At 40.9% G+C, this 72,089-nt stretch overlaps 1 protein-coding gene across 1 annotated transcript; it reads left to right on the top strand.

Annotated features, from left to right (window-relative positions):
- Positions 1-42,625: 42,625 nt before the first annotated feature.
- On the top strand, positions 42,626-47,093 carry LOC115130835 (protocadherin-8-like). Its single transcript, XM_029662350.2, has 4 exons — positions 42,626-45,071; positions 45,200-45,270; positions 45,903-46,027; positions 46,285-47,093. The coding sequence occupies exons 1-4, from the start codon at positions 42,708-42,710 to the stop codon at positions 46,635-46,637; spliced, it is 2,913 nt and encodes a 970-aa protein (XP_029518210.1). The 5' UTR covers positions 42,626-42,707; the 3' UTR covers positions 46,638-47,093.
- Positions 47,094-72,089: the final 24,996 nt, after the last annotated feature.

The raw sequence follows: 72,089 nt of genomic DNA, 5'->3' as shown, positions 1-72,089 counted from the left end.
CTAAACGACATGCCAAAACTATAGTTTGTTAACAAGAAATTTGTGGAGTTGTTGAAAAACTAGTTTTAATGACTCCAACCTAAGCGTATGTAAACTTTCGACTTCAACTGTATAATGTGATATTCTGTTTTGTGTCAATTTTAAGAAATGTGACAGCAAACCTACCCTGTACATGTCACTTTAGGTAAAATCCCATAGGAATATATTATGTCCAGCACATAGATAGGTAACCCTTGATGATGAGACCTTTGAATAAATACACATTGAGTAAACTACTACATAAAGATGTAGAGCTATAGTGTCATTGCAGAACTAATAAGATATTATACTCTGAAAGACCAGTTTTACAAAATGACCGCCAACCAGCTACATTGGGTCTAATTGGACAGGAATCATATTGGTACATGCAGCCCAATGATGGCTTAAAATGTTTGTGGAGGGGCTCGAGTGGCTCAGCTGCCTAAGGCACTGCATCACAGTGTTACGGCATCACTTCAGCCTGGGGATCAATCCCAGGCTGTGTCATTACCGGCCGTGACCGAGAGTCCCATAGGTCAGTGCACAATTGGCCCAGTGTCATTCTGGGTTAGGGGAGAACTTGGCTGGAGGGGGCTTTACTTGGGTCATTGCACTCTAGCAACTGCAGGCTGACTTCGGTCATCAGTTGAATGGTGTTTCCTCCGACACATTGGTGCTGCTGGCTTCCGGGTTAAGCGAGCAAGTGTTAAGAAGCAGGGTTTGTCTGGTCATGTTTTTGAGGATGCATGACTCGACCTTAGCCTCTCCTGAGCCCGTTGGGGAGTTTCAGCAATGAGACAAGATTTTGCTTTTTTAGGGGTACTAAGCTAACATATGGTAGACTTTAACTTTTAAAAGTCTAAGGCATGGGCAGGGGGGTGGGGGAGTACTAAGCTAGCATATGGAATTGTTTTAAGATGGTCATACCATGGATCATTTTAGATAGATATATTTTTTTAAAGTAACCTTTTGAACCTTTACCTTCAGACGAGTCCAGAGACACTTGTGGAGGTCATAGAGCAAGGCCATCATAGAAGAACACCGTGGGGTCATAGTAGGGGTCATATTTTTTTATTATTATGTTACTTAGATTGGCAGTATTTAACATTAAGAAACATCTATTTGATACTTTTAAGTGTTTTAATTTAAAATATGGAAAATGAGGATAAAAGTATGTTCAAGAATCAGTCATTTTGGGAATTTCTTTCGCACTTTTTCACCACTTTTCGACAAAATATTTAAAGGATTCATATGGCATACTTGGGCCAAACATTTTAAGCAATCATTGGGCTGTATGTACCAATTATTTATGGAGATATGACCATGTCAAGCCTGTCCAACATGGCCCTATGGAGCTGTTTGATGGTAATTTTGAAAAACTGAGTATAATCACGGATGTAGTGCTGCCGGAGCGCACAAGAGTGACCAATCAATGTCTCGTAAGATCACTTAATTAATTATTAATTACTATTCTGCATTCAGCTTGCATACAATAGCAAAAACACCATGTCATTTCTTATGAAGACACTCTAGAAGATATAAATGCATAATCTCATGAAAATGAGTGGGAATGGTTATGGTCGGCATTCAGATGCAGCTTGGACGTTTCACCCGTAAAAAAAACGAAAATAATTATCATTCACAATTGACATTGAGGATGGCCTATTTTGAAATTAGGTAGGCCTAATTTAGTGTTTGTGGGTATTACAAAAATACATTCATTCAAGTCAATGTGTGTGGGCATAGGCAGACATTGCATTTGGTTGATGTGTTTTATGCATGTGATAGTATTCAACAGGCTACAGTGCAAACGTTGATTGAGAAATTGTCACTTATTTACTTTTGATATCCGGTATCAAAACAAAGTAGCACTAGACGACTGAGTATAATAGCTTAAATCTGCAATGGCACTATAGCTAGACATCATAGTTTAGACTTTCGCATACTTTGTTTAGAGGCTGAGAGGACTCACCATGAAAGTATTTTGTTAAAATGAGTTGCATGTCTCTCTGTTGGACATAATACATTCCTTTGTACAGGGCAGGTTTCCTGGGATGATTATTATGATAAAGGATATGTATATATGTATTTTTTTTTGGCATTTTATTGTGTTTTCTAGACCCCCTCAATCATTTTAAGCTGTCATTGGGCTGTACGTACCAATTATTTATGGAGATAAGGCCAAGTGAATCTAGTCCAATATGGCCCCCATGCAGCTGGTTGGCAGCCATATTGGAAATGGCAGCCAGGGGATACAAAATCTGCAACGGCACTATAGCCAAAAATACTTCTTTAGAGATGCCCCAGCTGTGTGTGAAATGTGGTGGCTCTATCGCAGTCCACCCTTCATTTCCCGTGGCCACTGGACTATGTTCAAAAGGACCTCAATAAAACCCTCATGGAGGTCTTTTAAGAGTATTTTATGATTGTAATTGTTGTCTATATTGTCTATGGGATTTATTTAGTGGGCCGGTGACATTACAAAGTCATTTTGAAAATAGTGAAAATAAAGAAAAACCATTGAATGAGTAGGTGTGTGCAAACTTTTGACTGGTACTGTATATATTTTTCTTACGGGAAAAAAGTCTGAAATTTCTAAGTGGAAATTACAAACTTCAGAAGCCTTTTTATCCCTCAAATACACTAGTAGTTTCAAATGTCCTGCATTGCAGGAAAGTTCTACTGCAACAGGGGATCAAATCTGTAAACCAATGACCTTGTTACCATAAAGTGCAGTGCTAATATCAATGTAAGGTGCATTGCCATAAAATAAACTTAAAGAGCAACAAAAGAGTAAATGCTGCATTATTCTGAAGAACATGTGTGACTACTTGGGACATATTTGACATATATTTACATTACTGCAAATACATAACATCTGGTAAAATGTTATGGGATGAGGCTCTGACATGGTGGGGGCAGTGCCAGTGAAGAAAAGACAACATGGATATTGACAATCTTGCTTTAAAAAGTGTAAATAATTTACTTCTGAATTCTTTAAAGCAAGAAAAGATCTCCCATTGTAGAACAGCAGATAAGAACCAAATATGCCCAAGATCGTATAAAAGTATAAAACGTGGTACACTAATACTAGATACATTGAGGAACATTTTTAAACATTGGAGACAGACAGGGAAGCATGTCAGTCAACCATGGGTCAGTCATTCAGTTTCAGCGGATGCCTTTGCATTTTAAGTTCACTAATCACTTTGGTCCATAACATGCTTGAAGAAATACCATGATTGTCTTCATTTGTGGAAGGAACTTAGCTTCTCAATCTTTTACAAAGATTAGAAATCAAAAGGCAAATCGCATGGCGTTGGAGCTCAACTGGACTGATTAAAGCTCCAACAGTCCAGTGGATAAGTGAAATAACTGTTCCATTTTATGATACAAATTTAGTAAACTATTACTAGATACCATAAGAAACATTTGAAAGATTAGAGACGGTCTGGGAAGCCTGTCAGTCAACCATTGTAATAAAATGGCCGCCATACGGATTTCCTGTTAGGAGAAAAAGCTGTCATCAAGGCAAAGGGTGGCTACTTTGAAGAATCTCAAATATATTTTGATTTGTTTAATACTTTTAATTACTACATAATTCCATATGTGTTATTTCATAGTTGTAATGTCTTCACTATTATTCTACAATGTAGAACGTAGTAAAAATAAAGAAAAACCCTTGAATGAGTAGGTGTGTCCAAACTTTTGACTGGAACTGTACATCAAATGTGAATTATTACATCACATAATAATTTACATTTCCTGTTGCTGCGGGATTATTTTCCTGTTGTAGCAAACTGGCTCAAATTAAAGATTCAACATAATAATATTAAGCCATTTCATCTCAGATGAAGTATAGGGCCCAATAGGGATCTTTATGGTCTTATTGAAAGATCATAATAATGGGATCATGCTACCCTTCCTCTCAGCTGTGCCCTTAGTTTTCCCCAAGTAAACATCAACATCTCTTGATCCGTCTGCATAATTGCCTATTGTCATCATTCTGGCAGCATTTAGACACATTTCTAAGAGGGTTACAACAATTAGGTCATGTTATGGTTTTAAATGTATGTACTTGAACAGATGATAGATTTAGTGTTTTCATTTTTCTCTGTGTTACTTTTTGAAGAGAGTGTTAGGCTATTCTCTACAGGGTGAGATTTAACTAATGAGCATTTCAACACTTATAATAAGCACATAGAGAGTCACACAATCTAGGGACCCTCATATATGAGGGTCCCTAGATTGTGTGACTCTCTATGTGCTTATTATAAGTGTTGAAATGCATTAACCAAAAACTTTTAAACACTTGCCATCAATTCCCGAATGGCTACAGATCCCATAGGCAACATCAGTATTTTTTGTTCAGAAATAACTCTCAACTGATTAATTCAAACATCAAAATGAAACTCTGGTGGTGTTTTTGTGTTTGGTGCGAGAATAGAAGGTTGTGCCATCACGAGGGGTTCAAACCCCACTGAAAACCACAAATTCAGAAAGGAGCCGGTATGATGTTTTATTGATTCTTCTCCAAGACCCAGGAGACAATAAAGTGCTTGAATATTTCATTTCTCTCTCTCTCTCTCTCTTTATGTTTGCACTGAGAGCTATCTCCCAATGTTCAAGGTGTCTGTTAGAGGTGTCCCTCAGCAGCTTTAAACAAAGTGATTATTATATATGAGTGAGATGACGATTCAGAGGGAAAACCATAGTGTTACAGATGCGAAGGAACTCTCTGACACTACGGTCTGTATTTACAGCATAAACACAAAGAATATACTGTACATGTGGGTCATGTTCCAAGCCATACAGCTTTCTGATAACATATTTACATACTGGTAACCAAATTAGCTGAAATATGAATAAGAGATAAAGCAACATACCCATGATTTGAATAATATTTGATCCACATTTATCTTGTAGGCGTATTTCCATCTAAGTAAACCATCTTAATACTTCCATCTAAGTAAACCATCTTAATACTTCCATCTTAGTAAACCATCTTAATACTTCCATCTAAGTAAACCATCTTAATACTTCCATCTAAGTAAACCATCTTAATACTTCCATCTAAGTAAACCATCTTAATACTTCCATCTAAGTAAACCATCTTAATACTTCCATCTTAGTAAACCATCTTAATACTTCCATCTAAGTAAACCATCTTAATACTTCCATCTTAGTAAACCATCTTAATACTTCCATCTAAGTAAACCATCTTAATACTTCCATCTTAGTAAACCATCTTAATACTTCCATCTTAGTAAACCATCTTAATACTTCCATCTAAGTAAACCATCTTAATACTTCCATCTAAGTAAACCATCTTAATACTTCCATCTAAGTAAACCATCTTAATACTTCCATCTTAGTAAACCATCTTAATACTTCCATCTAAGTAAACCATCTTAATACTTCCATCTTAGTAAACCATCTTAATACTTCCAGCTTAGTAAACCATCTTAATACTTCCATCTTAGTAAACCATCTTAATACTTCCATCTTAGTAAACCATCTTGCCATAAATATGGTACAGATGGGAGAAGTGTTCTCATCAAGTTATTTTCTGCCACAGGGGTTAAAGATCAAATCCAATTTTATTTGTAACATGCTTTGTAAATAACAGGTGTAAGGGACCTCCCGAATGGTGCAGTGGTCTAAGGCACTGCGGTGTAACTACAGATCCGGGTTCGATCCCAGGCTGTGTGTCGCTGCCAGGCCGTGACCGGCAGACCCATGAGGTAACATACAATTGGTCCAGTGCCATCCAGGTTAGGGGAGGATTTGGTTGGCCGGCATGTCCTTGTCCCATTGCGCTCTGGCGGGTATGCTGACACGGGGACCAGACGTTGTTTCCTCTGACACATTAGTGCAGCTGGCTTCCGGGTTTAGCGAGCGATGTCTCAAGAAGCAGTGCGGCTTAGCAGGGTTTTGTTTTGGACCTTTGCCTCTCCCAAGTCCGTACGGGAGTTGCAGCGATGGGACATTACTGTAATTACCAACTGGGGAGAAAAAGCGGTCAAAAGTAATACAAAACAAACAAACAGGTGTAGACTAACAGTGAAATGTTTACTTATGAGCACTTCCCAACAATGCAGAGAGAAAAATAATAACACAAGGAATAAATACACAATGAGTAACAATAACTTGGCTAAATACACAGGGTATCGAGTTAATGTGCAGGGGTATGAGGTAATTGAGATAGATAATTACATATTGGTAGGGATAAAGTGACTAGGCAACATGATAGATAATAAAGAGTAGCAGCAGTATATCTAATGAGTCAAAATAGTTAGTGCAAAAAGGTTCAATATATATAGTCAGTACAGATAAATGTGGAGATTTCTCCCTTTTTCTTTGCTAAAAACAATGCAGAATTAGAGGCATGAGCATCAGAAGGCAGGAAGAGTTACAATTATGCAAATTGGAGTCAAAAGAATCTGTAATAGCTCATGTGGAATGAATGTGTCAACAAGGTGTTCACAATCACTGGCAGATTTAGTTAATTACCCATGACACCATTTCTTCCCTAGCAAATGGGAAGTGCCCAACTGCTGGGCAGTATACAGTCTCACACTCTGCTGGGCAGTCTCACACTCTGGGATAAAACTACTGAAGAGGACATTGTATTGCCAGACTCCAGAACTGGAAGATAATCTGCTCTGAAAAATAGGCTTTGATTGTGCTACTGTATTGCAGTTACTGTAGTAAAGGGATAGTTTACCCAAATTACAAAATTACATATTGGTTTCCTTACCCTGTAAGCAGTCTATGGACAAGGTATGACAGCAATTCATGCTTTGGTATAGTTTCTCTGGCACGGTTTCCAAATGCATTTGTGGCACAAATCACATTCAAGTCATGGGACCAATATTAGCATTTTCTGTGCATCATATGTTCAAATAATTAATAAGTGACTTTGATGCGCTTCAGAATCCATTTTAGATTATTTTGGACGATATGGGCATGATGCACAAAACCAAATAAAAATCGGTCCAGTGACCTGGGATTTGCGCCACAAATGTTAGCATTTGGGAACAGTGCCATGGAAATAAAACCTAAAGTATGGATTTCTGTTTACCTTGTCCATAGACGTCTTACAGGGTAAGAAAACCAATGTGTCATTTTGTAATTTGGGTGAACTATCCCTTTCAGGAAGAGAAACTTGTCTTCAGTTCCCTTACCGAAAAGCAACACACAGCAAATTCCCCAGTGTTAAAATAACACTGAAAGTGTGGACCCGTATAGACACTGAACAGTGTGGAATTAAATAAAGCTTTATTTGGATATTTCGCAGTGCCTTGCCTTTCGAGTGAATTGTCGAGTTACTATCCATGACTGCATTTGTTAGTGACAGATAGATGCTTGTTGCATTCATCCTATGGACTTCACCGAGTGAGATCCTAAGTGAATATGTCATCATTAAAATGTTATTATTGAACACATTACAATTTCATAAGGCCTTATTTTGAAGTGTTTTCTATAGAAAAAAATATGGGTTGTTTGGATGACCCAACTGCTGGGTTGCAGGCATTTGGTCACTTAGTTGTTGTTTTGGTTTTTTGAACCGTAAGGTAGTTTTTTTGATTCTGGGTTATTGAGATATTAACCAGCCGGTCAGATCAGAAGACTGGAGGTTTAGCATAGTAGGGGTGTGGCTTTCAGGAAGTTATTTTTGCCCACCAGTGAGAGTAAATGTCATTCCGATTCATCTGTTCTGTTGAATTGTTATCTCCTAACAGTTGAACACCAACCATTTTGTTGCTTTAATGAAGCTTACAGAATTGTAGGAGTTCCTTAAAAGCCTATGCAAATCCCAATGTGATATCCCCAATGGGTTAATAACCACTTTGTTGCAATATGTAAATAGCAACTTGAATATGTGTCACGACTTCCACCGAAGGTGGCTCCTCTCCCTGTTCGGGCGATGCTCGGCGGTCGTCGTCACCGGCCTACTAGCTGCCACCAATCCATTTTTCCTTTTCGTTTGGGTCTGTCTGTTTTTGTTATCACCCGTGTCTGATTAGTTAATTTCGGTGGGTTTATTAATCTCCGCTGCCTTCTAGTCTTTGTGTGGGATTATTTTGCTGTGTTAGCTCTGTTAGGGGTGCGTGTTTACGCCACAGGGTTTTTTTTCCCTCACAGTCGTTGTACCGTTGGTACTGTGTTAGGAGTAGAGGTTTCTCCTCCGTGTGTTTCGTGATTTTCCCCACCTGTTGTTGGTGGGTTGGGACTTATAATAAACGACTGTGCAAACTGGAATTTCTTGCTCTCCTGCTCCTGACTCCTGCAACAACCTCTTCTTAGGAGGCACCTAACAATATGTTTGTATTAGAATATATAATGTGTAACAATATTCAAGTAAAATGTTGCATTGAGGTGTACAAACTTAACATGACCAACAGGAATTACATTTGTGACCTGATTCAGGAACCTAGGTGTATGTTGCAAGTCATGACTTCACCGGAGAGCCGTTTGAACGTAAAATAAATGTTTTATCAAAATGTGTTTTTTGGCAGAAATGCCTTCTCGAACATGTGAACTTTCATCTTCCTTAATAACAAATGTGTATGCCATCTGTAAAAATGAATACAATTGTTAAATTACAAGCCTTGTTGGTTAAGCAACAGAATAAGTGAGCAACCTTACCACTAGCCATGATTGGCTGAGATAATGAGTGTGCTTGACAAGCCGAGCAATGATTTCGGATTGGTCTGCCATATATAAGGATTTTGTCTATTGAGCTCGTCCGTCTGTGTTGGTAATCCTGTAAAACGCGGCTTTTTAAAAATGTATTGTGTAGTGGAGCTGCATAAGTGTTGCTCTCTACCTTCTGAAATCAGTGGAATTCGAGTATGATAGCTAAAGAGATGGAGACAACTGTCTCTGGATTACACCTTCAAACTAAGGGCAACGGTGGTGTGGCATTCCTGACAGGAAGACGCGTCCATCATGCATGATGATGTATAAGATAGTCTATCATTAGCCAGCTACTTTTTCAGATATTACACGTTTCTAATTTTGACAGAAAGTGGTTTCATTTCAAGCTAAAAGTGTACTGTTAGCTAGCTAACGTTAGCTGGCTGGCTTGTAAGCTAACATTACATATGTGATCTTACACTTTGTTTACCTAGCTAGGGTCATTGTTTACCTAGATAGCTAGCTAGCTACATGTCTTAAGCTAAAGTGTACTGGCTGGCTCCCTAGCTGACATTAATATTTGTGTGTTCAACACCTGTTGAATATGGCCGGTGTCAGTAAATGTCTGCAAAACACGTAATGAAATTGTTGCCAGCACACAATTTCCTTACACTTTTTTGCAGACATTTACTGACACCGGCCATATTCCACGGGTGTTGAACACTGTGTTTTCATGTTATCCATAGGTAAACAAGTCATCGGCCAGAGCGTCAAGTGTGTGCCCCGAGAGCGAAACGGTGGTAAGTCACATTTACTCTCATGGTTGGCCAGAAATAACTAGTGTAATACCCACGCCCCTAATAAACCACCCCTTCTGAAAATAACCTATGAATTGTCTTTTTTTAAATACCCAGCTACTTGGTCAAGCCAGCATGAAGGTGATTGAAAACCCAATTGATGGTTAACCTTTTACTGCAGTGGGCTAAATCAGGGTCACACAGTGTTTCTTGGTAGTCTTAAACACATCTACCTCAAACAAACGTATAAACCTCACACACATCGTTATGTTTTTTTTAAAAAGAAGACACCTGTACCATGTCAGATGAAATGTATTCCATTTTTAGTTTGCATCCCAATATTACACATTATATACATCCCAATATTACACTGTATATACATCCCAGAAGACTGAAATATATCAAAACCTTTTGACATAGATACACCGGATTTCCTGAGTATTTTTTTTTTGCTTATTAATTATGAAATTATGAAAACATATGAACATTCCACCCATGAGGACACTAGAGGGTGAATTGGTCATTTGACTGCAGGAAAGTGTCGTAATTGCATGTTCAATAGCACACGCGTTTGCTGGTTTCTGAGAGAATTTTTAAAACAGAGCTTACAGTGAAGACATTATCTCCTGTGGTTCAAGGGCTTTGGAGGGGGAGAAGAGAGGATTGATGTTAGCGCTTCAAACCCTGAGCGTAACTGGCCCTGGGTCTAATCAGAGACCAACCCCCCCCCCCCCCCCCCCCACACACACTTAGACACAGCAATATGATTTTCTCCCACTATTCAGCATTGATAGATGAGCCTCTCTTTGTATTTCAACCATGCACTTTCTTAAATCTGAAAAGCCCATTCATCTTGGGAAAACGCAAGAAGAGGAAAAAAACGTATCGTCTTTCCCTCTCTTTTGCCAGAGCTCAAGTGTCGCTCACAAGCTCTCTAAGCACTTTGTCTCGCGCCTATTAATTGTCTCAGCATTCAGCCTCTCTCACATGCTCTGACTACAATTGACAACTACTGGCGATGACTCTCCTCTGCCTCGTTCTCCATGGCGATAAGTATGTGCACCATGTCTAAGAGACAATCTCTTTTCTATAACTGGATACAGACCACTTCTGCAATTTTAGCAGTGTGAGATACACTGGAAAAAAGGCAATTTTTGTTGTCTAGTTTATTGAATTCATCTTATCTACAGTATGCTATGCTCTCTAGGAAAAACAGTTTATTCAATCCTTTAAAGTGGAACTGACAGTGTTTTAACAACATGAAATCTTATTAAAATCTGTTCATATACACCCCCAGGAAGAATTCACCGAGTGCATCAGGCTGTAATTTTATCAAGTAGAACTTCAACTGTTTACTCATTTATACACTCTTGTGTGCCCTATTCAGCCGCGGGCATTGTGTTTGACACGTACGCTAGCCTATTAGCCACGTTATGACTGACTTGTGATCATTGCCCTTGCTAGATGTATTGTATTGACATTCCCAGCCTTAGTTACAGTCGTCCGTTTTTGTTCAAAATATTGAGTCATTTAAACTGAAACAGTACATCGCGAATGAGAGGAGGCAACAAACAATGTACCAGGCTATTTTGACTATTACATGAACTATTAATTCAAACCGGCATCAAGATCACACATTCTGCTTATGTAAACAGTAATATCTAGAGCAACGTAACATTATCTTTATGGTATAAAGATCCTTTAGTGTACCCTCACTGGAAAAAAACAAAACATGATTTCACATTTGGAAAATCACATGATTTTACACATGAAATGTCACATGTGAAGTGTTCCAAAACCACAGGATGCCAGCAATCTCAAATTCCTGCTACGCCACCAGGCTATGAGATCGGCCACAGATTTATTGGCAAGAATACATTTCTGCATTGCTAAAAGTTGGCCAGAATCAATTAAATGATTGTGTGATTTTTATCTGACAAAACCAACGATAAAGTAACAGTGCCCAGGGACAATGACATTTAGTGTGCGTAAATGCTCTCAGAATTTGAACCTTTTGATTTGGAGTAGGGCTGTTGTGGTGACCGTATTACCGTGGTCACGAGTCATGAAGGCAGTCAAATTCCATATGACCCTTTAGTCACGGTAATTAGGCTTCTCCAAGCTATTATGCTGCTGATGGTCATTAGTAGCCTACCAAACTTGCTAACTGCCTGGTACTCAGCACTATTGTCCCGCTAATCATTCTGACATTAATGCAAATGTATTCTAAAATCTAATCAAACACTTCATGAGTGTTCATGAGCTCATGTTGCGCAACATTTTAGGCAATAGGCAATTGCGTGAGAAAACAGAATGATGACCTCTACTAAAAAGAGGAGGATCAGCTTTCTATAGGTTATGCCTACTATATTTATTTCTCAACTTTCCTAATATTAAGAACATTGCTTATATTTACAACAGGAGTATGGCCTACCTGGCTGGCATGAAAATAAACCACGGGGAAAAGCGTCCTCCATTTGCTATTTAAGTGCAAAGATGACATGTATTTTTTCCTGCTGCTCCTGTTTCGATACAGGTGCATGATAATGGTAAATTTCACACACATATACTATTTAGTATATGTAAAGATTAAATCAAGAGTAGTCTGATGGGTAACAATATTAGCCTATTACTTGTGAATTTATATATTATCACTTGTGAATGATGCCCAGCATAAGAAACATCGCCTTTTTTTGTGACTTTTTCGAATCATAGTCGCACACCTCATGTAGCCTGGCCCATAGGTCTATATGTTTTAATAAGGTTTGTATCACAACTAAAGTGGCTAAATAACTTCTTAAAATTAAGCACATTAATCCGCTTTACAAGGGGTTTATTGCCTAAGGTGCGTGTGAATTTCAAGTTTGGGGGAGAATTTTTACCATAAAAACGCACCTTTATAATAAAAGCATTACCTGCACACTGTAATTGCATTTGCAGTCACTTTTGATAATGGTGTTTTCCACTTATGGAACATTCACGAGTATAGCCCACTACCATGTGTGCATTGTTGCGCTTAAAATGTGAAGAAATAGCCTAATAGTTTATCAACATTTTAAGCTCAATGTTCTGACCTGTTGCGTCAGCTACATTGTGTAAAAAAGTAGTTTTTTTTTGCTGCTAGTGGTTGTATTAATTTGAGATCTATCGCATCCCACAACTGTCCCAGGCTATATATTTGGAATATTTATTTCTCACACAGAATAGAATAGGTGGAGAGTTCTTCCAATACCTTGTACTACAGGGGATAGTAGATTGACATAGGCTAGTGCTTTTGCTGTTCGTTAGGCCTACTCATCTTGTTTGCTGATGAAAAGTAAATGTGGAGAGTTCTTCCAATATCTTCAATATGCACCTCAAAATTGGCCCCTCGAAATCTTCACTTGTAGCCTGTGAGAAAGACCCGATCGAGGGATGGAGTGCGAAGCACTCAGGGAGAAGGGCACAACGGCCAATGGCTGCAAAAAGCATGGATTTATTTAGGGTGCGTTACGGCCACACAAGGGCATGCCACCGTGAATTTCTAGGCATTATCAAGTGCTTGTCAAATTGTGAATGAGTGATTGTTGTAGTGTGTACAGCCTGCACAAAAAAAAGAGAGCTCATGCCTTTCAAGTGACTTTCTTTCAAATCATCATTAAAGTCACATCATGCAGCCTTACAATGTATTCAAAATCAAAACACAACTAAAGTTGCATTAATAACTCTAAATGAAGCATATAAGAATACCTATTTCTTTGTTAACCGCTCAACACAGAAAAGCTACTTCCTCAAATAATTTGGAGAAAATATCCTTCCTATTCCATTCAGCTGTTCAATTGTATTCTTCATACTATAAAATAATAATAATGCCACGGAATTCTAAGCAAATGTTGTCTGCTAAATGAACTAGTGTAGCCCACAGTCATTTGACGTAGCCAGATCAGGACCTGACATAAGGACAACTCAGAGTATGCTATTCTGTTCTTCTGAAATAGACTACATTTTCTTCATGTCATGCTTGAAATAAATAATGGATTTATTGTGAAGGTGTAGGCTATATTACATGGATTTATTAGACTTTTTCAAATGTAGATGTTTCAAAGGTCAGCGTCAGTGGCTTGTGGAAGCCATTGCCCTTTTGCCTTTATTTACAGTCCCAGTCAAAAGTTTGGACACCTGCTCATTCTAGGGTTTTTATTTTTTACTATTTTCTACATTGTAGAATAATGGTGACGACAGCAAAAATATGAAATAACACATATGGAATCATATAGTAACCAAACTATATTTTATATCGGGACATTTTTACGAACTTTGAACGTTTCTTCAAGTGCAGTGGCAAAAGCCATCAAGTGCTATGGTGAAACTGGCTCTCACGAGGACCGCCACAGGAAAGAAAGACCCAGAGTTACCTCTGCTGCAGAGGATAAGTTCATTACCGTGAACTTTACCTCAGATTGGAGCCCAAACAAATGCTTCACAGAGTTCAAGTAACAGACACATCTCAACATAAACTGTTCAGAGGAGACTGCGTGAATCAGGCATTCATGGTTAAATTGCTACAAAGAAACCACTACCAATAATAAGAAGAGACTTGCTTGGGCCAAGAAACATGAGCAATGGACATTAGACTGTTGGAAATCTGTCATTTGGTCGGACTGATGAGTGCAAATTTGAGATGTTGATTTCAACCGTCACTTGCTGTGTAACGTCTATTTGACCAAGGAGGGATGGAGTGCTGCATCAGATGACCTGGCCTCCACAATCATCCCGACCTCAACCCAATTGAGATTCCATATGTGTTATTTCATATAGTTTTGAGTTCTTCACTATTCTTCTACAATGTAGAAACTAGTAATAAAGAAAAACCTTTGAATTAGTATGTTTGTCCAAACTTTTGACTGGTACTGTAGATTCCAACTTCTCATTTCCGACAAATTGAAAATCAAACTTTGTTGAAAGTATCACTCTTTCTTAAACAAGCCATACAAAGCTGCTTACTATTTAAAAATGTTAATCCAGAAAAGATATAACAAATAGGGAGAAAGAGGGAGAAGTTAGAGAACTTGTTTGTCTGCCATACTGTATATTAATGAAAAATAATGGCTGAAAAGAATTGGCATACAGTGCATTCGGAAAGTATTCAGACCCCTTGACATATCCCACGTTGTTACATTACAGCCTTATTCTAAAATGTATTAAATAAAGAAATGTCCTCATCAATCTACACACAATACCCCATAATGACAAAGCGAAAAAAACTAATTTTTTATGTTTGTAAAAAATAAAAAGTAAACAGAAAACAGAAACACCTATTTACGTAAGTATTCAGACTCTTTGCTATGAGACTCGAAATTGAGCTCAAGTGCATCCTGTATACATTGACCATCCTTGAGATGTTTCTACTACTTAATTGGAGTCCACCTGTGGTAAATTCAATTGATTGGACATTATTTGGAAAGGCACACACCTGCCTATATAAGGTCCCACTGTTGACAGTGCATGTCAGAGCAAAAACCAAGCCGTGAGGTCGAAGAATAGAGCTCTGAGACAGAATTGTGTTGAGACACAGATCTGGGAAGGGTACTAAAAACTGTCTGAAGCGTTGAAGGTCCTCAAGAACACAGTGGCCTCCATCATTGTTAAATGGAAGAAGTTTGGAACCACCAGACCCTTCCTAGAGCTGGCCGCCCGGCCAAATTGAGCAATCAGGGGAGAAGGGCCTTGATCAGGAAAGAATGAGCATTACACCAAGGCCTGTACTCTGGAGCAGGATTGATTTGAAGGTGGAGGGTCTGTCATGGTCTGGGGTGGTATGTCACTGCATCATCAGACTGAGCTTATTATCATTGCAGGCAATCTCAATGCTGTGCGTTACAGGGAAGACATCCTCCCTCATGTGGTACCCTTCCCGCAGGCTCATCCTGACATGACCCTCCAGCATGTCAGGATGAGAGGAATACCTACGTGAGAATGCTGTTCATCGACTACAGCTCGGCATTTAACACCATAGTTCCCTCCAAGCTCGTCATCAAGCTCGAGACCCTGGGTCTCGACCCCGCCCTGTGCAACTGGACTTCCTGACTGGCCGCCCCCAGGTGTTGAGGGTAGGCAACAACAATCTCCACCCCGCTGATCCTCAACACTGGGGCACCACAAGGGTGCGTTCTGAGCCCCCTCCTGTACTCCCTGTTCACCCACGACTGCGTGGCCACGCACGCCTCCAACTCAATCATCAAGTTTGCGGACGACACAACAGTGGTAGGCTTGATTACCAACAACGACGAGACGGCCTACAGGGAGGAGGTGAGGGCCCTCGGAGTGTGGTGTCAGGAAAATAACCTCACACTAAACGTCAACAAAACTAAGGAGATGATTGTGGACTTCAGGAAACAGCAGAGGGAACACCCCCCTATCCACATCGATGGAACAGTAGTGGAGAGGGTAGTACGTATTAAGTTCCTCGGCGTACACATCACAGAGAAACTGAATTGGTCCACCCACACAGACAGCATCGTGAAGAAGGCGCAGCAGTGCCTCATCAACCTCAGGAGGCTGAAGAAATTCGGCTTATCACCAAAAGCACTCACAAACTTCTACAGATGCACAATCGAGAGCCTCCTGTCGGGCTGTATCACCGCCTGGTACGGCAACTGTTCCGCCCACAACCGTAAGGCTCTCCAGAGGGTAGTGAGGTCTGCACAACGCATCACCGGGGGCAAACTACCTGCCCTCCAGGACACCTACACCACCCGATGTCACAGGAAGGCCATAAAGATCATCAAGGACAGCAACCACCCGAGCCACTGCCTGTTCACCCCGCTATCATCCAGAAGGCGAGGTCAGTACAGGTGCATCAAAGCTGGGACCGAGAGACTGAAAAACAGCTTCTATCTCAAGGCCATCAGACTGTTAAACAGCCACCACTAACATTGAGTGGCTGCTGCCAACACACTGACTCAACTCCAGCCACTTTAATAATGGGAATTGATGTAAAATATATATCACTAGCCACTTTAAACAATGCTACCTAATATAATGTTCCCTACATTATTCATCTCATATGTATACGTATATACTGTACTCTATATCATCTACTGCATCCTTATGTAATACATGTATCACTAGCCACTTTAACTATGCCACTTGTTTACATACTCATCTCATATGTATATACTGCACTCAATACCATCTACTGTATCTTGCCTATGCCGCTCTGGTTCATCACTCATTCATATATCTTTATGTACATATTCTTTATCCCCTTACACTTGTGTCTATAAGGTAGTAGTTTTGGAATTGTTAGCTAGATTACTTGTTGGATATTACTGCATTGTCGGAACTAGAAGCACAAGCATTTCGCTACACTCGCACTAATATCTAACCATGTGTATGTGACAAATACAATTTGATTTGAATTGACAATGCCACCAGCCATACTGCTCATTCTGTGTGTGATTTCCTGCAAGACATGAATGTCAGTGTTCTGCCATGGCCAGCGAAGAGCCCGGATTTCAATCCCATTGAGCACGTCTGGGACCTGTTGGATCGGAGGGTGAGTGCTAGGGCCATTTCCCCCAGAAATGTCCGGGAACTTGCAGGTGCCTTGGTGGAAGAGTGGGGTAACATCTCACAGCAAGAACTGGAAAATCTGGTGCAGTCCATGTGGAGGAGATGCACTGCAGTACTTAATGCAGCTGGTGGCCACACCAGATACTGACTGTTACTTTTGATTTTGACACCCCCTTTGTTCAGGGACATGTTATGCCATTCCTGTTAGTCACATGTTTGTGGAACTTGTTCAGTTTATGTCTCAGTTGTTGAATCTTGTTATGTTCATACAAATATTTACACATGTTACGTTTGTTGAAAATTAACGCAGTTGACAGTGAGAGGACATTTCTTTTTTTGCTGACTTCAGGAGCAAGCTCATGTAATATTTTGTAGGTTAACAGTAAATCTTGAAATCAGCCCTAGCCTTAACAGAAAGCCAGTGCAGAGAGGCTAGCACTGAAGAAATATGATACATTTTTGGGGTTCTAGTCAAGATTCTAGCAGCCGTGTTTAGCACTAACTGAAGTTCATTTAGTGCTTTATCTGGCTAGCTGGAAATTAGAGCATTGCAGTAGTCTAATCTAGAAGTGACAAAGGCATGGATACATTTTTCTGCATCATTTTTCGACAGAAAGTTTCTGATTTTTCCAATGTTACGTGGATGGAAAAAAGCTGTCCTTGAAACAGTCTTGATATTTTCGTCAAAAGAGAGAATGGGGTCCAGAGTAACGCAGAAGACCTTCACAGTTTTATTTGAGACGACTGTACAACCATCAAGATTAATTGTCAGATCCAACAGAAGATCTCTTTGTTTCTTGGGACCTAGAACAAGCATCTCTGTTTGTTCTGAGTTTAAAAGTAAAACATTTGCCACCATCCACTTCCTTATGTCTGAAACACAGGCTTCCAGGGAGGGCAATTTTGGGGTTTCATCAAGTTTCATCATGTTTCATTGTATCAACATTTGATATTTATTAAATATTTTCTGGGTCAAGGTTTGGCTTTTTCAAGAGAGGCTTTATTACTGCCACTTTTAGTGAGTTTGGTACTCATCATGTGGATAGGGAGCCGTTTATTATGTTTAACATAGGAGGGCCAAGTACAGGACGCAGCTCTTTCAGTAGTTTAGTTGGAATAGGTTCCAGTATGCAGCTTGGAGGTTTAGAGGCCATGACTATTTTCATCAATGTGTCAAGAGATATAGTATTAAAAAACTTGAGTGTTCTCCCTTGATCCTAGATCCTGGTAGTGTTGTGCAGACTCAGGACAACTGTGCTTTGAAGATATACACGTATTTAAAGAGGACTCCATAATTAGCTTTCTAATGATCATAATCTTTTCGTTAAAGAAGTTCATGATTTTATCACTGCTGAAGTAAAAGCCATCCTCTCTTGGGTAGCTTTGCGACAGCATCAAAAATACATTTAGGATTGTTCTTATTCTCCTCAATTAAGTATTCGATACCGCACGGTACTGTCTTTCCAAGCTAATCGGAAGACTTCCAGTTTGGTGTAGCTCCATTTACGTTCCAATTTTCTGGAAGCTTGCTGTAGGGCTCGGGTATTTTCTGTATACCAGGGAGTTAGTTTCTTATGACAAATGTTTTTTGTTTTTAGGGGTGCGACTGCATTTAGGGTATTACGCAAGATTAACTTAAGTTCCTCAGTTAGGTGGTTAATTTACTGTTACATTTATAATGTCTGACTTGCAGCTAGTTGACAGTAAGTGATTAAAAATTAAACATGTATTGTGTGAAGATTAATGAGGAAAATAAACAATTTAATCCATTGTAGAATAAGGCTGTACAGAAACAAAATGTGGACAAAGTCAAGGGGTCTGAATACTTTCTGAATGCACTTTAAATAGAGATATATACCAGTTCAGTTTGCGTACAACAATCTTGACAGCTGCGCCATACAGGTTGCAAAATAAATGGGAAGAGATTTTCAATGTACCAATTCCATGGCACAGTAGCTTAATGGCAGCTGGTTCACAGAAAGTACATATTTAATTATCAATAACTTACTGTCAACTAGCTGCAAGTCAGACACTGTAAATGTAACAGTAAATTACTGTGGTGATGGGGAAATTAAGGTTCCTGAAGCATTGAGCATTTCCAGCCGGTTGAAAATAGGTTCACACCAGCACCTGGCACAATTCCCAAAACAGCTGGTATCAAAGTAGGTTTTCATCATCATAACAATCAAGTACTTGTACTACTACACACTTCCACTGGCAGTTATTAGCACAACTACACAGATAATTGACCACAGCCCCAAATATGCTAATGACCCCCACCAGTACATTGGCCCCACCTAGCAAAGTACACTGATGAGCGTACCTTATATTCAAATAATGGGTAGAAAATTGTCCCATGATACCCACAAGGTAGCAAACAGTACAATGTGAATTCATATGTATACCTGTGAAGGGTACCTTTGACCTTTTTGAACCCCAGGGAACAGCACTATTTTTTGAGTGTGTTAATATCGATGCACTCGACCAAGAGGTTGCAAGTTCAAATCCCCAAAGCATTCATGTATACTCTATGTCAAGTGTTCTTGAGCACTGCTAGTTGTGACCTGTGAAATCCATGCATAGCAAATTCTCCAGTGTTAAATCAACACCGTGTTAAATGAACACTGAAAATGTTGACCAGTGTTAAGTTAACACACTGCTTGGTGTAGAGCCTTATTTCCAAGAGTGCCTTGCTTATCAAGTGAATAGTAAAATTAACACCCATGAATGTATTTGCTAGTGACTGAGATATGGTTGTTGCATTCATCCAGATTCAGTCCTATGGACTTCACCGAGTGAGATCCTGAGCAAAACAAAAACGTTATCATTAAAATTCAGTTATTTAATGCAACTTGCTGTTTTTTTCTCATGGCAGATTTGATCAGATGAAAAACAAACTTTTAGCATCAACAATGCCAGTTACATTTCACTACACCCACAATAACATCTGCTACATATGTGTATGTGACCAATAAAATTTGATTTGATAAATAATGACAACATCCAGGTAGACAGCAGATCCATTGCTCAAACATGAGCTGTCAACAGAGATGTCAGAGAGTGAGTGAATATGTGGATTGAGCTGAGAGGGAAATAAAATATAAAAAACAATCCTTGAGAGAGAAAAAAAAAAAATCACTCCACACAGAAAATATAGAAAATAGCGATTAATTTTATTGGGGCAGCAGGTAGCATAGTGGTTAGTAACTGAAAGGTTGCTGGATTGAATCCCCAAGCTGATATAGTACAAATCTGTGGTTCTGTCCCTGAACAAGCAGTTAACCCCCTGCTCCCCAGTAGGCCATCATTGTAATTAAGAATTTGTTCTTAAAACCTCTCTGGGATATGTGGGACGTCCCACTTGGCCAAAAGCCAGAGAAAATGCAGAGCGCCAAATTCAAATAAATTCCTATAAAAACCAAACTTTCATGAAATCACACATGTAAGATACCAAATTAAAGCTACACGTGTTGTGAATCCAGCCAACATGTCAGATTTCAAAAAGGCTTTTCGGCAGAAGCAAAGGATGCTATTATCTGAGGATAGCACCTCCATAAACAAAAGAGAGAAAACATTTCAATCCTGCAGGTGTGACACAAAATGCAGAAATAAAAATATAAATCATGCCTTACTTTTGACGTGCTTCTTCTGTTGGTACTCCAATATGTCCCATAAACATCACAAATGGTCCTTTTGTTCGATTAATTCCGTCGATATATATCCAAAATGTCCATTTATTTGGCGCGTTTGATCCAGATAAATACTGGTTCCAACATGCGCAACGTGACGACAAAATATCTCAAAAGTTACCTGTAAACGTTGCCAAAACATTTCAAACTACTTTTGTAATACAACTTTAGGTATTTTGTAAAGTAAATAATCAATAAAATTTCAGATGGGATGATCTGTGTTCAATACAGAAAGAAAACAAACTCAAGCATGCTTTCTGGTCATGCGCCTCCATCAAACAGTACACATGAAGTGACTCTTGTTCAAGATGGCCGTACTTCTTCATTACACAAAGGAATAACCTCAACCAATTTCTAAAGACTGGTGACATCCAGTGGAAGCGGTAGGAACTGGAAGCAAAGTCCCTTAGAAATCTGGATTCCCAATGAAAACCCATTGAAAAGAGGGTGACCTCAAAACAAAAAAAGAAATCTAAATGGTTTGTCCTCGGAGTTTCGCCTGCTAAATAAGTTCTGTTATACTCACAGACATGGTTCAAACAGTTTTAGAAACGTCAGAGTGTTTTCTATCTACTAATAATATGCATATCTTGTCTTCTGGGGATGAGTAGCAGGCAGTTGAATTTGGGCATGCTTTTCATCCAAAATTCCAAATGCTGCCCCCTATCCTAGAGAAGTTTTTAACTGACTTGCCTAGTCACATTTAAATATCTTTTTTTTTTTCAGATTGTCTGTGGTCTGCCAAACATAAAGTTGAAAAGAAAGTAATCGGTTAAGCACTTGAAAGAGAGATACATGGAAAGCTTTTAAAATATTTTTCAAGGCGCCAGGATCTTCTTAATTTTTGATGCAGTTTTATGTGTAAAAGGTAAACACCAAAGTCCAATAACTGTCAGGCGAACAATAAATCAAACGGACATCTATCTTAAAAGGTAGGGCCATGAAAACTGTACAAGCTGATTTTGAGGAGCCTTGGAAGTTAAATGTTTTTTCCCCTTTCTATGCTGATGTGATTTGCATGCAGTACATTTTTTTTTTTTACCTTTATTTAACTAGGCAAGTCAGTTAAGAACAGATTCTTATTTTCAATCACGGCCTAGGAGCAGTGGTTTAACTGCCTGTTCTTGGTTTGAAACCCCAAGTATTAAAACTGATCACTTAATGTATATAACCAAGTCTGGAGAGATTCCTGGAGTTCGTATTTGGTTGTTCCAGGAATGATTGACTTTTGTTTATTTCTGACCTGGACTTAATCGACCCACCCTGAGATGCTGTCCTTTACTTTGACTCTTCTTTCTGGAGGAGAAAAGAAGACTTTGACTAAACATTGTCTCTTCTGTGACCCATGAAAGAGGGTTAAAAAGTTTCTGTGGGCTCAGTGGGTCACAACAAAAACCTTGGGTTTACATAAATTGATGGAGTCAGAGGAAGGAGAGAAGAAGGGTAGAGAAGAGGAAGAAAACAAGAGGGGAAAAAAGAGAAGAGAAGAGAGGTGTTGAACAGGCTGAGAACCTCTGAGAATTATTAGCTGTGTGAGTAGGTAAAGATATGGAGATTGTGCTCCCGTTAGAGAGACATGGGAGAGAGACTCTTTCTCAGTTCACGGTTCTTTAATCTTGATTGCGGGTTAACATGAAGTTCAGTTTTCTGTGATCATTTAGCTGTGATTGTCGAATAAAGTTATAAATTATCCATAGGAATGTCTGCCGGAGTGTCCCGCCTGTCCGGCGCCGCTGCCGGAGTGTCCCGCCTGTCCGGCGCCGCTGCCGGAGTGTCCCGCCTGTCCGGCGCCGCTGCCGGAGTGTCCCACCTGTCCGGCGCCACTGCCGGAGTGTCCCGCCTGTCCGGTGCCGGAGCCCCTCAGCCCGGCGCCGCTGCCGGAGCCCCTCAGCCCAGAGGCACCGGAGCCCCTGCCCCTCTGTCCCGAGCCCCTGCCCCTCTGTCCCGAGCCCCTGCCCCTCTGTCCCGAGCCCCTGCCCCTCTGTCCAGAGCTGCCCCTCTGTCCAGTGTGGTCATTGAGAGGGGTGGTCATGGTTAGAAAGCCACGGAGGTGGACAATAAAGCGGACTAAGACAATGGTGAAGTGGGGTCCGCGTCCCGCGCCAGAGCCGCCACCGCGGACAGACGCCCACCCAGACCCTCCCCTATAGGTCGAGGTTTTGCGGCCGGAGTCCTCACCTTGGGGGGGGGTACTGTCACGTTCTGACCTTTATTTCCTTTGTTTTGTATTTATTTAGTATGGTCAGGGCGTGAGTTGGGTGGGCAGTCTATGTTTGTTTTTCTATGATTTGGGTATTTCTATGTTTCGGCCTAGTATGGTTCTCAATCAGAGGCAGGTGTCATTAGTTGTCTCTGATTGAGAATCATACTTAGGTAGCCTGGGTTTCACTGTGTTGGTGGGTGATTGTTCCTGTCTCTGTGTTTGCACCAGATAGGACTGTTTTAGGTTTTCTCACGTTTGTTGTTTTTGTTAGTTATCTCATGTGTAGTTTCTTTATAAATTAAAGAACATGAATAACCACCATGCTGCTTTTTGGTCCGCTTCTCTTTCACCAGAAAACCCTTACAGGTACAAATGTCTAACAACACATAGCCAGCTAGCCAGCCAATATAACAGGCAAAATGTGGCTAACAGTAGTTACTTAGCTAGCATAAAAACAAGTGCATAAGTTCTACTATAATAACGGAACATGACAAAAACATAAGGAAACAAATACTGTACTCACAGTTCTTGCATTCACAAACAGTGAATGATTAAACAGTAGGAAATAAATGTTTGAAACCTGAGATTTAGCCACAGTCGCAGGTGGCGAGCTGAACTTGGGAATGCATGAACACTCTGCGAGCTCGTGCAAGCTGTGACGTCGTCAGGCACTCTTAAAGGGACAGGCTTTCTTACCCAGCCGCCTGAAGACATTCTAAACAAGGAGAAAGTCTGTTCTAGGTGGCAGGATCACCTGCGTCTTCATCGTGGAAACTTTGGAGGTGCGCGTACTGACCGAATCTAAGTCTGACCTTTGATCTGGATGGCAGCGGTCTTGATGCGTCCATCAGCGAACGCATGTCCTCAGAAGGTCGGTTTCTTCAGTTCGCTGTTGCCAGAATCCGGTTCAGCAGAAATCATTTTAGGCCACTGATCTTTTTATTTTTGCTCGAACTCCACATTTCTCAATAGCTCAGGAGAAGGCGAGACACTAATAGGAAGGGACCAGCCAAGTCTTCTAAGGACGGAGATTGGTCCACCTGACTGGCCTTTACATACTGGCTGTAGGGGTATCATGAGGTGAGGCATGTGAGAGTGTCATTCTAGTTTATAGAATTGGTTGTGTTTTTCTATTGCATGTCATGTATGTCTATGGCTAGTGATGATGTCTTAGAAAAGACTCATGTCTTTTCCCTGTGACAATTGAGTATGGTTGCTTTAGTCAGTAGTTCTTGATTATTTCATCGGGGATCCCCAGCCATTGCAGAGGAGTCACACCTGATTGTGACAACTGAATACAATTTTTATAAACACAATAATAAAACATATGGAATTTGAATAATATAATATGGCTATTAAACCAGAATAAAAATTAGTGTATGGTTCTTCAAATAACCTTTGAGATTGAGAAAGGTTCTTTATAGAACCATTCTCTATAAAGGTTCTATAAAGAACCATAAAAAGTGTTATATATAGCCCCGAAAGGGGAACCCTTTTCTGTTGCTACAGTGCATTCGGAAAGTTTTCAGACCCTTTCCTTTTTCTAAGTGTTGTTACGTTACAGCCTTATTCTAAATTTGATTAAATAAAAAATGTTCCTCATCAATCTACACACAATACCCCATAATGACAAAGCAAAAACAGGTTTTTAGACATTTTTGGAAATCTATTACAAATAAAAAAACAGAAATACCTTATTTACATAAGTATTCAGACCCTTTGCTATGAGACTAGAAATTGAGCTCAGGTGCATCCTGTTTCCATTGATCATCCTTGAGATGTTTCAACAACTTGATTGGAGTCCACCTGTGGTAAATTCAATTAATTGGACATGATTTGGAAAGGCACACACCTGTCTATATAAGGTCCCACAGTTGACAGTGCATGTCAGAGCAAAAAATAATAATAATAAATTGATGATGGAATTTAAAAAAAAATCATTTTAGAATAAGGTTGTAATGTAACAACATGTGGAAAAAGTCAAGGGGTCTGAATACTTACCGAATGCAGTGTATGTAGAACCTTTTTTAATGGTTCGTAATAGAACCTTAGGAAAGGGATATAGCACCACACAGGTTACATTTAGACCCTTATGAGTGTGGTTCTTTATAGGACCTTCAAAAAAGGTTCCCCTATGGTTAAAAGCCAAAGAACTCTTAATTGGCACCATATAGAACCCTTTGATTTTACTGTGTAGTGAGGTTCAGGTGTTGCACAGCTTGTGGGACGATGCTCTGGAAATGCAATGCCCCCTTGATGTTAAAGGCTCCTTTGCAATACATTTTTCTAACAGTCCAGCCAGAGTCAGTTGAAGAACAGGAAGATACCAAACCACAGAAGAAGATGAATATGTGTTTTTGGTGATGCCTTTATGGGATAGCTAGCAACTTGAAAACAAAATATACACAGGCAGTTAGGAAAGCCAAGGCTAGCTTTTTCAAACATAAATTTGCATCCTGTAGCACAAACTCCAAAAAGTTCAGGGACACTGTAAAGTCCATGGAGAATAAGAGCACCTCCTCCCAGCTGCCCACTGCACTGAGGCTAGGAAACACCGATAAATCTACGATTATCGAGAATTTCAAGAAGCATTTTTCCACGGCTGGCCATGCTTTCCACCTGGCTACCCCTACCTTGGTCAACAGCTCTGCACCCACCACAGCAACTTGCCCAAGCCTCTCCCATTTCTCCTTCACCCAAATCCAGATAGCTGATGTTCTGAAAGAGCTGCAAAATCTAGACCCCTACAAATCAGCTGGGCTAGACAATCTGGAACCTCTCCTTCTAAAATTATCCGCCGCAATTGTTGCATCCCCTATTACCAGCTTGTTCAACCTCCTCTTTCTTATCATCTGAGAACAGTAAAGATTGGAAAGCTGCCACGGTCATCCCCCTTTTCAAAGGGGGTGACAGACCTATATCCATCCTACCCTGCCTTTCTAATGTCTTTGAAAGCCAAATTAACAAACAGATCACCGAGCATTTCGAATCCCATCTTACCTTCTCCGATATGCAATCTGGTTTCCGAGCTGGTCATGGGTGCACCTCAGCCACGCTCAAGGTCCTAAACGATATCATAACCGCCATCAATAGGAGACAATACTGTGCAGCCGTATTCATTGACCTGGCCAAGGCTTTCGACTCTGTCAATCACTGCATTCTTATCGGCAGACTCAACAGCCTTGGTTTCTCAAATGACTGCCTCGCCTGGTTCACCAACTACTTCTCAGATAGAGTTCAGTGTGTCAAATCGGAGGGCCTGTTGTCCGGACCTCTGGCAGTCTCTATGGGGGTGCCACAGGGTTAAATTCTTGGGCAGATTATTTTCTCTGTATATATCAATGATGTTGCTCTTGCTGCTGGTGATTCTCTGATCCACCTCTACGCAGATGACACCATTCTGTATACTTCTGGCCCTTCGTTGGACACTGTGTTAACAAACCTCCAGATGAGCTTCAATGCCATACAACACTCCTTCCGTGGCCTCCAACTGCTCTTAAATGCAAGCAAAACTAAATGCATTCTCTTCAACCGATCGCTGACCAGACCCGCCCGCCCATCTAGCATCACTACTCTGGACAGTTCTGGCTTAGAATATGTGGACAACTACAAATACCTAGGTTTCTGGTTAGACTGTAAACTTTCCTTCCAGACTCACATTAAGCATATCCAATCCAAAATAAAATCTCATTCACTCAGGGTTCCAAACATACCCTCGTAAAACTGACTATCCACCGATCCTTGACTTCGGCGATGTCCTTTACAAAGCCTCCAACACTCTACTCAGCAAATTGTATGTAGTCCATCACAGTGCCATCTGTTTTGTCACCAAAGCCCAATATACTACCCACCACTGCGACCTGTATGCTCTCGTTGGCTGGCCCTCGCTTCATATTCGTCGCCAAGCCCACTGGCTCCAGGTCATCTGTAAGTCTTTGCTAGGTAAAGCCCCGCCTTATCTCAGCTCAATGGTAACCATAGCAGCACCCACCCATAGCACACACTCCAGCAGGTATATTTCACTGGTCACCCCCAAAGCCAACTTCTCCTTTGGCTGCCTTTCCTTCCAGTTCTCTGCCATCAATGACTGGAACGAATTGCAAAAATCACTGAAGCTGGAGACTTATCTCCCTCACTAACTTTAAGCATCAGCTGTCAGAGCAGCTTACCGATCATTGCACCTGTACGTAGCCCATCTGTAAATAGCCCACCCAACTACCTCATCCCCATATTGTTTTTTGTTTTTTTTGCTCCTTTGCACCCCTGTATCTCTACTTACATATTCATCTTCTGCCAATCTATCACTCCAGAGTTTAATTGCTAAATTGTAATTATTTCGCCACTATGGCCTATTTATTGCCTTACCTCCCTAATCTTACTACATTTGCACACACTGTATATAGACTTTTCTATTGTGTTATTGACTGTACATTTGTTTATCCCATGTGTAACTCTGTACTGTGTGTGTCGCACTGCTTTGCTCTATCTTGGCCAGGTCACAGTTGTAAATGAGAACTTGTTCTCAACTGGCCTAACTGGTTAAATACAGGTGAAATAGAATTACCCATTCCTATACGTGAGTACTATTTAAATAGTAATGTTAATTATTTGGCTCTTAAGCCAATTATATTATATGACTGTTGCCTCCCATTTAAGTTTGGTAATAATGTTTGTTTTTGATTATAATTATTAGGTGGAGGTTGCTAGCTATAATGGTATCTTCAACCTAGCCTATTTTTTAGCTAGCTTGCTAGCTGCTCCGCAGTGCAAGGAAGTTTGCTATAAAGTTAAAGAAGCAAGTTGAGGAAAAAGTAGCTAAACAAAACAAGTTTTATTATCACCTGAGACAACATATTTCAATGAAAAGGCAATATTTTGCAATCTCCCAAAATGAATGCGATCTCTGGTGATAGACAGGCTCTCCTCCATCTTGCGTTACAAACACTCCACTTGTCTATTCAGTAGTGGGGCAAGACTCCGTGAAGATGATGTACGACGTAATTAAATATGTCATGATATAAACGGGGCCATTAGCCTGGGACTTTCTGTACAACCATGCTGCCAGGTCAGGTAAGGTGTATGTTTAGTCCGTGCCTGTCTTGAGAATGAGGTGAGTAAAGCAATACTCTGTGAAGTCATCCCGGTAGTCCTGAGAAGAGTAGAGAGTAGAGTAGAGAGTCCTCGGAGATTACAGGTATAATAACCTAAAAGTCAAGTCTGAGTAAAGTATCCTTTTGGTTCTGTTGTGTTCTGTCTTTACATCTGCAACTTTCCAGTAGATGCAGATTAGATAGAGAGGAGTCCAACCAATAGAAGATAAGCATCAGCCCAGACATCACATGAGATTGTTATAGAATTGTCTCCCATGACCAACTCATCAGAATATTCATACTTCAAAGTTAGAACATTAGTGCTTTAATCATTGGTCTTGCTTAAACCAATGGGCATAACCTCACGGTTGCCAGGGAAACATCACCCAGATATTGAGCAAAGGTATGGCGAACCTAAACATGTCAGACAGTTTTAGACACGTGAAGCAACTGAGTGCATCAACAGTGCTGGCGGCCCATTGCTCCGGGTCTTTGGCTGTCTGAAAGAGGAATTCACAGTTCAGAGCGCTCTCCCGGAGATGGAGCTGGAGAAATCTTTCATGCCCCGCACAATGAGGCCATTTCATAGTGGATCACGAGAGTCTCTTACTGGTGTTGATGGGAGTGGAAAGGCATTATGACAGGCCAATGAAGAATTTATTTGAAATGTCTCTGGGTGTTGAGAAGATTCACGAGCTCCTTGAAAAGCGACAAGGACAATGTTAGAGTACAGTGCACAAAGAAGAGAACTCTTCCATACAAAACCATCCTCCACATAGAACAAAGTGACTATGCAATTACATTTATACATAATCATCAATTACTGTGGTGATCTATTATAGTCTAGTGGGGGGTGTCTATTACAGGTTGAAATTGGACATTTATTGAAGCGTGTATAATGACTTTAAAAAGGGTAATGCTACTAAATCAAGTGTATCTGATGTTTCTTTCATATAACTGTGTCCATTGTCCACCCTGGCGAGTTACAACAATGTCCTTAGTAGTTTGTGTGAGTATTTGCAGAAATTGAAAAGAAAAAAACCCGGAAAGATAGAGGAGAACGCTAAACCAACACAACAAGAGAAAGAGCGTGTGAGTGTAGGAAAAAGGAGTGATGTGGCCTGACAGAAAAGCCCTTACTGAGTTTGCTTTTGACAGCCTGAACCATGGTGACACCAGCTCCCAGCGACAACAGAACGAGAGGAACCAAAGTCGCTCAGAAACAACTCTCAGCTAGCCTCCAAAGCTCATGGAGGATAAATTAAGTAAATGAGTAACTGTTTGGCTCACTGCTTTAAAATGGTCCGGAAATATCTAGAGCACATATTCATAATACGTCAGAGAAAGCACGACTGCTTTGGGTCGACTAAAGTACTCTCAATAGTAACTGTTGTGTTTGTTTTATTTACCGTGATACATATTTTTTGTCTTTGTAGGCCTACATCAGATAGCAACCTTTCTTTTTACTAAAAGGAAACCCTTTGATAATTGAAAGAGAATGCTTGAGTGTAATATGTGAACCAATCAATAACATTTTCCCTTCGCTTCTATGTCTACCCAATTGATTGTCTGATTTAACCTGGCAACAGATCCATCCTACAGGGGACCATTGCCCTGTTTGTTGAGATAAGAAGAAAAGTATAGCAAACTCACACTGAGCGCTGTACTCTACATTGTAGAGAGTGGGTTTAAATATTAAACTAAATGTCCTTCAGTGCTCAAAACATAAAACAGTTTTCCCACTGTTCCCCGTCTCAGTATGTTGTTGAATATATTCATACAGTCTGACTGTCTGATAGAGACTGCATGCACTGATAGCAGGTGCATACAAAATCCAGAGTTTATAAATGATAGATTGAAGTAGGGGGGAATTGTTCAGGTTCCCAATCGCCCGACACGAGATGAATAGAAAACAGCTCTTACACTGATTACGCTTCTCATCTTTTGTACAGATATTGTAAGGACTGCAGTGACAGTCAAGGATGAAGCATCCAGGGACAGTCTATTCTTGAACTTTAATTAAATATTAATTGTGTTTGCAAGTTGGGTCATTTCAATTGTGTTCCTCCAGGCTTTCCCAGGCATTGTATTGCATGACTCACAATGGAAAGGCCAACAACAGTTCATTTGTTTTCAAACTCCCGAAGCACCAAAACTTACTCTGCCGTTGGTTGGGTTTGACCATTAAACATGGTTTCATTGGTGCTGGCTGACCCCTACCCTCTGCTTCAGGGTATGATGTTACCTTTAACAAATAGTCAGTTCATCACAAGAGCATTGCATTTCACATCAGCCAGTATATAATTGAGGAATGAATGGTTCTGGGCCTCAATACCATTCTGTAGGATGTGATAATCAAAAAAGCCCTCTAACTGAATTGTATTGTGCTCTTGCACTCTCTTTCTCTCCTCTGCAGAATGTATAGTACCAATTGTTTTCTGTGAGAAATGGGTATGTTTGGAGCTCTCAAACAAACAAATGAAAACCAACTGGGGCAGCAGGTTTTAAGAGCGTTGGGCCAGTAACCAGAAGGTAACCAGAAGGTTGCTGTTTCGAATCCCCGAGCCAACTAGGTGAAAAATCTGTCAAAGTACCCCTGAACAAGACACTTAAACTTAACTGTTCCAGGGTCACTGTCAATAATGGCTGATCGCTGGCTATGGCCCCACTCTCAGGGGGAGTGGGATATACATTTCCAAATGAAATGCGCAAAAAATAGGACTAATGTAAACACCCACCTAATTATTATAAACACTCTTATATATAAATGCACAAAACATCATCTGAATAATGAAATACTTAAAGATTTGTTAGACAGTGTATTTTTCCTCCACAGTGAACATGCTAATTAGTCCCGAGGAGAACCATTGAGCAGTTTGCAAATTTGCCCTGATTTTTAATCAGTCTAATTTCTCTCTCCAACACAAAGGCACATTTGCACAGCCATACACAGAAAAACAAACTGTCTGTTCCTATGAGACTAAGAAGTGTGTGTGTGTGTGTGTGTGTGTATGTGTGTGTGTGTGTGTGTGTGTGTGTGTGTGTGTGTGTGTGTGTGTGTGTGTGTGTGTGTGTGTGTGTGTGTGTGTGTGTGTGTGTGTGTGTGTGTGTGCGCGCGTGCGCGCGTGCGTGCGCGGTATTCTGGGGTAGGGGTTGATAGTTCGCCCCCCCACCCGGATTGCTGCCCTCAGTGTGGCATGACCATGATCACTCTGACACTTGAACAGAAAAAAACACCGTCTGCCCGACTGTTTCCCCCATCCTGCTATGGAAATGAGATTTTCCATCTCACTTCATCTTCAGTGCTTAAATACCTCTTAGCAATGAGGGGGATTGTCTGGGCTGTTAACAAATATCCTCCCTTATAACTATCCTGTTGTTCTCCAAGCTTAAGCAAATTTCATCTTCTGCTACCTTGGAAAACAGATTATCGGAATACAGTGCAAATTGCAATGTGCTGTGCAAGAAATGTGACATTATCATATCTGAATCAGATTTACCTATGACTGAAATTAAGTCCGACTTGAATTTAGCTCAACAGCAACATGAACTATCTCCCTCACTTTCATTTCCTATTACTGCACTGACTTGGATTGGGACTCATTATGGCAATCTCAACTGCCAGAGAGGGAAAATGTGCCGTCTGTACAATATTCAACCTCCGTTTTGGAGGAGTGTGACTGAGGAAATAGTGTTAGTACTGTGACCAATTTGAAAAATCCCATTTCATTAAACCTCTATGTGAAATTAATTCTATACTTCAAAAAATCTATTAAGCTCTGCTGCCCCTGACAGCAAACAAAGCAGACGTGGACATTTTTCACAGCTGAGTTGAAAAGAAAGAAGATCATTTCTTAATCTGAAACAATTCATAAGTGAGGTTTTATAAAGCACCCATTGGCTGTGCTCTGCAGGACTGCAGAGCATCTCTTAAAATGTACACTGACTCCCTAATTTATCTGCGCTCGTTCCATGAAAACACTAAGACGAGCTTCATTTTTACCCAAGCTTCTCCTATTCATAGAAGCCCTTTGAAATAACTGCCGTTCATAATGGAGTTGGGATCTGATTAACCTCTCTGCTTGCCGGCACAATGACAGGCTACCTTGAGATTCAGCGCCGTAATGGAGTCCGCTATCACCAAGCACACTACAAACATTCCTCGCACCGCAGGACTCGGCCAGATTGGAATCCGTTAACTCCTCTCTGCGCTGTGTGCACACTGGGGAGACTAACAATCCTGGGAGTTGCTGTTGCCCCTCAACATTAATGGTCCAATGCAGCCATTTTTATCTCAATATCAAATAATTTATGAGTAACAATTAAAGGTCCAATGCAGCCATTTTTATCTCAATATCAAATTATTTCTGGGTAGCAATTAAGTACCTTACTGTGATTGTTTCAATTAAAATGGTCCCCAAAAATATATAGCTTCTTAGCAATGAGCAGTTTCTCAAGCAATACTTTTTGTAGGACTGTCTGGGAGTGGTTTATTGGCAGAGAGCTTTGGAACTCTCATTCTTATTTGTCTATTAACTAATTTACCGCCTGGTGTCACCAGGCAGGCCAAAACTCCATCCCACCAAAACAGGCAGACATTTCAGGCTGACTTTTAAAACATCTCTTATAGCAGAAGTGCATTACAGTCATTTTCACAATTTCACAGTATTAATCCAACCTCATGGTGTAGTAATATATATAAAACACAGAAAAATCTAGTTTGTGCCTGGACTGGGCCTTTAATCTATACTTTCTGCGGTATGATACCATCTCTCTCTCTCTCTCTCTCTCTCTCTCTCTCTCTCGCTCTCTCTCTCTCTCTCTCTCTCTCTCTCTCTCTCTCTCTCTCTCTCTGCATTGCCTTCATTGCCATTTTCCTCCCTAATACACAGTAAGTGCATGTATGTATGTATGCATTGAGTCTTATAGAGGGGATTTAAGTGTGTGCACAGTAGCAGGTTGATATTTATTGTCACAAGTCTTATCCTGGAGGCAGAACTGAGCGATTTCCCCTTAGATGAAAATTCCCCTTAGATCAAAAAGTCAAAATTGGCAATATTGTAAAAATTCATGAAAACAAAAATGAGCTTTTTGGTCTTAATTTGAGGTTAAGGGTTAGGCATTAGGGTTAGCAGTCAGTGTGGTTATAGTTAGGGTTAAAGTTAGGGTTTTAATACTTTGTTGCTGTGCCAGCTAGTGACCACTCTCCAGAGCTGCCTCCAGAACAAGATTCATGACAAAAAAATGCTAACCTCCTGCACAGTACCCAAACAAATTACAATGGAAACATCTTTAGGGGGCTTATTTGGTCAGTAAAATAAATACATTCCAGGAAATTAACATTGTCATTATCAAGAATGATTCTGCAACATATACTGCAATATGTTTTCTGCAATGGGTCTATTTCTTGTGTCATACCTCTATTTTCATAAAACCTGAGTCCAACCTCTCCTTTCTCACAACAAGACTTCAAGCCCTTACAGTTTTTCTCAATTGCTAAAACACAATTTCTGAAACCTTGCTCCATTTCCTGAAAACATTAAACACAAAACCTCATCTTCAAGCACTATTTACATAAACTCTGACTCCTCTTGCAAAATGAAACATTCGCCTCAAAACAGTTTTACCTGTGTTCAAAATCAAACACTGCTCTCAAATCATAAACAAAGTGATAAAAATGATATACACTCTCAAGCAGTCAGTAAACAATACACCGAAAAATAGAAAACACATTGCTCAAAACATACAATTCTCAGGGAGAAGTACATTTTTATTTTTTAAATCATATTTTTCCGTCATTGTCCTTTGATGAACAAAAACATGTTCTATCATAGTAGCTCAAAATTGATCAGAAATTACTACTCTGCTTTGCTCTTTGCAATTTTGTTTTTTGTTCTTCCTCCTCCTTGTACCCCTATTTTTACAGTACTGTACCCTGCATCTCACAAACTTGTCCTTTGTCTCTGTGATACTGTAATTCTTGTTCTTTGTTGATATGAACCTGCAACCAGTCAAAATCTATTGAGCAGTCAGTACTGTTAATAAATGGAAAGCACAATGTTCAGGGCCATACAATTCATCCATTGTACAGTATACAGCCTACAATGCACTGTACTACAGTATCCATTCTCAGACTTTCTCCTTCCCACCTTCAACAACCTGTTTGCTTTCTGAACTGGCTTATATTGGTTGTGTCGCATCATTTGAAACAGGTTAAATCAATTTTGAGTGGTTGTGTTCAATCAATGACATATGTTCTCTATTTGTATTTGATTGTTGCCACTTGTGTTTACCAGTATGGATGACATGTGCATTAGAGTGCAGAATGTGTTTTGAGAATGAGAATGTGTTTAGAGTTTTGCTGAAAAGACTAAGTGAGATCTCCAAATGGTGTTTTACCATGTGAAATGGTTGAAGGTATTGACAACAGACTGCACAATAAGCTAAATGAGTCCAGGCAACTGAGAACTTTGTTCAGCCAATGGGTTTTAGTGTTTTAGCAATTGAGAAAAACTGTAATAACAAGGTAGTATACATGTTTCCAGTGTAGAACTCTCATCTCAATGTTGCCATCTCCTGGCGTGACGCTAGGTTGTTTTTACAAATCCCAAGCCTTGTGCCAAATATGTCAAAGGGACTGATTACAGCCCTCAGTGGCCAGTTGGCCCAGGAGTCCACTCCCGGTGGCCAGTCCGACAGGGACTGTCAGGCCCAGGCAGACTCTGGATTGGTGAAGAGCCAGGGAGGGGGCTCAGAGCCAAGTCCTACCCAGCCAGAGTGTCATGTGGCCCTGCCAATGAGAAGCTATTCACCAGTATCAGATAACACTAAGCAGGAAATTGCTTCAAGTAGAGACAACATTTTTAGGAAAGTAATATCTAGCTATGGAATATATTCAGTGGGAAGGAGAAGAATTGCTGGTCCTTGAAAGATCCAAATTAGCATGCATACACACACACACACATACACACATGCCGACACACAGTCCCACTCACGTGCTATACTGAAACTCTTACGTTGAATAATAAAAGCATCTCACAAAGAATCAAATGTATTCACAGCCTGGACTGCCAAACAAATGGTGATTTACCCTGCCTGATATGGTAACTGACACGGAATAGAAATGTTAAAAATAAACATTGTAGCTTCAGATACAACACATTGCAATATAGAAATTTGGAATTTGACTAGGATTTATACAAGCTGACCATGCGAGTTTGGAAATGTGGAAAATCCTAATTAAAATGGAATTAGAATAGTCATCTGTCATGTAGAATATGTACTGAACAATGATCAAAATATATTCCACGGAATATCATTGAGAGTAAAAAAGAAACACATATGTACTGTGTACCTCTGATTTCCCAAGGTTCTCAGCCATGTACCTTGAGGTGGTGAAATTCAATGTGAACCATGAAATGTAAAGTGGTGAACCTAATTGGATTGCAACATTCAGCACAGAGCTCTACCAACACGGAGTGAAAGGCAACACGGCTAGGGCCCCATGCGTCACACTCACAACGTTTATCAAATAGACTTGACTGCTTATCACATGCTTTTGAGGTTCAGGGGCTCCAAACAAAATCCTATCTCTCTCGTTTTAATTAGCTTGTGGTTGGTGTTGCTATGATCTGCCAGGAGAAGATGTACTTTGAGACAGGTGCGTCACACACTTGTTTATGATTCATTAGCCAGGCCGGATATTGATCAGAGGCTGCGTGATATTTATACTTTAGAAAGGGGGCGGGGCGGGTTGTGTGTGTGTGTGTGTGGGGGGTTACTGGGAGTATTTTCTCTCCCTCTAAGCATGTCATTGGATGTCTTAAGCTAGAATGGCTATGCAGCAGCAGGGAGACATGTGACCTGGAGATGGCGCTCTCTCCCTGGATTGTAAATACTGGCCTTAGGATTCTGACACCATTGCTCCTCTTGTGAATGCCCACAATTTAGAGTTTGTTTTTGTGGATTACTTGTACTACAATCATGTGTCTGGAAATAAACTAGTGATGGATAATACAATGTTATAATATTTGACAGTGATTACTTGCTCATCGCAATTACACAGCCATTATTGTGGATGTGTCTGAGTTGACGATTGAATCTGTGGTATGAATCAATGCCCTTTCAACAAAGAAGATTCACATTTCAGTCATCTAAATGAACATCATTTCCCAAAGCAACAAAATACTAAGAACTGGGTTAAATCTAATTATGACTAGAATCATTCTTTGAAGAAGAATGTACAAGTTTTACAATGGGATGAGGTCGAGAAGGGGGTGGAGTGGTATGTGTACAATCAATTCTGCCAAGTGTGATTTATTCTAGAATTCTCATTTTTATTTTGATCTGTCTTTGTTTTCAGAGGATTTGAACAACAAATTGTGTCTCTCTAAATGCATTAAAAGATGGAGCCTTCTGTGGCAAACATGAAGAAAATCCTAGAAACATGTTTGCATCCAAATTAATGTGTGGCATTTGTTTCAAACTACAATCCGTAGACATCCAATTACTGAGATATTGAGCCCTAATAGACTCGTTCATTTTTCACTAAATCATACAATAACTCCATACTTGTACGTTATGCATTTTATTACTATAATTGATCTTTGTTTTACAAATATAAACATTGTGTGCAAATAACAAAGTAGATTCTTCCATTCCAGCTAACTTACGTATTTACTGCGAGGAACCAAGCTACAGAGAAAATATGATGAGCTAAATCATTTGGCCAGTCCTAATGTGTTTGAGGGTGGCAGGGATGATGTGTGTTTTGGGGCTATGTGGGCCCTGTCTCACGCCACAGGACGTGCTAAGGCCACAGGGACCACTAGCCAGTCTGATCTTCTGGCACCTCCACATCTGTTGCTCCCTCACACCCGCCCATTTGTCCCACTGACTGTGAGGCTACAACACCCTGAGCTGGCTGAGGGATAAGCTTTATCTGGCTTTCAGACAGCCCAAATGGCTTACATTAAACATGGCATTTGCACATAACATTTGACCCCCCATTGCCCGAAGAGTGACATGCCTATCCCCCACTTAATATACCACTTGAGGTGACAAGTAAAATGAAGAAACTGATGAGATGGCTTGGCCTGTTTTAAGCCATTGGAATAATTTGAGATTAATGAATTAACTGACTGTATATAATATATTATATATCAACATAATCAGAATAATCAGTAATATAGAGTAATGTATGTTCCTATTTCAAATCGTACAAATTAATATTTTTTGTGTGATTTTTTAAATTTTATTTAAATAAACAGTCCCCACAGAATCGTATTTCATACAAATCAGCGAACTGAGAACATGTCATTTTGCATACTGTCATGTCAGTATAATGTGCATAATCTCAAATACAGACAAGCATAATATAAAAACATTGTTTTATTCATTTTTAACCAAACCAAACCAGCACGGCAGGGAAACCTGAAAATGTTAAGCATGTCTCATTTTATATGATGTAGTAGTAGCTCTACATCACCTTGCCCTGGCAAGGACACCATTATAGCATGACACGTAGCTGACATGAATGCTATCCAAAAGGTTGTTCTTTATGCTCTGTTGTGGGACATTTGCTCCCAGTGACATATGCTACAGGACTAAAGTCTACAGTGTCACCAAAAGCCTGATCCTGTGCCACGCCATCTTGGCTGTTTGGACATTGCAAAACAAAAACATGTTACACGGTGGAGGACGACAAGAGGTTTGCTCTTTGGGGCCCAAACTGTCCTCAAATGGTCCATATTAGTATCAGTATAAAAGGCATGTTATTAGAGAGAGCGTTCCTAAACAATTGCTACTATGATTATTGTGTTATGGCCTGCCAAGAAGAAGATTAACATTATTCTTACCTTTAATTAAAATCTCCCCAGTCTAGAGCATATGGCCTATCCCATTAATATGCTCTAATGCTCTTACTGTCACCACACAGGTCCTAATCAAGCTGTGATCTGCCTTAATCACCAGTCTTAAGTGGCAAACAAGTATCACTCCTAGGCTAGCTATGCATCATTAGTGATGAGACTATTGCACTTACGCCACGGTCTGGTGTCGTGCTACATTGGGTCACAATAACAATAACGCAGACTGAAAAAACATGACCCTGCAGTATTTTCTTTATTACTATACTCAGAGCGAATGATGTGTATTTTGAAAGAATTGCAAGGTAAAAATAGGGTCTTTCAACAATGACTGAAAGTATTATTCAGACACCAGTTTCCTTGTTTAGATTTTATAAGAAGAAACTAATTGTTCTCTGAGTGGTTTTGATGAAGCATTAGGTTGATTACAGAATTTGCTGTTTGCCACCCGAAATGTCACGTGTGCGTGACATGTTGATAAGATTAACTCCTAAGCTTATTACTGACAAACAACTAATTTGGCCTAATTGTTTAGTATTATCTATCAAACTGACTCACATTAGCCATGAAATCCTGGATTTCCACACCCTGCCAGCCTGGGGGGCTAAAGAGAGTTCTGGGTAAAGGGCTCCTAGTCTCCCCAGTCTGGCTGGAGAGCCACCATCTGCAATCTGTTCCAATGCTCCTGAATCTCAAATATGTTTACTGAACATGTTTTCTTTGACTATCATTAATAATTCAGGACTTTAATTATTAATGAAAAGACATGCTTTAATTTACACTGTACACTCAATTAATACTGTAGAACTATGATATAACTTGCAATTGCACATTGCACAAGTAAACATAAATTGGGACCACTTTATCATATAATTTATACATTTCTTCACATGTTCATCAAAATATCTCCTGTCCTGTTCATGAAATAGCTTCAGTGGTAGTGCGAGAACAATTCCCTTGAATCTGTTACATTCGATATGTTCAATTAGCAAGTTAATACAGCCTTTTTGTTATTGCGTTCCTCTCCTCTCTGTTACTATGTGTGAGCCCTCAGTAGTTGGACTACAGCGCAATACTACAACATCACTAATCACAGATAAGACTGTGCATTAACTTTTCTCAGAAGCTTACTGACAATCTTTCAGGGTATTATTTGATCATGGAGAATCAGGCACTGGGCTTAGCAGCTCCAGTTCAGTCCCATGTGATGGTTTGATGCCAGTATAAACACAACAGAGCATGTACCTCTTAGGAGAAGATGCTGTTGGACTAAGACTGTGTGTTTAATGTAAGTAATAGATCAATATATATAATGGAAAGCTTTGCACAAGGCAGGTTATAATATTGATGGATCATTTTTATGAACTTGTTGAAATAAGAGTGTTAAGACATCGGCATGATTCCCATCCAAAACAGTTTGTGCATATATTATGATGACATTTTGTGACGTTTTAGTTCGTTTTGGTCTTTCGCAAGGTTTTTTCCAGCAGTTAGGTACACACAACCTTTTTTCTCGAGGCAAGCCGAAGTTCGGTAGCCGAAGTCTACACCACCTCGTCGGTGATTGGTCAACAGTAGGGTTTCTTCAATGAAATGTGTGTTGTCATTCAACGAGAGATGACTCGTTTTCATCCACATTTTTGTACTTGTGAAATACTGCACCAAACATCTTAGTTAGATGTCAAATTTAGCCACTAAGATCTTCTCGACAAAAACGTTAAAATGAATGACAGATTTCTTGAGTTAATCTTAGATTAATTATGACTATTTTGAGGAAGTGTATACTGGTGTACAGCGTCTCAAGATGGACATTGCTTGGATTGTTTTGCCAACTATTTGCTATGAGAGTGAACTGCCCCAATGAAATCTCAGGATTTCATAGCATAAATTATAACAGCACAAAGTAAATGGACCGTCCTGGTGCGCTCAAATGTGCATGCAGTCAGAACTTCGGAATCTGCTCTAGTCTCCCTCCCAATAAGTCTTTCACGCCAGACGGCTTATTTCCGCATGTGAGACAAGATCTGCTCTATCAGGTACAGATGGCGCTAAAGCAAAAAGCTAATTCTAATGAATTTGTAAATAAATCATCATAATAGTCACGGGAGCCTGGGACCTGATAAGCCGGACATCTACAAGCAACAAGAGTTGAAAGACAGAGGGATACACTAGCTAGGACCTTCTCATCGTGGATCTGGTGGGACAAAAATGCATGACGGTGGCTGGCAAATTTGATTGTATCCCCCTATGCTGTTCATCAGGTTAAACTGTAGGTGACAGGGTTACATATTGTTTGGACTAAAATAGCATAAAACCAGGTGTATCACAAAGCATGATCAAATTAATTAGCCAGCTACAGTCATTTTCTAGAAACATTGAGAAATTGTTTGGTAAATGTTTTGGCCAAATTAAACACTGATTTACCTTTGATAAGCAGATAGATTGCTACAGCTAGCTGGTAGCTTGCTAGCTACTTAGCTCTTATGCTAATTTTAAGTATTTCTAATCTAATATCTGACTACATCTGAAATATGAAGTTATTTCAAAATGAAAGTTAACTGGCTAGCGCATCATGATATGTGACATTTTGTTAGCTAGCTGTCCCCAGATTAGATCATGTGTTTTCACTTATTGCATCTGCATGCTTGTTGCACCCATTTGTTCATGAGCCGGCTACTTGTTCTAAATAGTATAATATAATCTGTTCAAAGTAGTGGCAGCATCTGCAGTAGTGGCCATTCGTTTTTTTCATGCAAACGTGAAATAGGTGTATTTATGCTGTTGTTCAACTGCACATATCGCCTTATATATCATCTCAAAGAAACCAGTAGGTCGGAAACTTGGCATCATATTTCTGTCATGCTACTTTGTTGACAACTCCAACCACCTGCGCCCCAAGTATTCAGCCAATCAGTGGCCAGCACTGGACAAGTGTTAAAATCAAATCTAATTTTATTTGTCACATACACATGGTTAGCAGATGTTAATGCGAGTGTAGCGAAATGCTTGTGCTTCTAGTTCCGGCCATGCAGTAATATCTAACAATCTAACAATTTCACAACAACTACTTTATACATACAAGTGTAAAGGAATGAATAAGAATATGTACATAACAATATTGAATTGAACCTGCATTGCTGTGCTTGCACAGTATATCTATTTTTCCCATCATCAAATAAAATAAAATGACTTACTGATGGTTTTAGTTATTGTAAAAACCTCTTAGATTGATGTCAAGTCAGAATAAGAAGTGTTTGTGTACGAGTGGGCAGCAGTTTGTGAACAAAGACACTGCTGTAATCATTGGAATGGCAGGTTCATGTTTGATTGAATTCCAGACAGTTATAATTCATTGATGGTGCACTGTTCTTGGCACAGCTAAAACCAGACTCAAGCTATCACATTCTCTATTATGGATTACCTTATGTTAAATTATTTTTACCTCTTTTTTTACCAGAGTCAGTAGACCAACAAATGCTTAGTGCCCCAGTGACTATTTTTAAGTGTGTCGTTTTTAACGCCTTCCTGTGCTTGTTCTATCAGAGGCTCAAACCGATTTAGCTCCAACTTGTGAAAGGTGTCAGTCAGACCTGAGCCCTTTGAAGCCCAAAACTGTATTTTTAATCAACACACACAAATACCCATATGTTTGCCAAAAGCTAGTACACATGTTATTTTGTGTCAAACTTACATCTGGTGGACACACACACTCGAGTAGTACCAGTAGGCTACACCCCCAAGCACTGTTGTTGGCTAGTGTAACCATGTGACTTTTGCATGTTGACCAAATTGTAGTCGAAGCCTGCACAAAAGGTTGAGCAAAGGTCATTTCAAAGTTGTGTAAAGGACAATTTGACCAATTTTGAACCTCATATGAATTCATCTCCAGCACCGTACAAGTGTCTACATATGTGAACGTTGTGTATTTATATGTTCTTCTGGTTAAAACGATAGGAAGAAATGCTCAAAATCAAGTAGGATTACATGAAGAAGAAAAAAACATTTTCGAAACCTGCAGGGAGAGGGCATGTTCCTTCTCCCCAAATCCCCATGAGTCTCATAGTGTTTGAAAATCACTGTTTTTAAAATGATTTTACTTTTAGTTACATCGTTACTTTTTAACACTAAATTTAATTTTCACATATGGAGACACTGATGTGGTGCTGGAGATAAAGAATTTGAGGTTGAAAAGTGATGGAATTTCCCTTTAAATACTACAATTGGTGACCATTTTTTCATGGTTCATTCATTCACAACATAAGAGTACTTAAATGCCATAATATCATTGGATGGTTAATACATGGTTAATAAAGTATTCACAGTATTTATAGTGAATGCATAGTACATGTATATTTTTGTTCAACAGTGTTGGTGATTATAGTTTTTCTGTATTCATAAACAGACCAACATATCAGTTTCAAATAACACATCAGCCTCAAATAACCTGTGAATGAAAGTAATTTGTTCAGATAGAAAAAGTCAAACTGGATTAATAGTCTATTGAAGAAGTGACAATATGTATACTTCAATGTGAGGCTGTTTTTCCTTGTCATTATAGAATTCCATTACCATTGTATTTAAAAAGACCATTTGCACAGAGTCAATGAGAGGGGCTGCAGTAATTGGCACCAGCCGGAAACCAAACATGCCCCATTTGGCTAGCCAGTTGAATGCCATTGGTCTATTAGGCAACTCATTTGCATAAATCAAGGTTTATAGGTCAATGCTCTCTTTGGACTGTATCCAATCTAGTTGGTCGTGGCAAGCGAGCTCAACATCACAACAAGTTTACTTCCAGCTCGTTTTCTTTATTACGTTTTATTTCGTCATCTTCATTGACCTTTAAAATGGGATTCTGCTGGATTCGAGGAGTTGGAGAGTGCGTGGTGATTGCTGTTCTGTTCTACTCGGTTCAGTCTACAACTACGAGGTACTACACTTATGAAGAGGATGCGCCCGGGACAGAGATTGGAAATCTGTCTCAGGATTTAAAGATAGACCCAGCAGAGGACCCTGGAACATCTTTCCGCTTCATGCAGGAGACCAATTCGTCTGTGATTCAAATGAGGGAGATTGATGGACTTTTAGCAGTTGGGGAAACGATTGACCGAGAGCATCTCTGCCCAAGGTCCCCGCGATGCTTTGTCACCTTCGACATAGTTGCCTTCTCAAAAGAAAAGTTTCAGCTCATCCACGTGGAGATCGAGGTAAAGGACATCAATGATAACTCACCCCACTTCCTTCACAAAGAGACGACCCTTGAGATATCCGAGAATGTTCAGGTGGACTCACGATTCCCGTTGGACATCGCTGTTGACCACGATGTCGGCAATAACTACATCCAACGTTACCATATCTCTCCCTCCAGCCATTTCATAGTTGATGTGTGCAGCAGGGAGGATGGAGTGAAGTATGCTGAACTTGTGCTTGTGAAAGCAATGGACAGAGAGGTTGAAGATTCCTACACAATTGAAGTGACGGCAACAGATGGGGGAGAGCCACCCAGATCCGGATCAATGACTGTTCATATCAAAGTGCTGGATTTTAATGACAACAGCCCAACGTTTGAGCACAACTCACTAAAAGTTGAACTTCATGAGGATTCACCCATAGGTTACCAAGTGCTGAAAGTGCATGCGTTTGACCCAGATGCTGGCATCAATGGCGAGGTAGTGTATGGATTTGTAGAAGACACGTCATCTGAAGCAGTGCGCATTTTTAATGTAGACCGAATTTCCGGTGCTGTGACTTTAAAAACATTGGTTGATTATGAGAAGCAGAGGTCTTATGAATTGAACATTAAAGCATCCGATTTAGGCAGAAATTCTATTCCATCGACCTGCAAAGTTGTTGTTGATGTTGTAGATGTAAATGATAACGCACCAGAAATCACTATCAAGCCAATGACCTCGACTAGTGATGGTGTAGCTTACATCACGGAGGCCGCAGCCGAGGAAAGTTTTGTTGCGCTGATCAGCACCTCGGACAGTGACTCTGGCTCGAACGGTTACGTGCGCAGCAGCCTACACGGCCACGATCATTTCAAGCTGCAACAGGCCTACGGGGACACTTTTATGATTGTAACAACCACCACTTTAGATAGAGAGAAGATACCAGAGTATAACCTCACTGTAGTGGCTGAAGACCTCGGAACACCACCTTTCAAAACAGTGAAGCAGTATACCATCAGAGTGACCGACGAGAACGACAACGCCCCCCTCTTCAGTAAATCCATTTATGAAGTTTCTGTCCTGGAAAATAATATCCCTGGGTCATATATAACTACTGTTGTAGCACGTGACCTTGACATGGGTAAAAATGCCAAAGTATCATACAAACTAATTGATTCAGATGTTGTGGGTGAGGCCTCCATTTTGACTTATGTGTCTATAGACCCAATGTCAGGGTCATTGTATAGTCTGAGATCTTTTGATTTTGAAACCGTCCAACAGATTGAATTAACCATCCAGGCTGATGACAAGGGATCACCTCAGCTGTCAAGCACATCCATGATCAGAATCAAAGTCGTTGATCAGAACGACAACTATCCCTATTTCACCTTTCCTGTTATGCTGAATGACTCTGCTGAAGTTCCTCTTCCTGTCAATGCACCACTGGGGTACCTGGCCCTATGGGTCAAGGGCCAGGATGAGGATGAGGGCATGAATGGTGAGCTCAGCTTCAGAATCGTACAAGGTGACTCAAACCTATTTTCAATCAATAAAGACACTGGAGAAATAGCTCTAAAACAGGGGCTGGCCTCTGCGATTGGAAATGTTTTGGAAATCAAAATTGCAGTGAGTGACAATGGGAGATCCCCCCTTTCCAGCAGTGCCAACATTCGCTTTGTTGTCACAGATTCGCAGCTCTCAGACGACCAAGTTGTCATTGTACTACGTTCAACTGATGAGGAAGACGCAGGCTTGGATGTTTCAGTAGTAGTTATCATAATGCTCGGCGGGGGTTGTGCTCTGCTGCTGATTGCCATAGTGATTGTTGTTATCACATGCAAGTTGAATCAAGGAGGGAAGGATCAAGACTCAAAGAGAGACGTGTCTCACGTCCTGTTTGACTCCAAGCATCATCCCAGGCTCAACTCTGCAGAACCCAACATGTACGGTGGACCAAGGGGTTTCCTCAATGAAAGGACCTCTTCATCTCTCGATGAGTCCAGCCTGTATGAGGAGAAAAATGGAGACTTGGAGTCACAGGTGAGTGAAATATTTCATTCAGTTTCAGTTGTGTTTAAATACAACTGTACACATTCAAGTGTAGCACTACTCCTGATCCAAGTAGCTGAAATCATTTCCCATCCTCTTCTCTTGTGTTTGCTCTTTAGATGTTCCTGCCTCCTAAGCCTTTCCTACCAACATCTATGTGGCAAGGGGAAAAATACTGCCTGCAAATGAGGTAAAAATATCACCACATTGATCCTACTTGGCATGATGTGCTCTTTTATCACAATTATTATTTTACATGAGAAATCATTTACATAACCATAATCATTTACACTGGAAGGTGCTTAACATTCCACATGCATACAGCAGATGTAGGATTTTAATTGAATCACTCTTAGAATTTTCCTGCTCAGCAGGACATGCAAACGTATAGTGCATTCAAGGTTTAAAAAGGCTTCTGAAGTGTGTAATTTCCACTTTAAAATGTCAGACTTGATTTGCCCTAACAAGAAATGTATCAACACCTACAAAAAAATATATCAATTAATTATAATATAAAAAATATAAAAAATATGCACATCCAACTAATCAGGTGCAGGACAGAAGAACATATCGATCCAAGTTATATCATCGTCATGTCATTAATTATAATCCACATTATAATTCACGTTTCCTGTTGTTGCAGGAAAATTTTCCTGCTGTATTAAACTGGCTCAAATTAAGATCCTGTATCTGTACACGTTATTGCAGTTGTTGTCCGGAGAGAGGGGCTGCGTGGTGGAAGGCTTCATAAGAGGGGGGAAAAAGCACACATCAATAATCAGATACAGCGGTGCAGTGGCTAATGTTTGATTCTATTCGCAGTGGCATTGACCAGCAGAGCGTAAAGGACAGTGGCAAGGGAGACAGTGACTTCAATGACAGTGACTCTGACATCAGTGGGGATGGAGGCAAGAGGAACCTCAGCACCTTCCAGCCCTGGGCCAAAAGTGAGTTTACTACAGTCACAATTTCATACTGAGATTTTAGAGTTCCTCATAGCAGAATGATGAAGATAACAGTTGGCATTTCTATAGCACTCAAACTGCAGCGGATTACATTGTGTGGGGATTTACTCACCCCTTCCACCACCAGTGTAAAACCCACCTGGCTATGTAGCACGGCAAGAATGAATGACTCTGTCACTATCATTCTTTACTCCTTGGGCTTGGAATGTAATTCGGTATGCGTGTGTGTTCCATTTCAGGTTCCTTCCACGCCGCTAACACCCTCGCTGTGGATTGTCAAGGCACTTACTGTGTAATACCAACCCAAAGCTTCCAGGCCCCACTAGACAATGCATACACAATTGGCTTTTCCCAAGCACCGGTCTACAACAATCCCCATGCCTATCCCCACTCCTGGAAAGACTTTGGCTACAGCACCAGCATTCCCAAAGCAAGAAACACCATGCAGACGTTCTCTCATCACACAGGTACACTCCCCTCTTACTTCGCCCATCAAACGAGACAATCTGCTGCCGGACTTGCTGAAATTCAGGAGCACAACCAAGATATTACTACAGTGGCAACCATATCTGAAGTTGCCACCATTTTTTAAACAAACTGCCAAGTAAATATACAGATGGTTATTTATAGATACTGCAGTATTCACTAGATTTTACAGATACTGGTCAAACTGATAGACATATGGACATTTCATGTATGAAAAGGGAAGCAACTTGATGCATAATGAAAACAGCTGATGTATATGTCCTTTGATTCAATTGTGAAGATGTAGGTTATGTGTATATATTGATATTCTTATAGTGTGAACATTTGTAAAAACATTGGTGTTTGTTTTATGAGTAAACACAATATTAAAACAATGAGAGATACAGTATGTGCATAATTGTTTATGAGATAAGACCCTTTCCCTGTCATCTTGTTTAGCATGACTTTTCTCTCTTTACCCACTGGGCTTGACTTTCCCATTAACCCATATATATAGTGCCTTCAGAGTATTTACACCCCTTGACTTTTTCCACATTTTCTTGTGTTACCGCCATAATGTCAAAGTGGAATTATGTTTGTACAAATTTTTACAAATGAATAAAACATGAAAAGCTGAAATGCCTTGTGTAAATAGGTATTCAACCATTTTGTTGTGCCCTAAATATGTTCAGGAGGAAAAATGTGCTTAGCAAGTCACTTAATAAGTTTCATGGACTCATTATGTTTGCAATAGTGCTTAACATGACTTTTTTAATGACTACCTCATCTATGTACCCCACACATGCAATTATCTGTAAGATCCCTCAGTCGAGTAGAGAATTTCAAAAGGTTTTAACCACAAAGACGAGAGAGGTAGATGGGTAAAAACTAAAACGTAGACACTGAATATTAATTTGAGCATGGTGAAATTAATCATTACATTTTGGATGGTATGTCAATACACCTAGTCACTACAAAGATAGGAAGGACGCCTAACTCAGTTGCCGGAGAAGAAGGAAACCGCTCAGGGATTTCACCATGAGGCCAATGGTGACTTTAAAACAGTTAAATAGTTTAAGGGCTGTGATAGGCGAAAACTGAAAATGGATCAACAACATTGTAGTTACTCCACAATACTAGCCTAAATGACAGAGTGAAAAGAAGTAAGCCTCTACAGAATAAAAATATTCCAAAACTTACATCCTGTTTGCAACAAGGCACTAAAGTAAAACTGCAAAGATTGTGGCAAAGAAATTTACTTTGTCCTGAATATAAAGCGTTATGTTTGGGACAAATCCAACACAACACATCAATGAGTACCATTCTTCATATTTTCAAGCATGGTGATGGCTGCATCATGTTATGGGTATGCTTGTAATCAGCAAGTTCTAGGAAGTTTTTTTAGAATAAAAGAAACAGAATAGAGCTAAGCACAGACAAATTCCTAGAGCAAAACCTGGTTCAATCTGCTTTCCAACAGACAATGGAAGACAAATTAATCTTTCAGCAAGACAAATGCCTTAAACACAAGGCCAAATATACTCATACCAAGACGACATTGAATGTTCCTGAGTGGCCTACTTACAGTTTTGACTTAAATCAGCTTGAAAAACTATGGCAAGACTTGAAAATGGCTGTCTAGCAATGATCAACAACCAACATGACAGAGTTTGAATAATTTGAAAAAGGAAAATGTGCTAACTCTTAGAGATTTACCCAAAAACACTCACATCTGTAATCATATGGGATTATAATGATGACAGAACTACATGATTTTGTATTTTGAATTTCATGGTCGCAGGAACGATTCGCAAATGTGTAGTTACATTTTTGCAAGCTTGTATCATGATGTGTGAAAGATGGTCACAAATTTGTGAATTGACATTTGAATACATGCAATAAGATTTGCAAGTATAAGGTATTTTCAGAATTATTACAAGTCCATTTAGGAGTATGAATATACTGCTGTGAATCAAAAACACACTTGCAGATTTTGAATCTGCGTGTGCTCGGAGTTCTGTCACTGTTGTCATGTTACCAAGACATTCGTTACATTTACATTTACATTTAAGTCATTTAGCAGACGCTCTTATCCAGAGCGACTTACAAATTGGTGCGTTCACCTTAAGACATCCAGTGGAACAGCCACTTTACAATAGTGCATCTAAATCTTTTAAGGGGGGGGGGGGGTGAGAAGGATTACTTTATCCTATCCTAGGTATTCCTGAAAGAGGTGGGGTTTCAGGTGTCTCCGGAAGGTGGTGATTGACTCCGCTGTCCTGGCGTCGTGAGGGAGTTTGTTCCACCATTGGGGGGCCAGAGCAGCGAACAGTTTTGACTGGGCTGCACGGGAACTGTACTTCCTCAGTGGTAGGGAGGCGAGCAGGCCAGAGGTGGATGAACGTTACATGATGTTACATGCTGACCACACTGCTCGGGTCGCGTGCGCGAGTATTGCAAAATAAATGTACACATACATGTTATTCAGTCATTGTCCCCACACTGCTCTCGTGCGCCAACAAGCGTCTGTGTTGCCAAGTGCTAAAATAGAAGTCAGTTCTATTTGTGACGCTGAACAAGGTGCAAGTCCTGCCTCTACCATCTCCTCATTGGTTTATAGAAGCAGATACCAATGTGGCATCTCCTCATTGGTTATACCCATGTGGCGGATTTAATTATGAACTGAGGTCGGTCGGTTGTCGTGGTAATAGTATGAAAGTTAGATGCCAATCACCATATAAAGTCCAAAGAAGAAAAAAACTGGAAAGAGGAGAGATGACTAGAAACGATTTTTTATGTGTGGATTAATTGTCGGAGTAAATTACCTTCTGCTTTTCAGGTAAAATAACAACTCAACATTTATATCCCAGAACAAATTGGCTAGCAACAGCAATCTAGCTAAATAGGACAAATTAGCTAGCAACTGCAAGCTAGCTAGCTAAATTGCCATAAATGTTTAATGCTTTTCGAGCTGTCCCCAAATTATTATAATTTGTTCAGGGTTTGTTTTGATTTTCACCCTGTGTTTCGTGTTCGGTGTGGGGGGACAAAATATATTTGCGCAAGATGGCTCACGTGCGTGTACGGTCTGGGTATGGTGTAAACCTGTACAAATGTTTGTACATTTGTAGAAAGAGATTTGCAAGGGGCAGGATCTTTTACTCCTGACCAATCAGTTCCCTCTGCCAAAACCACAACCACCTAAGCATTGGCTGGATTGCTCCATCAATCAAATCTCAGGAATTATCTCCCCACATGAGCAAGAGAGGATAAGGTAAATAAAACAAAAATAATTTACTTGAAAGTAATCAACTAATTTATCAATGTTCATCGATTTTTTTTGTTTGTTGTTGTTGAGAAAAGGCATGATAGTAGTTTACTTATTATGTGAAATATAATGGTACATTTCAGATGAACTCCAGACCAGCCATTGCATTGACAGCCGCTATTGTGTCAACTAGCTGGTCTCTGACATTCATCCTAGCTTTACTATCAACGGGCTAGCTTTATCGGGCATATTTAGATGCAAAGGGAAAACAAATATATTTGCTAGTTAGTTGATTAAGTTGATTATAAATGCCATTAGCTAGCTAGATAGCTAAATTTAAACTGCTGGGGAAAAGCTAGCGAGATAGCTAACTCCCACCATCATCACTGCAGTGTAGCTAATGGTAGCTATGTTTCTCGAAAATAAAAAATATTTACTGTATTTGAAGCTATATTTTAAAGACGTGTTACTATCTTTTGAACACTTGTCAAACTACTTAATTCCACTGCCTGTTTCTTGATTAATTGGGGAGTGAAAAAGTTGCCAAGAAAAATGCCCCTCCCAATTTCACTGCAAATAGACTATTAGGCTGTTTGGGTATCACTTGGCTGATGTGCACATTTACATGAGTGTTTAATTAGCCTAGTTAGCCAAGTTACTGCCTGAATATAATTAATGTTATTCATGTTTCTGTTGTTATTGCATTTCAGGTGGAGAGGAAGTAAGGGAGTAAGGGAGTAAGATCAGCATGCTGCCAGACCACCAAATAATCCTTGAGGTATTACAGTCAATGCTAATGAACTGGATATTGTATTTGAATTGCACTTGTATGTCATTGACACTAACAAAATGGTTGGATTGTTCAGCTACGTTCAGTAAATGCTAACACGGCTTTGGTGGTGAAACGTACAAAATGCATTTCTCCCTATCAGGCCACTGCATGCTGTGACAGGGGCCTGGATAGTGACACACATCTTCTTTAAGCTGCCTGCCTTCAGTGGTACCTTCCTTTTGGTGGGTCAGCAGGTAGCCTAGTTCTTAGAGCGTTGGGCCAGTAACCGAAAGGCTGCTAAATCAAATCCCTGAGCTGACAAGGTAAAAATCTGTCGTTCTGCCCCTGAACAAGGCAGTTAAATCCACTTTTCTTAGGCTGTCATTGTAAATAAGAATTTGTTCTTAACCGACTTGCCTAGTTACATATTTTTTTTAATGATTACAGAAAGAGTCTCCTTATCCCTGTTTTGTAGCCATTTAACATGTACTGTATGTAAGCACTTAGATTCATAGAAACTGATACGAACACAAGAACTGACTTATATTTTCTTGACCCTGGCTGCTTTTAGACAGGCAACCCAATTCTGATCTTTTTTCCACTAATTGGTCTTTTGACCAATCACATCAGATCTTTTCACAACAGCTCTTTTTCAGAGCTGATCTGGTCAAAAGACCAATTTGTGAAAAAAAGATCAGACTTGGGCTGCCTATCTAAACATAGCCTATTTGTCCAATACTTCAGTCTTGTCTGGGACATACAGTACCAGTCAATACACCTACTCATTCAATGTTTTTTTTGTTTTTTTAAACTATTTTCTACATTATCGAATAATAGTGAAGACATCAAAACTATGACATAACACATATGGAATCAGGTAGTAACCATATAAGTGTTAAACAAATCAAAATATATGTTATATTTTAGATTCTTAAAAGTAGCCACCCTTTGCCTTGATGACAGCTTTGCACACTCTTGGCATTCTCTCAACCAGTTTCACCTGGAATGCTTTTCCAACAGTCTTGAAGAAGTTCCCACATGTGCTGAGCATTTGTTGGCTGCTTTTCCTTCACTCTGCAGTCCAACTCATCCCAAACCATTTCAACTGGGTTGATGTCGGGTGATTGTGGAGGCCAGGTTATTTGATGCAGCACTCCATCACTTTTCGTCTTGGTCAAATAGCCCTTACACAGCCTGGAGGTGTGTTGGGTCATTGTCCTGTTTACAACACAAATGATAGTGGGACTAAGTGCAAACCGGCTGGGATGGCGTATCGCTGCAGAATGCTGTGGTAGCCATGCTGGTTAAGTTTTCCTTGAATTCAAAATATATCACAGACAGTGTCACCAGCAAAGCACCCCCACACCATCACACCTACTCCTCCATGCTTCACGGTGGGAACTACACATGCAGAGATCATCCGTTCACCTATTCTACTTCTCACAAAGACGCAGTGGTTGGAACCAAAAATCTCAAATTTGAACTCATTAGACCAAAGGACAGATTTCCACCGGTCTAATGTCCATTGCTCGTGTTTCTTGGCCCAAGCAAGGCTATTCTTCTCATTGGTGTCCTTTAGCGGTGGTTTCTTTGCAGCAATTCGACCATGAAGGGCTGATTCACACAGTCTCCTCTGAACAGTTGATGTTGATATGTGTATGTTACTTGAACTCTGTGAAGCATTTATTTGGGCTGCATTTTCTGAGGCTGCTAACTCTAATGAACTTATCCTTTGCAGCAAAGGTACCTCCGAGTCTTCCTTTCCTGTGCCGGTCCTCATGAGAGCCAGTTTCATCATAGCACTTCATGTTTTTTGCGACTGCACTCGAAGAAACTTTCAAAGTTCTTGAAATTAAACTAATGATGGAATGTCATTTCTCTTTTCTTATTTGAGCTGTTCTTGCCATAATATCGACTTGGTCTTTTACCAAATAGCGCTATTTTCTGTATACCACCACTACCTTGTCACAACAAAACTGAATGACTCAAACGCATGAAGATGGAAAGAAATTCCACAAATGCATTTGAGGTGACTAACTCATAAAGCTGGTTGAGAGAATGCCAAGAGTGTGCAAAGCTGTCATCAAGGCAAAGGGTGGCTACTTTGAAGAATCTCAAATATACAATACATTTTGATTTGTTTAACACTTTTTTTGGTTCCTCCATGATTCCATATGTGTTATTTCATAGTTTTGATGTCTTCACTATTATTCTACAATGTAGAAAATAGTTGTTGTTTTTAACCTTCAATGAGTAGGTGTGTCCAAATGTTTGACTGGTACTGTATATTTTAGTTGGCACACCTGTGTGATGTCCTTTATGCATGAATAAAAATGTATTCACCCTGGATATGAGACTTGCATTGATTTTAGACCTTTTTTAATCATAAGCGCTAGGTGTTGTCTTGATGGAGAAAGTCTGAATGTCGTCAGATGTTTAAATTACCGTAATAGTTAGTAAAAATGAGAACAGGCTAAGAAACCGTTATTGTTTTGTAACCTATAAAAAAATGAACAAGTAGTTTATACAGAAATGTATTACATTTGGTGGTCATCCCCCAAATTTGACCATTTAAAGCCTTGATAGCTGCATCCTTCCTCAGGGAACTGTCGATAGCTGACATGTTGCCAGGTTTTTGATGTTCTGCTCTAGAATTCCATGGCCCAGCATGCTCACCTGGGATTAGAGGGATGGGAGAGCACGATTTTGAGTGAGTACAGTAAATCCAATCCAACTAGTGGCCCTGGATAATATGCTATATGTCATCACACAGACAGACAACCATGGTGAAGGAGGTTAACGTAGTGCATAAAGTATATACCACCAGCGGAGCTTACTTCTTTGTGCTCTGGAGAGTAGTTGATCTGAAGCCTCTGGGGGTCCTTCGAATATTCTCTGTAGCACCTGTAGAGAAATGGATAATGTACTGAATACTCTTGAAAGAGAGAGCAAGAGAATTAACATTTACGTTGTTGATTATTGAGGACAATAAGGGTGCTGTCCAATCAGTCAAATGGTTGAGTAAAAGACACAACAACTCAATGGTTTTCAATAGGAGGAGTGTGTTGTTTCGTGTTTCCCCACCAAACAGCTGTGTTGGACATGTGTTTCATGCATTTTGGTTTGAAGGTAGCCTTATTCTACAGTTCAAGTTGTATCTTCATATCTCTCATCTCTCACTCCCTCTGACTCCTAAGCCCCCACCACTGACCTCTCATTGGCCCAGAGCCTCTGGCAAAACCCTATAATCAGTGTCTCTGACAGGGAGTTACTCCAGGAGTAGACATTTTTACAGTGCATAGGGCTATATATGTCAAAAGTATTCATGACTTACAGACACTGACTTACAGACACTGACATGGAGAGCTCCATGTTCCTGCTCCATGTTCCTACGGGTAGCAACCATACTCCATGTCCTGCCATCTCCACCAGGCTCCTGGAAATCAGATATCAAATCTGCATATATTTGAAAATAAAATAAAAATGTATTAGTCACATGCGTCTAATAGTGAAATGAAATGCTTACTTATGAACCCCTAACCAACAACGCAGTTTCAAAACAATATGGATAAGAATGAGAGATAAAAGTAACACGTAATTAAAGAGCAGCAGGAAAATAACAATAGCGAGACTATATACAGGGGGGTACCGATACAGAGTCAATGTGCAGGGGAACTGATTAGTTGAGGTAGTATGTACATGTAGGAAGAGTTATTAAAGTGACTCCTGCATAGATGACAACAGAGAGTAGCAGAGGCGTAAAGAGGGGGAGGGGGGGCAATGCAAATAGTCTGGGTAGCTATTTGACCAGATGTTCAGGAGTCATGGCTTGGTGGTAGAAGCTGTTTAGAAGCCTCTTGGACCTAGACTTTAACGCGTGTCGTGTGGTAGTGGAGAGAACAATCTATGACTAGGGTGGCTGGAGTCTTTGACAATTTTAGGGCCTTCCTATGGCACCGCCTGGTATAGAGGTCCTGGATGTCAGTAAGCTTGGCACCAGTGATGTACTGGGCCGTTCGCACTACCCTCTGTAGTGCCCTGCGGTCGGAGTCCCAGCAGTTGCCATACCAGGCAGTGATGCAACCAGTCAGAATGCTCTCAATGGTGCAGCTGTAGAACCTTTTGATGATCTGAGGACCCATGCCAAATCTTTTCAGTCTCCTGAGGGGAAATAGGTTTTGTGGTGAACACTACGGTCTTGGTGCCAACTAGCCTACTTAGTCAACAACGCAGCCTCTGCCAGCTAGCCTACTTCAGCAGTACTGTATCATTTTAATCATTTTAGTCAATAAGATTCTTGCTACGTAAGCTTAACTCTCTGAACACTCGTGACGTGTAGTCCACTTGTCATTCCAATCTCCTTTGCATTAGCGTAGCCTCTTGTGTAGCCTGTCAACTATGTGTCTGTCTATCCCTGTTCTCTCCTCTCTGCACAGACCATACAAACGCTCCACACCGCGTGGCCGCGGCCACCCTAATCTGGTGGTCCCAGCGCGCACGACCCACGTGGAGTTCCAGGTCTCCGGTAGCCTCTGGAACTGCCGATCTGCGGCCAACAAGGCAGAGTTCATCTCCGCCTATGTCTCCCTCCAGTCCCTCGACTTCTTGGCACTGACGGAAACATGGATCACCACAGACAACACTGCTACTCCTACTGCTCTCTCTTCGTCTGCCCACGTGTTCTCGCACACCCGAGAGCTTCTGGTCAGCGGGGTGGTGGCACCGGGATCCTCATCTCTCCCAAGTGGTCATTCTCTCTTTCTCCCCTTACCCATCTGTCTATCGCCTCCTTTGAATTCCATGCTGTCACAGTTACCAGCCCTTTCAAGCTTAACATCCTTATCATTTATCGCCCTCCAGGTTCCCTCGGAGAGTTCATCAATGAGCTTGATGCCTTGATAAGCTCCTTTCCTGAGGACGGCTCACCTCTCACAGTTCTGGGCGACTTTAACCTCCCCACGCCTACCTTTGACTCATTCCTCTCTGCCTCCTTCTTTCCACTCCTCTCCTCTTTTGACCTCACCCTCTCACCTTCCCCCCTACTCACAAGGCAGGAAATACGCTCGACCTCATCTTTACTAGATGCTGTTCTTCCACTAACCTCGTTGCAACTCCCCTCCAAGTCTCCGACCACTACCTTGTATCCTTTTCCCTCTCGCTCTCATCCAACACTTCCCACACTGCCCCTACTCGGATGGTATCGCGCCGTCCCAACCTTCGCTCTCTCTCTCCCCGCTACTCTCTCCTCTTCCATCCTATCATCTCTTCCCTCTGCTCAAACCTTCTCCAACCTATCTCCTGATTCTGCCTCCTCAACCCTCCTCTCCTCCCTTTCTGCATCCTTTGACTCTCTATGTCCCCTATCCTCCAGGCCGGCTCGGTCCTCCCCTCCCGCTCCGTGGCTCGACGACTCATTGCGAGCTCACAGAACAGGGCTCCGGGCAGCCGAGCGGAAATGGAGGAAAACTCGCCTCCCTGCGGACCTGACATCCTTTCACTCCCTCCTCTCTACATTTTCCTCTTCTCTCTCTGCTGCTAAAGCCACTTTCTACCACTCTAAATTCCAAGCATCTGCCTCTAACCCTAGGAAGCTCTTTGCAACCTTCTCCTCCCTCCTGAATCCTCCTCCCACTCCCCCCTCCTCCCTCTCTGCAGATGACTTCGTCAACCATTTTGAAAAGAAGGTCGACGACATCCGATCCTCGTTTGCTAAGTCAAACGACACCGCTGGTTCTGCTCACACTGCCCTACCCTGTGCTCTGACCTCTTTCTCCCCTCTCTCTCCAGATGAAATCTCGCGTCTTGTGACGGCCGGCCGCCCTACAACCTGCCCGCTTGACCCTATCCCCTCCTCTCTTCTCCAGACCATTTCCGGAGACCTCCTCCCTTACCTCACCTCGCTCATCAACTCATCCCTGACCGCTGGCTACGTCCCTTCCGTCTTCAAGAGAGCGAGAGTTGCACCCCTTCTGAAAAACCTACACTCGATCCCTCCGATGTCAACAACTACAGACCAGTATCCCTTCTTTCTTTTCTCTCCAAAACTCTTGAACGTGCCGTCCTTGGCCAGCTCTCCCGCTATCTCTCTCAGAATGACCTTCTTGATCCAAATCAGTCAGGTTTCAAGACTAGTCATTCAACTGAGACTGCTCTTCTCTGTATCACGGAGGCGCTCCGCACTGCTAAAGCTAACTCTCTCTCCTCTGCTCTCATCCTTCTAGACCTATCGGCTGCCTTCGATACTGTGAACCATCAGATCCTCCTCTCCACCCTCTCCGAGTTGGGCATCTCCGGCGCGGCCCACGCTTGGATTGCGTCCCTACCTGACAGGTCGCTCCTACCAGGTGGCGTGGCGAGAATCCGTCTCCACACCACGTGCTCTCACCACTGGTGTCCCCAGGGCTCTGTTCTAGGCCCTCTCCTATTCTCGCTATACACCAAGTCACTTGGCTCTGTCATAACCTCACATGGTCTCTCCTATCATTGCTATGCAGACGACACACAATTAATCTTCTCCTTTCCCCCTTCTGATGACCAGGTGGCGAATCGCATCTCTGCATGTCTGGCAGACATATCCGTGTGGATGACGGATCACCACCTCAAGCTGAACCTCGGCAAGACGGAGCTGCTCTTCCTCCCGGGAAGGACTGCCCGTTCCATGATCTCGCCATCACGGTTGACAACTCCATTGTGTCCTCCTCCCAGAGCGCTAAGAACCTTGGCGTGATCCTGGACAACACCCTGTCGTTCTCAACTAACATCAAGGCGGTGGCCCGTTCCTGTAGGTTCATGCTCTACAACATCCGCAGAGTACGACCCTGCCTCACACAGGAAGCGGCGCAGGTCCTAATCCAGGCACTTGTCATCTCCCGTCTGGATTACTGCAACTCGCTGTTGGCTGGGCTCCCTGCCTGTGCCATTAAACCCCTACAACTCATCCAGAACGCCGCAGCCCGTCTGGTGTTCAACCTTCCCAAGTTCTCTCACGTCACCCCGCTCCTCCGCTCCCTCCACTGGCTTCCAGTTGAAGCTCGCATCCGCTACAAGACCATGGTGCTTGCCTACGGAGCTGTGAGGGGAACGGCACCTCAGTACCTCCAGGCTCTGATCAGGCCCTACACCCAAACAAGGGCACTGCGTTCATCCACCTCTGGCCTGCTCGCCTCCCTACCACTGAGGAAGTACAGTTCCCGCTCAGCCCAGTCAAAACTGTTCGCTGCTCTGGCCCCCCCAATGGTGGAACAAACTCCCTCACGACGCCAGGACAGCGGAGTCAATCACCACCTTCCGGAGACACCTGAAACCCCACCTCTTTAAGGAATACCTAGGATAGGATAAAGTAATCCCTCTCACCCCCCCCTCCCCCTGAAAAGATTTAGATGCACTACTGTTCCACTGGAGGTCATAAGGTGAATGCACCAATTTGTAAGTCGCTCTGGATAAGAGCGTCTGCTAAATGACTTAAATGTTAAATGTTAAATGTTGGTGTGCTTGGACCGTGTTAGTTTGTTGGTGATGTGGACTCCAAGGAACTTGAAGCTCTCAACCTGCCTCACTGCAGCCCCGTCGATGAGAATGGGGGCGTGGTCGGTCCTCTTTTTCCTGTAGTCGACAATCATCTCCTCTTGATCACGTTGATGGAGAGGTTGTTGTCCTGGCAACACATGGTCTGGTCTCTAACCTCCTCCCTATAGGCTGTCTCGTCGTTGCCGGTGATCAGGTTGTGACACTGTTGTGTCATCGGCAAATTTAATGACGTGTTGGAGTCGTTCCTGGCCGTGCAGTCATGAGTGAACAGGGAGTACAGGAGGGGAATGGACACTTACCCCTGATTGGCCCCTGTGTTGAGGATCAGCGTGGCGGATGTCTTGTTACCTACCCTTACCACCTTGGGGCGGCCGGTCAGGAAGTCCAGGATCCAGTTGAAGAGGGAGGTGTTTAGTCCCAGGGTCCTTAGCTTAGTGATGAGCATTCTCACATAGGTGTTCCTTTTGTCCAGCTGGGAAATGGCAGTGTGGAGTGCAATAGAGGTTGCATCATCTGTGGATCTGTTGGTACGGTATGCAAATTGGAGTGGGTCTACGGTTTCTGGGATAATGCTGTTGATGTGAGCCATGACCAGCATTTCAAAGCACTTCATGGCTAAAGATGTGAGTGCTACGGGTCGGTAGTCATTTAGACAGGTTACCTTAGTGTTCTTGGGCACAGGCACTATGGTGGTCTGATTAAAATATGTTGGTATTACAGACTCTGAGAGGGAGAGGTTGAAAATGTCAGTGAAGACACTTGCCAGTTGGTCAGCTCATGCTCGCAGTACACGTCCTGGTAATCTGTCTGGCCCTGCGCCTTGTGAATGTTGACCTGTTTAAATGTCTTACTCACATCGGTTGCGGAGATCGTGATCACACAGTCATCCGGAGCAGCTGGTGCTCTCATGCATGTTTCAGTGTTATTTGCCTCAAAGTGACAATAAAAGTAGTTTAGCTCGTCTGGTAGGCTCGTGTCACTGGGCAGCTCTAGACTGTGCTTCCCTTTGTAACCTGTAATGGTTTGCAAACCCTGCCACATCCGACGTGCGTCAGAGCCGGTGTAGTACGATTCGATCTTAGGCCTGTATTGACGCTTTGCCTGTTTGTTGGTTCATTGGAGGGCATAGCGGGATTTATTATTAGCTTCCAGGTTAGAGTCCCGCTCATTGAAAGTGGCAGCTCTACCCTTTAGCTCATTGCGGATGCTGCCTGTAATCCATGGCTTCTGGTTGGGGTATGTACGTACAGTTACTTTGGGGATGACGTCATCGATGCACTTATTGATGAAGCCAATGACTAATGTGGTGTACTCCTCAATGCCATCGGGGGAATGCCGGAACATATTCCAGTCTGTGCTAGTCTGTGCTAGTCCTGTAGTTTAGCATCTACTTCGTCTGACCACTTTTGTCTCACCATCCAGGCCCTTGTCTCACCATCCAGGCCCTTGTCTCAGCATGCAGTGGCCTGATATATACATGATGTACGTTTCACCACCAAAGCCGTGTTAGCATTTACTGCACGTTGCTGAACAATCCAACCATTTTCTCAGTGTCAGTGAAATATATGGGCAATTCAGATACAATATCCAGTTGATTGTAATACCTCTAGGGTCCTTTGGTGGTCTGCCAGCATCCTCCTTTCTAGTGATCTTACTCCCTCTCCACATGAAATGCAATAACAACAAAAACATGAATAACAATCATTTTAATCAGTCAGTAACTTGGCTAACTAAGCTAATTAAACACTAAATGTGCACATCAGCCAAATGATACCCAACCAGCCTAATAGTCTATTTGCAGTGAAATTGGGAGGGGCATTTTTCTTTGCAACTTTTCAGTCACCAATTAATCAATAAACAGGCAGTGGAATTAAGTAGTTTGACAAGTGTTCAAAAGTTAGAAACAAGTCTTTAACATATATTTTCTTTATTTTCTAGAAACCTAGCAAACATTAGCTACACTGCAGTGATGATGGTGGGAGTTAGCTAGCTAGCTTTCCCCTAGCAGTTTCAATTTAGCTATCTAGCTAGCTAATGGCATAATGAACTTCATCAATCAGATGGTTAACTAACTAGCAAATATATTTGTTTTCCCCTCACACCTAAAGCTGCCTGATAAAGCCAGCCAGTTGATATTAAAGCTAGGATGAATGTCAGAGGCCAGCTAGCGAACGCAATAGTGTCTGTCTGAAGTTTGTCTGATATGTACAATTATATTTCACATGATAAGCAAACTGTCATGCCTTTTCACAACAACAACAAATGGATAAACACCGATAAAAGGGATGATTACTTTCAAGTGGATCTTTCATTTCATTTACCTCATCCTCTCTTGCTCGTGTAGGGAGATACTTCCTGCAATTTGATTGATGGAACAATCCAGGCAATGGTTAGGAGGTTGTGATTTTAGCAGTGGGAACTGATTGGTTAGAAGTAAAATGTCCTGCCCCCAGAGATCAAATCACATTTTCACTTGCAAATCTCTTTCTACAAATGTATAAAACTTTGTACAGGCTTACATGCTGACGACAGGGCTAGCGTCACGTGTGTGAGCATTTCAAAATAAATGTACACATCTGCGTAGCCAGGAGCTAAAATAGAACAGAAGATGAACTGATGTCCACACTCTAGTCCAGTTGGTTGTGGTAATGCACCTTAAAGTTGGTTGACAACCGCCATATAAAGTCCAAAGAATAAGAAGCCTGAAGGAGGACAGATTTCTAGATACGAACTCGGTTTACATTTTATCTGTGAATTAATTGTCGGAGTAGAGGACCTTGTGCATTTCAGGTAAAATAACAACCCGATGTTTATATCCCAAGACAAATTAGCTAGCATCAGCTAGCTAAATTACCATAAATGTTTCATGCTTTTCGACCTGTCCCCAAATTAATATAATTGGTTTAGAGTTTGTTTGATATTTCAACTTGCGTGTCCTGATTGCTTCTGGTGTGGGCGTACAAAATCAAACATGCGGTTTGGTCAGCATGGTACGTATCTCTTGGTAACGTGACAACAGTGACAGAACTCCGATAGTGCACAGATTCAAAGTCTGCAAGTCTACTGTTGATTCAAAGAGGAATATTCATACCTGTAAATGGATTTCTAATCATTCTGAAAAAAAATATTGAATGTTTCATATGTCAAGTTACAAATTTGGGACCGTTGTTAAATCTTTCACACATCATGATACAAGCTTGCAAAATTAAATTACACATTTGTGAATCGCACTTGCAACCACGAATCTCAATGTGCGACAACAAAAATCAAAATATAAACTCTCAAAGTTCTGTCCTCATTATAATCCCATAGAATCGCTACCACTGAGTATATGAGGTGCCTTCGGAAAGTATTCCGACCCTTAACTTTTTCCACATTTTGTTAAATTACAGCCTTATTCTAAAATGGATTAAATAACAAACACATTCTCAGCAATCTACACACAATACCCCATAATGACAAAGGGAAAACAGGTTTTTCTAAATGTTTGCAAATTTATTACAAATTGTAAACTGAAATACCTTATTTGCATAAATATTCAGACCCTTTTGCTATGAGACTCAAAATTGAGCTCAGGTGCATCCTGTTTACATTGATCATCCTTGAGATGTTTCTACGACTTGATTGGAGTCCACCTGTGGTAAATTCGATTGATTAGACATGATTTGGAAAGGTACACACATGTCTATATAAGGTCCCACAGTTGACAGTGCATGTCAGAGCAAAAACCAAGCCATGAGATCGAAGGAATTGTCCCCCGTAGAGCTCCGAGACAGGATTGTGTCGAGGCACAGATCTGGATAAGGGTACTAAAACATTTCTGCAGCACTGAAGGTCCCCAAAAACAGTAACCTTCATCATTCTTAAATGGAAGAAGTTTGGAACCACCAAGTCTCTTCCTATAACTTGCCGCCCGGCCAAACTGAGCAATCGGGAGAAAAGGGCTTTGGTCAGGGAGGTGACCAAGAACCCGATGGTCACTCTGAACCCGATGGTCAGCTCCAGAGTTCCTTTGTGGAGATGGGAGAACCTTCCAAAAGGACAACCATCTCTGCAGCACTCCACCAATCAGGCCTTTATGATAGATTGGCCAGATGGAAGCCACTCCTCAGTAAAAGGCACATGACAGCCTGTTTGGAGTTTGCCAAAAGGCACCTAAAGACTCTTAAACAATGAGAAACAAAATTATCTGGTTTGATGAAACCATGATTGAATTCTTTGGCCCAAATGCCAAGCGCCATATCTGGAGGAAACCTGGCACCATCCCTATGGTGAAGCATGGTGGTAGCAGCATCATGCTGTGGGAATGTTTTTCAGCAGTAGGGACTGGGAGGCTAGTCAGGATCGAGGCAAAGATGAACAGAGCAATATATAGAGAGATTCTTGATGAAAACTTGCTCCAGTGCGCTCAGGACCTCAGACTGGGGCGAAGGTTCACCTTCCAACAGGACAACAACTCTAAGCACACAGCCAATACAAGACAGGATTGGCTTCGTGACAAGTCTCTAAATGTCCTTGAGTGGACCAGCCAGAGCCTGGACTTGAACCCGATCAAACATCTCTGGAGAGACCTGAAAACAGCTGTGCAGCAAAGCTTCCCATCCAACCTGACAGAGCTTGAGAGGATCTGCAGAGAAGAATGGGAGAAACTCCCTAAATACAGTTGCGCCAAGCTTGTAGCATCATACCCAAGAAGACTTGAGGCTGTAATCGCTGCCACAGGTGCTTCAACAAAGTACTGAGTGAAGGGTCTGAATACTTATGTAAATGTTATATTTCCAGTTTTTATTTTTAATAGATTTGCAAAAAAGTATTGCTTTGTTTTATTGAGGTATTGTGTCGTTTGATGAGGGGGGGGGACTATTTAATCCATTTTAAAATAAGTCTGTAACGTGACAAAATGTGGAAAAACTCAAGGGGTCTGAATACTTTCCGAATACACTGTATGATTCTAACATGTGTTGACTCAAGCGTGTGAAAACGTATGTAAAGAGACATTTCTATATAAATGTGCAACATTTTCTGAAAACATGTTTTCACTTTGTCATTACAGGGTTGTAGATGGATGACAGAAAAATACATGTAATCCATTTTGAATTCAGACTGTAACACATCAACGTGTGGAATAAGTCAAGTGGTATGAATACTTTCTGAAGGCACTGTATATAGCATGTGAAATGATATATAAGGTGTATAAACAAACAATTATGTTGTTTGTTACTTATGATAGCTTATAGTATAAAATGAATCAATATGCGTCTAAGAAAAGTCCATTAGGATGGCAAACAGATTGTGTGCTACAAGTATATTGTGCTAGTTTAGACAAAATCATTTGCTAATCAAATTATGTAATCATGTTTGTAATCACATTATTTATGCCATAGTTCATTCTTACTTAGTGTTAATATGGAAAACCACAAGGATGCTTGGCACACTCAATCCCCAGTGGTATTAAGAACAATCCTCTTTTCATGCAAGGGAAAAGCACCAGTGATATTTAACATAAAGATACAGATTTATTTCAATGCCATACAAATGATGCTGGACACAGCACTTGACTTGTATCATCAGTAAATGCCTGTATGGCTAAAGTACATTTCCAGTACTTCAGTTGCTTTATGTTCCAATAAATACAGTATGTACCGTTCACAATGCGTAGTCTACTCATTTTGGGCTTTTTGGGTTGCACAGCGGTCTAAGGCACTGCATCTCAGTGCAAGAGGCGTCACTACAGTCCCTGGTTCAAATCCAGGCAGTATCACATCCGGCGCGTGATTGGGAGTCTCATAGGGCGGCGCACAATTGGCCCAGCGTCGTCTGGGTTTGGCTGGGGTAGGCTGTAATTATAAATAAGAATTTGTTCTTAACTGACTTGCCTAGTTAAATAAAGTTTTTTTTTTAAATGCATTACTTTGAGACAAGAAAGTTTTGTTCGAACTGTCAATTGAAAATTTGACATTTTTATTAAAGGAAGAAAAGCATCCATCATTCAATCAAAGAAATGTCCTTGGGGAAGTGTAATTATTTTCATGACTAACTTCAAACGAGCTTAGGAAGTCTTCTTATTTCAGTGTTGATGAGTTAAACAACAGAATATGTCCCAGGTGACCTGGATAGATTTTCAGCCTCCAGGATAGAACCTGCAGTGTAAAAAATATCCTGTACATTTACAGAAAATTACTGGCAGCACAGAAGCCAGTAAATTACTGTAGATTTACAGGACCTTTACTGTAACACAAATGTACAGCTATTACTGAAACACATGACTACAGGAACATGCTGTATTTTTAGAATTGGTAGTACATTACTGGAAACACAGTGATTAGTAAACTGTTTCAGATTTACAGTGTAGGCAGCTAGTGCCAACACGGGCAGTATTTCTGTTACATGTATTTTATATACTGTAGGTATTTTAAATACTGCAGGTATTTCAATACCTATTTTGATTAGAATACATGTATTTTGTAATACATATATATACACGGGAGTGGGTGGAACTCAATATTAGGAAGGTGTTCTTAATGTTTTACAAAATGTAAATGTATAATTGCAAAAGAATAATGCTTGCAAAGTACACTGCTGGGTATTATTCTCACATTTACATTACATTTAAGTCATTTAGCAGACGCTCTTATCCAGAGCGACTTACAAATTGGTGCTTTCACCTTATGACATCCAGATTCTCATGACCTCCACCCCCAAACGAGGCCAAATTTAATCAATATACAAATAGTTTGAAGGCGGAGCTCATTGGAATAATACCCAGCAGTGTGCTTTGCGAATGTACATTACATTTTGGTCATTTAGCAGATGTGCTTGTCCAGAGCGACTTTCGGTAGGCCGTCATTGTAACAAAGAATGTGTTCTTAGCTGTCTTGCCTAGTTAAATAAAGGTTCAAGAAAAAATTGAAATAAAAAATAATCTAAGGTAGATTTTTTTTTTAAACATTAGAGTCAAAGCAAGTAAAAGGATTGTGTAACCGTTACCGGGAATGTTGTTGTAGTTAAGGATACATTGTAATACATTGACCAAGTGTATTACTGTAACATTAGCCTACCATACTGTAAGAAAGTGGATGCTACTGTCATCATGTTATTACTGTATGGTAATTACATGGGATTAGTGCAAGTAGTTTGGCTGCTAGGTATTTGTATATTGTAGCATATCTATGTATAGGTGGCATTTTATATCACTTGCACTTCTAGAAACCTTAACAAAGCCTTCCAAACCTGCCGTGATTACAGGGCAAAACGGATCAAAAGGACAAGGTCTAATATTCAACCATTACATTTTTAAGACCCGCTGTTCCCTATAGACATTCAATTGTTAAGGCAAGACTACGTCATTTCAGTTAAATTGGTAGAGCATTCTCATCAATGGGTGCAACAAATAGCAACTTACAAGGCACGTCTCAAAATATTCCTCCTACAAAATGTTTCCACAATGCACCGTCATTTACAGAATGCTACTATAAATATACAGCAATACAGTACTATATTGTTAAATTGTATTGTAAAAAATCTACAATGTGCACCCAGATGGGGGCTTGGGAAACCCTGTGTTACAGCATATCAATGAGTATTTGGTGTTTTATATCACTTGCACTTATAGAGGCCTTAACAAAGGCTTTGAAACTGGCAGTGGCTATAGGGCAAAACAGATCAAAAGCTTACTGCCACTATGATCTGTCCACTATATACATATACTGTAGGTGTTAGGGAACATACTACCACATATCACTTCAATTGGTACAGCACTCTTACTAACGGGCGCAACAAGTACAGCCTCTTACAAGGCACACCTCAAAATGTGTTAATGAGCCACAACAATACCATGCACACACAAGGTTTTTGGTGCTCCAAAAATACAATATAGTACAGTGTTCTGTGGGGGTGGTACTGAATTGCAGTAAATTACTATCAGCACAGCAGCCAGTACATTACTGTAGATTTTCAGGAAAAAGTTTTTAGAGTTTAAAATTACAGTATGGTACTGAATTACAGTACATTTCTGGCAGCACAGTAGCCAGTAAGTTACTGTAGATTTAGAGGATAAATTTACAAAAAAAATATGGCATGGTACTGTATTCTGTAGGGTACAGCATTCTCACTAATGGGTGTAACCAATATAGCCTCATACAAGGCACGACTCCAAATATGTTAATGAGACAGATTATTTCTCCGCCCACAACATTTTACCATAGCGCACCATAATTCAAAGTATGCTGCTGTAAAATTACATCAATTTTACAGCAGTGTAGTGGAATGCCATTGAGCCCTCATAATGCATTGATCTTTAAAGTACTGTACTGTAATATAGAATTACCATAGCTAACTAAAAGTGTTTCTGTAAATTTACAGCAATTTGTTACAGTGAATGTGGACTCATCTGCAGCAAATCTCTAGTTTTTGGTAGTTTGTGTATAAGAGAGATTTTCTTCTGGTGAAACAGTTTCCCTTTGTGTTGTTCTGTTGCGTCAGCTCCTGCTTGTGATGTTGTTGATGGTGATTCAAAGTTGTATCTTCTGCATATGGGTTGACAATCTTGTTTTGGCTATGCGGCCTGTGTGCTGGTTTCACAGAATCCTCTAACAGTTTAGGGTCGGCATCAAGTGAACCTGCAATTTAGAAGAGCAAATAAGACACCAGCGTTTTAAAAATCTTACATAATCCAGCCATCTGAAGTCCATGTCCTGAAGGAAGAGGGGAAAAAAGTGTTACTTGAATTTTTGCCAGAGAACCTACAGATGCTGGATGTTCATTAGCAAGTCGTTTTTTTCCATTCAACAAATCTAAGGCTACTATTCATCGCTAAGGAATTATAACAGATAGATGAACATATGGTGTATAATTTAAATCAAGATGAGTATTTGTATTGATTAGTTTCCCATTTTCTAGGAAGCTCTCACAACTAACCACTGCAGCGCCTTCAGAATATTCTAATTCCATATCCACTGATTGTATGGTTAGGGAAGCCCCCAAGAATCTTGGGAATTGTTGGTGGCAAAATGGACAGCCTATATGTTTATGACATTACACTATGGACAAAATAAGGCCATAGTTTTTTTCTCTGGGTGATGTAGGCTACTAGCTTGTGACTGGTTGTGACAGATCTCCAATTCCACAGGGGAAAAATGCATTTATCAATCAATAGAATATGAAATGGCTTGCTTCATCATTGCTATATATTTTCCATGTAGGTCAAAAAGCTGCCCATCGACCCGATAATTTGTGCCACAAGGCATATAATCATCTACAGGGTTGAATTAGAGGGAAGGTCCATTATCAGAACACATTTGTGGATCAATCTGTGTCGTGTGAATATTAGTAGCCTATCATCGGTAATATCAGGAACAGTAGTGTAGCCTTCTGCTCAGCTCTCACACACCTCACTCAGTAACTCACTACAGTATTATGTTGGTCTCCGCAGCAGATGGAAAATGAGGCGTCACATAAAGCCCGCGCTGTGTTCACAACTTCACCATCGATAAATGAGCAGGATTCACACAGGGTGTGATGGCCTTCGACTTCCGAAGATGAAATGTACATTTTGGGGCAGATTGCTAGTCTTCTTTGTATTTAGTGTTGTAGTGGCCTCTTCTTGTCATCGCTTTGTAGGCCAAGGCCATCAATACACAACTCCTCAATTGTGTAAGATTTGGAAAATGTTAACTCGTGTTTATCTATTGCTTATCTATTGTCTGGCCTGTCAATTAATGTTCCTGGGCAGAAATTACATTAACCTTTAGCCTTGTCATTAGTGGTGGAACGCCCTTATCTTTCACACCCACTTCCACATAAAATATTTTATCCGAGTGGTAGGATGGTGTGTTTCGGAGATACAGGTCCCCGGTCTGTTCATTTACTGTGAATAATTTGTTGGCTTCCTCCAAGATAAGGAACGTTAATTCTGCATGCAATACCTCATCAGCGTCTTGCGCTTTGATCCGCAGCACCGGCATATCAGTTGACACATCAGTTGCCAAGAACGCGAAAGCGGCTCCATTTACTAAACGAGGGGATGTTATCACTGGTGTGTTGTCATTTTGGTCCATAACTCGTATCCAATGTTGTGTTGGATAGCACTGGGTATCCACCATCACTGGCCTGTATTTGCACATCAATTGCTTTGGTCAACTCAAAAATGAATGCTAATGCTGAACAGACCGAGCCTGAAACTGAATTGACTGACACACTTTGATGAAGGGAATTTTGTGCTCGATTTATCATTAATTAATCGGTATCTCAGGGTTATGGCCCAGATCGAGTTCATTGGCTAACACAGATTATAGAAATGTACCCACTACTACATTGTTCTCCTCTACTCACACTTCATATAACGATTTACTCAAAGTAGAAACATTGTCGTTTTCTTCGCTGACTCGGATTGTGTATTTGAATGTGGTTTTGAACGGTGTTCCAAAGTCCATTGCAACAACAGTCAGATTGTACTCAGGTAATATTTCTCTATTTAACGTTGTTGTTGTCACTATCATGTACGTGCCTCCCATATGCCTGTTGCAACCTGAAATGGTCATGGCTGTGTAAAGGGCAGCGCACATATCCGTTTCACCCAGAGTCGCTGTCCATGGTACTGAACAGACACAAAGCTGCTCTCTGCCGCGGACTCAGTTTTGTAGTCAACCCTGTTAAACAGTTCTATAACCATTTCTGGGGCATTATCATGAACATCTAAAATGTCAATCCTAACTGTTCATATTTTGAATTCATAAAACTAATTTTTCTCTAAATCAACCTGCAGCGAGAAACACACAGGAATCGATTGTAAAGATTTGTTGTTGCCTATTTTCTGCATTCGCTTTTTCCACCAACTTATTCATTATTTCACCATTATTGCCCTCGTCCGGGTCAGTTGCACTTAGCTGTGATAGCAAGAGTTCTACTTCAGCATCCTCATAGAGTTCCACTCTGGTGAAGCTGTCCAAAAATGTTGGCCTGTTGTCATTGAAATCTATCACCTTGACTTGGACCGTGGTATGCCAGACATTGGTGGACTTCCACCGTCCATTACCATTACCATGACCACAAAGGCATTTCTCTGTCAAGCTCTTTCACTAACACCGGGTCTGCATATCTACTCATTCTCGTCAATTCGCACCTGAAATGATTATTCGCTGAAATATGGTAACTTTTGGCTATAAAGTAGTTTTGACCAACATCTTGATCAGATGCAACTGCTAAAGAGAAACGGGTACTTAAGGTTTTGCAATCAAGTATCTCAATGTAGATGTCATCAACAGGGAACATTGAATTAATTAATTAATTAAATGAATGAATGATCTCGTTGTAAAATGCGAGGACCGACAACAAAAAAAGCATGCAACCGATTGAACAGTTCTTCTCGGCCAAGTCTCTGAGACTGTCGACGACAGTTGTCCATCCAGCTCTCTTAATCTTATCAAGCAGACGTTGGGTTGGTTGTTCAATACATCGAAAAATGTTTGTGCAAAAGAACCATCAAACGAGGGTAATGACAAGATCCCGCCGCAGGTTCCCAGTCTCGGAGCTAGCTTCATCTTCTTCAATTACAACGTATCGGATGGTCCTAACTTTCTCAAGTTGTACAAACAGTAAATAGGTCGAAAATAAATAGCTCGAGGACGGTCTTGTCAAAAAGTCAGTGGCCTTATGTTGTTTCTCCTGAAAGTAGACATCGTCGTTGAGCTCTAAAACAACCCATGTCTAATAGGTGTATCCAAGACGCTACAGTATTTTAGACCAACACAATTCCTTCCTTAATTAGGGTTTGTTTTATGTTCTATCTTGAAAGAGGCACGGAGAGTGTAATCCGACTTTTTCTTCTCTCCCCAAAGTGGAGACATCCTTAGCATCCATTAAGTGATTGCATCATCAATGGAACAACGTCAAAATATGGGATGGAGTTCATATCACGAAAAAGAAAACTATTTATGGTAGTATGGGTATTGCATGCACTCATCTGGGCGCCATATTGTGGTTTGTAAATACTTGTGATGTTGGTAACATAGCTTAATCCCCAATGATAGATAATTACAGTATAATGTTTAGACGTTATCATAGTTGATCCCTTTCTTGAATCAGCAATGAAAGTGATTCCTATAGGAACAATCTTTTGACAAAAAATTCTAAAATCAGTACAGGCCTACTATTTGTATTCTATTGTCTGTCCATTCCCACTGACCCTATCCTCAGTGGGAATGGCAATTCACACTAGCCTGATTTACAGTCTGTTTCTGCTCTCTTGCCAACTCGTTATGGAATTGTCATGCAAAAACATGTTTGGCTTGATAATGACAATGGAGTAGGCAAAAGCACAAACAGATCTGGGACCAGGTTAAATTCACACCACTAGGGGGAAACATCACGCCAATGGAACCTCAAAGAGTTGGGGAAAGGCCAGAAATCCATGGGTGGAACTGACCAATGATAAGCTGCTGAGTATCAGGTGCAGGTGACTGTGCAAGCAATATAACATTGAATCTCATCGGCACTTATGGCATGACTAAAGGTTGACGGTGGCCAGTTTAGGAGCTGCACAATAATAGAAATTCTGATGATAGTCTATATTCATGAGTCATGCAATGCAAATAAGGAGTCATTTAGTCTCGTTTATGAGCAGTCAGGAATCCATCTGTATCATCAGGTCCTGCAAGGGTTTCAACATATTTCCTGCCAGGTGGATTGTTTTCAAATATTGAAATCTATTTCAATTGTACAATTGGCCCACCGTCGTCCGGGTTTGGCTGGGGTAGGCTGTCATTGTAAATAATCATTTGTTCTCTGACTTGGCTAGTTAAATAAAGGTTCAATAAAAAGAAAGAGACATACAAAATGGTTAATTGTGGACTGCTAATGCTGGATTTGTAATTGCATGGCCTTTCAAATTATAAGCATTTTTAGGTATGCTTGCTGAAAGCAAACCACAACTCTAGAAACTGTTTATACGTATTCTTATTTGTCTTCTGCTGCCACCTGTAGTGCCAAAACCGTAAAAGCTACCAACACCAAGATCAAATCAAATCAAATTTATTTATATAGCCCTTCGTACATCAGCTGATATCTCAAAGTGCTGTACAGAAACCCAGCCTAAAACCCCAAACAGCAAGCAATGCAGGTGTAGAAGCACGGTGGCTAGGAAAAACTCCCAAGAAAGGCCAAAACCTAGGAAGAAACCTAGAGAGGAACCAGGCTATGTGGGGTGGCCAGTCCTCTTCTGGCTGTGCCGGGTGGAGATTATAACAGAACATGGCCAAGATGTTCAAATGTTCATAAATGACCAGCATGGCCCAATAATAATAAGGCAGAACAGTTGAAACTGGAGCAGCAGCACGGCCAGGTGGACTGGGGACAGCACGGAGTCATCATGTTAGGTAGTCCTGAGGCATGGTCCTAGGGCTCAGGTCCTCTGAGAGAGAGAAAGAAAGAGAGAAAGAGAGAATTAGAGAGAGCACACATAAATTCACACAGGACACCGAATAGGACAGGAGAAGTACTCCAGATATAACAAACTGACCCTAGCCCCCCGACACATAAACTACTGCAGCATAAATACTGGAGGCTGAGACAGGAGGGGTCAGGAGACACTGTGGCCCCATTCGAGGACACCCTCGGACAGGGCCAAACAGGAAGGATAACTTTGGTAACTTTAAAATAACTTTAAAACATCCAGACTGCCACTGGTCAGGTTGCTTGCAAAAAACTTTTTGATACTACTTATACTTTTCACACTACAATCATATTTACATAAATCCCAATGCATTTCAATGGCCATTAACTTGAATGGTAAACATTTCCACCATAACTAGTCTTTAACCATTTAAGCTAGAAATGTCATTCAAACTTTACCCACAAGCTACGTTGTGGACCAAAGTTAGTGCGGACGAGAGCTAATACTGACCAGAGCTAGCTAGCTACACCCCGAACCAGAACTCTGTTCTGGCTCTGGTCCACACTAACTAGCTCTGGTCCAATTCATAGCTCGTCGCTAGCTAGCTCTGGTCTGCACTAGCTCT

Source organism: Oncorhynchus nerka, linkage group LG1 (assembly GCF_034236695.1).
Source record: "Oncorhynchus nerka isolate Pitt River linkage group LG1, Oner_Uvic_2.0, whole genome shotgun sequence".
Taxonomy (NCBI): domain Eukaryota; kingdom Metazoa; phylum Chordata; class Actinopteri; order Salmoniformes; family Salmonidae; genus Oncorhynchus; species Oncorhynchus nerka.
Note: the sequence above shows the minus strand (reverse complement) of the source record. Positions and strands in the feature narration are given on the sequence as shown.

What these genes read in the sequence shown, in the direction of transcription:
- LOC115130835 (XM_029662350.2), top strand. Translation starts at nt 42,708, where the DNA reads ATGGGATTCTGCTGGATTCGAGGAGTTGGAGAGTGCGTGGTGATTGCT. An exon ending in ATGGAGACTTGGAGTCACAG is followed by an intron (nt 45,072 to 45,199) that starts GTGAGTGAAATA and finishes TTTGCTCTTTAG; the next exon opens with ATGTTCCTGCCTCCTAAGCC. An exon ending in AAATACTGCCTGCAAATGAG is followed by an intron (nt 45,271 to 45,902) that starts GTAAAAATATCA and finishes TTCTATTCGCAG; the next exon opens with TGGCATTGACCAGCAGAGCG.